Here is a 70,566-nt window from a genome sequence, read left to right as displayed (position 1 = left end):
AACAACCATTTTCGAGGTGATCCAATCACACCTATTAAAAAGGATTGGTGGCGACTCCCCTCTATTCATTTTCATTTTCAAAATCTAAGTCGATTCCCGTTTTTCCGAAAAATGGTGTCAACAGCTTGGCGACTCCACTGGGGACGAAACACGAGAGTCAAGCCATGAGTTGATTACTTTTTGTCTTTTTGTCAAAAATCAAAAACTTAGTTTAAATATACGATCCTTTCATTGTATTTTTATCTTTATTATGATCTTCGTCATTGTGATTCATAATTGTTGTGTTTAAGTTCAGATTTATTTTTGCACATTGCATTGCATGACCGTTGGTCATACCCTTTTAAGTGGGAGTGAGAAGCTACGCCTTCGTGAGGTTTTCACCTCCGTATGGGATAGTGAATCGCTTTCGGGATACATCCGTACCTATGTCTTCGTGAGATTTTCATCTCCGCATGGCCATAGGGAAATGTATTCCCCTGAACTGAACTCAGTCCGTATGAGCCTATAATGGGTGAGGATCGAGGAATCTGCTGGTTCGGGTACCCTTACTTTAGAACCAACCCTCATATAGTAGACTTAGGAACTTAACCTAGGTAGAGCCACTCCAAACCCATAGTATCTACCCGATTAGGTACTTTTTGTTTTCTGTGCTTGCTTATGTTTTGTACTAACCCTTCTTGTTGTGTTTTGATTATGATTGCATTGCATTTGCATTTTAGGAAAGAGATAGGGATTCAAATCCAATTACTAAATTAGAAAGCTTGTCAGGGAATACGAATTCCTTGATAAAGTGGAAAACAATACGACTTCCCAAACATATTCTGAGAAACACAAGAGTGGCGATGGAAGAGTTCGTGACCTTGCTTGGTGGCCTGGGGATTCGAGACGATTGTCCAAAAACCTTCAACAAGCTGACGAGCCTTATGAAGATGGGCAGATGATGGATCACGACCAAGATCAAGAAAATGAGCTAGCAATGGCATCTATTGGTGAGATTACCTCAAACATGCGGATGAAGAAAAAACCGATGTTGTTTCTTGGAATATGAGGGTGAGGTCGTACATGTATCCGTTTATGTAAGGGAATTTGCTTTCTAGAAAAGTTTCCTAAATGTAATTGAATCAGAATCAACGTCTCTTTAGGCATTCATTTCATGCATTTGCATTGCATTGCATCATATGCATTAGATTTTCACGAAGTGACCCTAATTATGTAAAATTATTTCAGCTAATCTGGAAAACCAATCAACCAAACATCCTTACGGTACTCGTCGCAAAGCCAAAGAAATGGATCAAAGATTAGAGAAACTGGAGCAAACGCAAAAAGAGATGCAAGACCAGTTACAGGTGCAAATGAAAGAACATATGGAAAAGATCCAGAAAGACATGGCACAAAAGATGAAGGAGTCTCAGGATGAACTAATGACTAAATTGACGCAATTAATAACCAAGGGAGTGGATAAAGGGAAAAATCCTGTGGTTTGCGATGAAGAAGGAAACAATGATGAGCCACTTTTTTCTCCAGGATACGCGCCTCCGCAAGCGCAAATTCAGATTGAACCACATCCACGAAGATCTTCTGTTTCAATTAGGCCTCAACACTTTCAAAACTTCGATGAAGTAGCGGAGAAAGACAAGATGAAGGAGGAGTTACCAAAGCAGTTTGAGGAGAAATGGAAATGGATTGAAGAGAAGTTTAGGGCGATAGAAAGTGTCGACGGCTATCGTGGAATAGATGCGAAAGATCTGAGTTTAGTTCCGGATTTGGTACTTCCTTACAAATTTAAGATGCCGGAATTCGAGAAATATAATGGGACTAGCTGCCCAGAAGCTCATATTACTATGTTCTGTAGGCGTATGGCCGGATACGTCAACAACGACCAACTGCTCATACACTGCTTTCAAGATAGCCTCACAGGGGCAGCGTCTAAGTGGTACAATCAATTGACGCGTATCCAGATTAGCTCTTGGAGGGATTTAGCACAAGCCTTTATGAAACAATACAGTCATGTAGCTGATATGGTCCTTGACAGAATTACCCTTCAAAATATGGAGAAAAAGCCTAATGAAAGTTTTAGGCAATACGCACAAAGGTGGAGGGAGGTCGCTATCCAAGTTCAGCCGCCACTCCTAGAGAAAGAAATGACGATGCTCTTCATCCACACATTGAAGGCCCCGTTCATCACTCACATGTTGGGAAGTGCTTCGATGAGTTTTTTAGACATAGTCATGAGCGGTGAAATGATTGAAAGTGCCGTGAGAAGTGGAAAGATTGATGCTGGGGAGAATAATAGAAGGTCAGACTTAAAGAAGAAGGAAAATGATGTGAGCAATGTGAACACCTACAACAAATCGATTACACAGCCAAGAAAGGTGATTACTAGTCAGCAAGGTTCATCTAGACAAGAATCGTATGTGAAGCAAGGCACTGAGAACCTTCAATTCACGCCAATTCCGATGGCATATAAGGAGTTGTATCAAAGCTTATTCAACGCACGTGTTGTTGCCCCTCTCTACACGAAACCTCCACAGCCACCGTACCCCAAATGGCACGATGCGAATGCACATTGCGAATATCATGCTGGAAATACGGGGCATTCCATAGAGAACTGCATAGCCTTCAAGAAACTGGTTGAAAAGCTCATCAACATGGGTGTCGTCAAGTTTGGTGACTCATCTAATGCAGAAAATTCGCCACCCAATCATGATTAACAATGGGGTGAACGCAATATATGAGAAAGTGTTGGGAAGTTGTCACATCAATACCATATATGAAGGCATAATTGAAAAAGGATCTTATTAGATGTTCGCTCTTATAAAACCTGGGAGTTTTCTAAAGAAACCTTTGTAGTATTTAGAGCTTACTCGGAGTAATATTCAAAACACACTTGTTGCTTTCAGCCTAGAGCAACAAGAAGTCTTTTGTGAAAAAGGCTTATGTCTGAACGTCATTATGGAATGCATCTTTGCGATCTTTTGAACTAATATTTTTTCATTGATTATACTTCTATTCTTCCATCCAAATCATTCTTTCATTCATTCATAATCATACTATGCAGATAATTATTCTTAAATTCATACATTCTTATATATATTATTTTGTACCTACAATAGGTCCCTGGATATCAACGACATGAATGACACTGCTACAGACTTAGAACCTCCTTTTGAGCGAGATATGTGTTTTGAGGGATCTCACGACTTTGAAGATGACACAGATCGTAGCTTATCTCCAAACTTGTTGAGGATGGTAGAACAAAAGGATAAACAGATCCTACCTCTCAGTGAATCATTAGAAATTGTGAGCTTGATGAAGACTAGAATTGACCTGCCTACAGAGACGAAAAATTCAAAGATGTCTTTGTATGATCATACCAGGGTATGCCTCGATTCTTATAATAAAACCTGCACAACAGTACGATGTCAGAAATTTACAGTGCGAACGATGCAATTCTTTACCGGGGCAATACCGTTCTCGTCAATTCAGCATAGCTTTGCCCATTTGAAGTCGAATTTCCATCTCTTCAGGTTGTTGTTGGGTCCATCCTGATCAAAGAGGAAGATCCAAAGTTTTTGTCGCAGTTGCGGCCCAAAAGGCTTAAGAATAAAAAAACAAAAAGAAGAAAAAAATCAAAATCAAGATCAAAATGAAAATGAGAAAAAGAAAGAAGAATGAAAAAGAGAAATCTAGATGAAAAATCAGAATGAAAAAGAAAAGGAAAAAAGGGAGAGGCCAAAGCAAAAGCCCGCAAAGGGCATTTTATGACCAAATAAGGTTTTGAGATGAAATCCCGAAAAAGGTGACTCAAATTTTGAGCACAATGGGGCATGGACATCACCATTATCGAAGACTTCTAATGGGCATTGTTTCATATTGAGAGGCTACTTCATGAGCTAAAGGCATCGTATACCGATACAGAATTTCAGAAAAGAGAGTATTGGAGAATGCATTGAGGTTAAACAATAGCACGATAGCTGAAGTATCAAATTAGCTCAGAAGTAGACACCACGATTCGTCACTGAAGCTCCTAGAGTTGAACATCAAAAATTGAAGGAAAATGACTGAGACTTACGAGGATCGATGTGAGAAATTACCATTTACCCTCATTGTTTGTCGAACATCGGTATTGGGGCAACACTTCTCTTTTTGGTTTACAGGATTGAGGTAGTTCTACCTATTAAAATCCCCTCGTTGCTTGTTGAAGGGATCCAATCGCAATGTGATCAGTTGGCCCTAGGAAAAGGGTTAAAAGCTATTCATCAGGGTCAGATGTACCATAAATAAATAATATGAGCCCATAATAAACATGCTCGTCTCAGAGAATTCCACAAGAGGGCTGGATGTTGAAAAAGATTCTTCCTTAACGAAAGGATTCTAAAGGGAAATGAATGCCAAACTAGGAAAGTCCCTATGTTGTAAAGAAGACCATTTCTAGAAGAGCACTGATCCTGAGTGAGATTGCTAATCCTATAAACTCGGATCCAGAAACACTTCGAAGAAGGAAGGACCAAGGTGAAAACCTGCAAAAGGGCACTTTGATTCAAAAAAAAAAAAAAAAAAAAAGAAGAAGAAGATGAAAAAATGAAAAATGAAAAAGTAAAAATGGAGAGGCTAAGGGGAAAACCCGCAAAGGGCACCTTAGGCCAAAGGGGATTTGAGTTGAAAACCCGAAAGAGGCGGCTCAAATACTGATCAAAATGGGGCATGAGGTGATATAAGCTGCTCAAGTTTTGTTCATATTGAGGCATGTGTTGATCTTGCCATGCCTGAATCAACAGGAAAGGATAGGCGACATCTTGGGGGCATCGACAGAGCATTGTAGATCTCCTAAACACATATCCAACTCAAAAGGGTCTTCAGAAAATTTGTATAGAGAAGTCCAAGCTGTGATATCTGGGGCACCCGATTCTCATGTTATTTGTTGTTCTTGGAATACTTTTTCTTTCTTTCCAAGATATACATTCCCAATTAATTCTTTTGTTGTCCTTCTTCACTATTTTCGATAATTTGTTCTTTCGAGCTATGCTCAGAACCAACTTTATTCTTATCCATTGTTATGACCTTTTTGCAAGCATTGGAATAATGATTAATGGACTAATAAAACTTTCACAAAGGAAGTTTTGCATATTACTTTGAAAAGTTTCTAAATAATACAGGAACCTGAAACAGGACTATTGTTTAGAACATGCCAAATTTGAAGGTTGGAAATTTGAGAAGGAAGAGTCTAAGGTTGGACTTTCTCTTTGGATTTTGTTGACAAATGCATTGGTTGAACAAAATGACAAGATGTCGTGTCAATGAAAAAGCTTAAATAAACAAACAAGCAATGATCACTAGGCAATAGGAGGAGGTTACCTCGGAGAAGAGAGCCTTCATTTGTGCATGAGTCTTTGAAACGACACCCTGGAAATGGTGTAAAGAAGCAGAAAGATTAAGATCCTATATCCTTGAATTGTGATAAAAGAGGATTGAGGAAAAACCATATTTCTACCCTTTGGTTATAGTGGAAGATTGATGGCGCAAATTTTATGTCCCAGTGGATTGAACTTTGACGTTCATAGTGGGGGCAATCAGATTAAGTGATTCTTTGGATATGCTAGCCGAGCAAGAAGGTGGTATAGCACGTCAGTAATAAAGCCTTAATATGCTTTTGTGTGATGATAACCTAAGCATTAAGGAATCATTTTCATGACATTTTGCATGTCATTCATACACATCTAGTTAGGAGTATTTGATTCGTTCTGATCATGTCATCCTAATCTCTAGGCACAATTAGGTTCATAAAATAGAACATACAGGTCATGTTCCCTAGAGAACAAATCAGTGAACATCGAAAACAAAGCCTTGCCTTCATTGGTTACAGTGGAGCTGGTTAAAGAAGCAGATCTTGCCTTCCAGCGTTAACAACGAAGCAGATCGAAAACAAGCCTTGCCTTCATTGGTTGCAGTGGAGCTGGTTAAAGAAGCAGATCTTGCCTTCCAGCGTTAACAACGAAGCAGATCGAAAACAAGCCTTGCCTTCATTGGTTGCAGTGGAGCTGGTTAAAGAAGCAGATCTTGCCTTCCAACGTTAACAACGAAACATCGAAAACAAAACCTTGCCTTCATTGGTTACAATGGAGTTGGTTAAAGAAGCAGATCTTGCCTTCCAACGTTAACAACGAAGCAGATCGAAAACAAGCCTTGCCTTCATTGGTTGCAGTGGAGCTGGTTAAAGAAGCAGATCTTATCTTCTTACATTGACAGCGAAGTAGATCGAGGACACAAGCCTTGCCTCCCTTAGTTGTAGGGGAGCAGATCAAAGACAGCAAATCTTATCTTCAAGTGTAAGGAAGCGGATTTAAGCCACAAGTCCTATGTCCCTGACCAGCAGTGGAATAGGTTGGAAATTTCAGATCTTATCTCCCTGAGGTTACAGCGGAGCAGATCGAAGACATAATCCTATCTCCCTGAAGTTACAGTGGAGCGGATTAAAATAAAGGATCTTATCTCTCTGAAGTTACAGTAGAGTAGATCGCATCAGGCCTTATCCCCCTGAGGTTACAGCGGAGTAGACCGAAGAATTGCAGATCTTATCTCCCTGAGGTTACAGCGGAGCAGATCAAAGATATAATCCTATCTCCCTAAGTTACAGTGGAGCGGATTAAAATCACAGATCTTATCTCTCTGAAGTTACAGTAGAGTAGATCGCATCAGGTCTTATCTCCTTGAGGTTACAGTGGAGCAGACTAAAACCACAAATATCGTCCTCTTAAAGTTGTTGCGAAGAAGATTGAAGCTGCAAGTCAGAACACTCTGAAGTGCAGTGGAGTGGATCGAAGCAACAAGACATAGTGGACTGGAAGGAGGCTATTTGAAGAAAAGAAGCACTAGAAGAAGTCAAGATTCGGCAAGACCGGGCAAAATTGGCCTTTCTTGGTCTTTGCTCTGTTCTCGTTACACGACAACGAGCAAAGAGGGGCAGCTGTTACAGGCCATTTTACCCAACAAACCCATTAAAACCCGGGGCCCAAACACTAAGCCCCAATACCCGAGCCCAATGGACAAGCCCACATCAGACTAGGGTTTCAAAGACTGAAACCCTAGTGCCCCACTTGCCGTCGCTGCCACCACCTGCTTCTGTCACCTCAACTCTCTGCCACCGACCCACCACCATGCCCATTAAATGCCTGCAAAGAAGAAAATAAGCGAGCAAAAGGACACAAACAGTAGCAAAATCAGCTATAAAAGCCAACGAAAATGTAATTTGGGTTTCCTGGCAACTTCTGTAAAAACAAAAATAGATTCAATTGAAAGAAATATTAAAAACGGATTCAAGGTGTTTTTCTTTTCGTTCTGAAAGATTTTTTCTATTTTATTCTCTTTTCTTTTCATTTATATATATAAGTAAAGATAGTAAAATAAAAAGAAAAGAGGGTACCTTTCAAAAAGCCGCGCCGGAGGGGTAGAAGGCGAGGAGTTTCGGCTCATTTCCGAGTCTTTGGCCTCCCCTTTTTGCGAGTTTCGGCCCCATATCCTCGCCTAGAAGAACGGGCTACAAAAAAGGACCAAAAAGGTCCAATTTTGAGCCTCTGGCCGCCGCACACGGTGGCGCTACGGCGGAGGCTCGCCGGAGTCCCAGGCGGGATTTGTGGCCTGAGAGAGCATCTCTCTCTCTCCCCCTCTTTCTCTGTTTTTTGTAAAATGAAGAAACTGGTTGTTTTTTTGGTTTTTTATACTAAACATAAAACGGCGTCGTTTTGGTGGGGAGCCCGCACGCGCGACCCGACCCGCGTCTCAGGATCCGCGTGTTTTGGATGATTGGGTTATTTACCCATTTGGTCATTCTTCCTTTCTGGGTGTTTCAATCTAGTCCTATTTGCACTTTTTATATTTTATAATTTTCGCCCAAATTATTTTTAGCGTTTTTTGATTTAGTCCTGTGCTCACTGAAGGGACACGTGTCCCAATACGCGGGATATTTTCCGTTTTAGCCCTCGCCTTTTCAGCGTGCGTTGCAATTTAGTCCTTTTTGTTTTGTTTTATTTCGATTTCGCCCCGTATTTGAGATTATACTTCGATTTAGTCCCCTTTTTAGCATTTTCATTATTTTCTTCACTATTTTAATGTATTATCATTTATTATTATGATTATTATTTCTATTATTATTTATATCATTTTTATTCATCATATTATTATTATATGATAGTTTAGATATACATGTATAATATTATTATCATTTCTTTTTTAAAAGACTTAATATCTTTTTATATGTCTATATAACCGTTTTTCTTTTTTTCTTACGAATATACGTATACATATTTATATTTTTATATGGCTTCTTTTATATCTATACATATATATATTTATCATGTTTTATTTTTTTATATATCTCACATGCACATTTTTATATATATTATATATATATATTTATATAATATTCATATGCATTTGCGCATTTTATTTATATGTTATGGTTTATCATTTCGTATGTTATCGATTTGTTCTTTTTCTTTATTTTATTTTAGTATTATTGCCCGTATTATTTTTATACTTTTGTATTCGTCATGGTTTTGCCATGCATAATAATGTAATTTGCTTTCACATTTTTACTACGACTTCGTGTTTTTATTTCACTCGATATAACAAAATTTGTTTTAAAAAATGGCACTTCGTGTTTAGATTCGAGAAGATTATACCCTAACTTATTGGGTTTCAATTTTCACGATAAATCTAAATATACTAATCTTTTCAAACTCAAATTTTGAAACGATCTCGGGAATTAAGAAAAGATCGTGTCCTAACTTACTGGGCATGATCCCTTTCCTAAACCCGAGATAATAAAATATCTTTTAAATAAATAAAATTTTGGCATTCATTAGCGTATCGAAAATTCGAGACATTGTGTCCTAACTTACTGGATATGATTCTTTTTCTCGAATAACGTGAAATATGCCATTTTCCTAAAAATTTTCAATGTTTTAATACAAGGATCGTATTTTTTTTGAAATTCTTCAAAGTTCTCAATTTTCAACATTAAGACATTAAGTAATCAACTAGGTACCAATTTTGGGCGTATCGAGGGTGCTAATCCTTCCTCGTGCGTAACCGACTCCCGAACCCGTTTTTCTGAATTTCGTGGACCAAACTTGTTGTTTTAATAAAATCAAATTGTTTATTAAAAACAACCATTTTCGAGGTGATCCAATCACACCTATTAAAAAGGATTGGTGGCGACTCCCCTCTATTCATTTTCATTTTCAAAATCTAAGTCGATTCCCGTTTTTCCGAAAAATGGTGTCAACAGAAATTAGAAATGAATTAATTATCAAGATTTTGATTGAATAAGGGATACCAGTTTTTTTTATTTTAAAATTATATGATATATATTTGGCAATTACTTTAATAAATTTTTTATTACTTTAAATGAAATTTAATTATTTTAGTTATTTTTTTTTGGTAAGAAAATTTTAATTACTTTAATCCTACGACATTATCTATTTATGTACATCGCTTTGTTTTATTGATTTAATAAAATATAATTGTTTGTATAAAAGTTTCCATTTTAAATTTCGCCTGATATTTTTACTAATTAGTTTGAACAATTTTATTTAAAATAACATATTTTTATTATTTCAAATATTATTCATAGAATTTATCAATTTTAGAAAAATGCATTTTAATTATATATAAAACACAGCCGATACATAAAATTACAAACACTAATTATTTTCATTTTATTTTTGAAAAAAAACATTTAAAGAAAACCTTGTTTGTCCACATGTCAAAAAAGAAAGAAACTTGTAGCCCTGTGGGTCCATAATCGAACTGAACACTTGTCTGCAATAAATCTTTATCTTTGCCTTCTTCAACTCTCAATGACTATATATATACGTACTGTGGTTTGGAATTTTGCTTTCATTTCGAACAACAGTTTTGTGGAAAAGAAGAAGCAAACAGGAAAGAACGGAAGCACGAATTCGATATAAAAGTACAAGGAAGATGGAAAGATTAATTTGAAATTAAGCTGGAGTTTCGTTTCTGTTCTTCCCCTCTCATAAAAAAAAAGGAAAGTTATGTTGCAGAGAAAAAAGCAAAGGATTTCTCGTAAATTCACCGATAAATCTGATCTGTTCGATGGATTACCTGAGGATCTTGTTATTTCCATCCTTTCCAAGCTCGCTTCTTCCGCTTCTTCCCCTTCGGATTTCATCAACATTCTCGTAACGTACGTTTTGATTTTTTTTCCTTTGAATTTTTTATTTTTCTTACTGTCGTTTGAAGGTAATAATAATTGAAATTTCGAATTTTTTTATTTTTGGTAGATGTAAGAGATTAAACCGTTTGGCTCTTCATCCTTTGGTTTTATCAAAAGCTGGCTCTAAAGCTTTGGCCGTCAAAGCTAGAAACTGGTGCGATTCCGCTCACCATTTTCTCAAACACTGCATTAACGCCGGCAACGTTGAAGCTTGCTACACTCTCGGCATGGTCCGTATTTCGTACGAATTTCTTCTGTTTTTTTTTTATTTATAAAATTCATTTCTAATTAACGTAATTTGCTGCCGTTGCAGATCCAATTTTACTGCTTGCAAAACAGAGGAAGCGGAGCGTCGTTACTGGCTAAAGCAGCAATCAAATCCCACGCGCCAGCTCTCTACTCTCTCGGAGTCATTCAATTCAACGGAAGCGGTGGTTCGAAGAACGACAAGGATCTCCGTGCCGGAGTAGCCTTATGCGCGAGAGCCGCTTTCCTAGGCCACGTGGACGCCCTGCGTGAACTTGGCCATTGCTTACAAGACGGTTACGGCGTGCGCCAACATATAGCCGAAGGACGCCGGCTGCTCATCCAAGCCAACGCGCGGGAACTTGCGTCGTCTTTAAACGCCTTAGTCAAACGAAAACCCCAGCAACAACACCAACGTCGTTTAAATTATCAACATTATAGTTTCAAGGCGGGTTCGGGTTGTCCGTTATTGAGTGATTTCGGGTGCAATGTGCCGGCACCGGAGGTCCACCCGGTGAACGTGTTTTTAAAAGAATGGTTCGAGTCAGGGAGGGGTGCGTTGGAGCAGGGGCTAAGGCTTTGTTCCCATAAAGGGTGCGGGAGGCCCGAGACAAGGGCTCACGAGTTTAGGAGATGCTCGGTTTGCGGCACCGTGAACTATTGCTCCCGTGGTTGCCAAGCGCTTGATTGGAAGTTGAGACATAAGGCGGAATGTGGACCGATTGAAAGGTGGTTGGAAGAAGGCGGTAATGGTGATGACGGCGGCCACGGCGGTGTTGGAGAAATGGAGGAAGTTGTGGAAGCTGAACATTTTGCTATTTAAATCATAAATGCAATTATGGGTAAAAGAAATTCTTTTTTTCCTTCTTTTAATGTATGGGATGCTTTCTTTTATGTACATAAGAAAGGTTTTGACTTTCGGATTTTAATATGTTAAATTTGTATTTTTTTTATGAAAAAAGTGCGGGATTAGACTTCTAATAAACTTTCTTAATATAAATAAAAATTACAAATTAGTTGAACATAAATTAACTTAAATTTGTATTTGGTCTGTGGAACGCTTGATATTTTTATATTATTAGGAGCATAATATCGCTTGAATTTTTAAGGAGAAACTTCAAATCAAAAGGAAAGAAGAGCAAATTTATAATTGTGAGAATTTTTAAGAAAATAGAAAAGCAAAACGGTATCGTTTTACTCCTAATACAATCTAACAAAGTTAAGGAAAAATAATTATAAGAAGAGCTCCACTCCTCCATTAACGTAAATTTTGGCGGCAACGGCAACTGAGGAGATGTCGAACACAACAGAACAAACCCTAGAATGGGAGACATTGGCTCGAGCCTGGGTGAACGCATTCCCAGAAGCAAAACCTCTGAACATAAGCCAAGTCGAATTGTGGATCAACTCCAACTTTGGCTCGCTACCACCCGACCTCCAATCCATGCCACGATCTGAGCTCATCGCTCGACTCCTCTCCATTCAAAATCACTTGAGATTACCCTCCCACTCCCAGGTTTTGATTTCTCTTCCAATCCCTTTCAGCATTTATTACGGCGAATTCTTTTTCATTACGTGTTATATGCGGTTGGGAATTGTGATAGCTTGGTATAAGTATTAATTGCTTGGATACTGTTTCCATTTACATGATCCTAGAAATATATATCAGAAAAAGAAAAATCTGGGTCCTTTTTCTTATTACTTGATTATTTCGTATTCTTACAAAGTTAAGATTGTCAAATAGATTGATCAAAACATGGGTGGAAAATCAATGCTTGTAAGACGGAAGAAAAAAACTTGGTTCTTTTTTAGCTCTTGATTCTGGGACCCGTTTGAATTGGTTTTTGTTGCTTTCTAGTAATTCGTATTTCGCTCCTACTAAATGAATTGGAGAAGGTTACCTCTAACGATTCTAGTTTTTGTTCCTTGTGCCAGACCGATCCGCGTTTCAGGTAACATAGGATGATCTGACCCTTTTTCTCGTCTCTTATTAAAGGAAAAGGAACCGAGCCAGCCTGATCTTCTGCCGGCTCGTTTTCAGCGCACTGATCAGTAGATACCAGTATACTCATGGTTAGAATCATTGGATACTGATGAAGTAGTCAAATCTAAAGATATCTCGGATTGGTTAAACGAGAACCTGCAGGTCAAGGACCAATTGTGTTCTAGGCATTCCAAATACCATTTGATGCACTATATAAAGAAATGCCATTTAAAGATAATAAAAAGAAGGGAGAAGAAGGTAATGGTTCTTCTAACTTGTAAGTAGAAACTGTTTGATGTTTCAAATTTGGATGTTTGGTCTTCTTGTGTTTGATAAGCGAATGTTTAGTTTAGTTGGTATATGTGTTCTGGTAAAAGTGTTTGCATTCTGTGTTATTTATCCTGCCATTTCATTTACTTTTTACCCAATTTCATTAATTGATACTTCTCTGCTTTCATACTACTTCTGAATGGTGATACTTCCTTGAACAGGTTAGTTTGCAGCCCTCGAATAACGGAACTACATTGAAAGTTCAGAAGGATGTTGCAAAAAAGCCAGCAGCACTGCTAAGTATGTATCTTTTTTCTACTTATGATTTTTAGGAAGCTTTGGATGTTCAATATCAATGGAGTGATTTTAGTGGGATATTCTAGTGTCCCTCTCTGGTATTCTTTTCGATAACCATGAGCTTTAAGTTGTTTGTGGCTATTGTTTTCTCTTTTCCTAATCTTCAAAAATTACCTGTGTTGTTCTCTGTGTTGATGAGGTTTAATGGTCATTTTGATTTTTAACTTCTAAGTTTTCAGCTTGCCCAGGTCTCATATTTTTCCTTCTTCTTGTTATATGTTTCCATGGGATGCACTTTTTGAAGGTTTAGCTGCTTGTTGCTTTTACACTTTGCTTCTTCCTTTGCGTTTTTGTCAAATAAATTTCATGAAAAACAAGCAATCAGCGAGAATGTAATACCAGTTCAAGGATAATCTTCAGCTATGTTACTCAAACTCAGGTGTGAGTGTTAAATATATTTGTGCCCTACATGGAACGTTTGTTTTTTTAAAGAGTTTTTCTTTTTCATATATTCAAGAGGCTCTTAGAGAATCATATTCCTATACCCATATAAAAAAATTGAAGAGTCAAAATAGTATAGAATTTCTTTGCATTATCTATAGCTCATTACTTGTTTTGACATTTACATTATGTTTCCCTCTTGTTGTTAGATATGAGATACTTATGTCCAATTCGTTAATCTCAGAGATGTTGATATATTCTTCAATTACTGTTATAATGCTAGTTTAATACTTTCTTTTATCCATCACTTGGGACTTATACGCCTTTGTTTCATGTTATCCAGGCAATCCTTTGAACAATATACCTAAAGACAGTGACCTCTACATATCAAAACGAAATGAAGCTTTACGCAAATATGATATATGAGTCATTTATTTTATTCTTCCGTTTCTAGTTCGAACTTAATGATTTTTTTTTAAAATCTTTTCGCCATGAACTGGAGTTGCTCATGCAAGTAACTTTTAAAGATATATTCAAGAGATTTGAGTTCAAATTTTAACATATGCAAATTTATTTGATAATTGTAATGATGAAATTTCAGCTTATTAGAGTTGGAGAAGAAGCTTTTCCCCATGTTTTCGAAGAAGAAATGAAAGGGAATTTCAGAAAGAGTGAAATCAACCATGATGATGACGACTTCTCCACTCGGTAACTTTTTTATTAATAATCCATTATGTAAATGATTAGGCTATGGAGATTCTGTTAGAACAGTGAAACTTTGATATAAGATTTAAAACTTTAAATTAAGATTTGTTATGTAAATCATCAAAAATAAATCAAGAGCAAACTAAATATAGAAGCGTAAATATAGAAGCGTAGCTGAATCATTTTTCATCTTTCAAATTAACATTATTTCAGAGAATGGTAATTCTCTTTTTTAAAGATAGATATATTTAAAAAGTTACATATTTGTAATTTGAGGATCATAACCCTAATATATAACTTTTGAACATTAAATTTCAATTCTTTATTTAATAATTAAATCAAAATAAACTTTAACCAAATTAAATCACTTTTAATTTGGGCTAATTTTTTATGATAGTAAATAATGTGTAATTTTATTATTATATCTATGGGATGCCTATATTATCCAACAATCTCTCACCTGGGCCACATATATATACTAATTACTTTATAATTACATGTTGTTATATAACTTTATGAGCTCAAAACTTTACTATCATATACAAAATGTGTTTCGAACAATCTCATTCATTAAATTATGTTAACACAAAACCAGAACAACTTTCGTTACATATATCGTAACTAAATCCATCCATGATCCCATATATTAACACAAGCAAAGGACATAGATCAAGTATGAATGTGTAGCATGGAAATTACATGCGACGTGATCTAAACATGTCTATTTTCAACTGGTCCTTATTAAACCTTAGTGAGATCAAAACTTACCAAAATCAAAGTGTGAATAAACCGAATAAGCTTTATTTCTGTAGAAAATAATCTTAAAAACTATAAATCGAAATAACTGAAAATGTGCCTATAACAAAAACATTTAAAATTACAAACTCTCACTAAAATCAAATATTTTGAAATGACATTACACCCATATGAACAATGTGTTCATCAAAACCTTGGGTGGTAATCCCTTAATAAACGGATCTGCAATCATAGATTTGTCCCAATATGTTTTATAAACAGTTGATCACGTTGAATTTTTACTTTAACAGCTAGAAATTTAAAGTATTTGTGCTTTGACTTTGATTTGCTCCTATTATTCCCTTAATAAACGAATCTGCAATCATAGAGTTTGTCCCAATATGTTTTATAAACACCTGATCACTTTGAATTTTTACTTTAACAGCCAGAAATTTAAAGTATTTGTGCTTTGACTTTGCTGTGCTTCTATTGTTATTGGAATAAAAGACTATCATTTATTTCTTGTCACAATTAGCACATTCACAACAAAATTTTGCATCCATATTCCATAAGATCAGAGTTTGTATACCTGACGATCTCTAACTTATCAAACTTTTGCTATGTGAGCATGTAATGTTTTGTTTTCTGAAGATAATGTATAAATCGTTTAGTTGCTTTCCAATGATACATATTTGAATTGCTCAAATATTTACACAACATCCCAATAATGTACACAATGTCTAAACGTGTACAAACTTGAACATATACGTTAGACTTCCCATAGCTAAAATGTAGGGAATCTTATACATTTTCATAATCTCAAAATCATTTTTGGGGCATTGATTGGGATTATTCATAATCTTACTGACCTTGTGATATATACAATCATTATCCAAAGCCATCTTGAAACTGAATGAGATAATTACTTGGTAAATATTGTGATACCACTAATGAGAGACTTGCTTAAGCCCATAGATATATAAATTTCTTTAATTTGCAAACCATTGGCTTTGTACTACTGAGCACAAAGTATTTTGGTATCACCATATAAATCGTCTCATCAATGTTATCATTGAGAAACAGAATCTTGACATTCATCTAATGTAGCTCAATGTCAATATATGCCACTAAAGCCATTATACCCTCTTCTCGAATGGACCTTCTTAATGACATTAATTCTTGAGATTGTAGAGTTTGTTACTTAACCGAGAGGTTTAACGACATTTTTTATTATCTAAAGTTGCTATTTGAACAAATATCAACATTGTAATGGCCCAAAATTCACGGGCATCGAAAAAGTATAATATCGGGCCTCCGTCTTAGTAAACTGAGTTTGAAAATAATTATTAGAAATATTTACGAGATTAGTTGTGTGTTTAATTAGGTATCAATTAGGTGAATTTAGTCTAATTAAGAATAATTAGGAAAAAAAGGGGTCAAATCGAATAAAGAGTGAAAGTCTAATTATAGATTAAAAGAAAGTAAAAAGGGCTAAAATGAAATTAAGCCATTTATATGAAATGAGGCAGCATATATGCATTAAATCCAAGATTTTATTCAAGTTATTATAAATATTATATCTATATAATTATTATAATTATTTATTCAAATTGTAATTTATATTAATTATATTATTATATTATGGAATAAAGTAAATAGTAGACAATTGTATGATAATAAAATATACATGTGTAAAAATTATATTTGTACATGTATAAACTAAACACCTAAAATACTTATAATTTAAATATGAATATACTTTATAATTATTAATTGTATGAATTATGTTATGAGATTTTTATATAATAAATAAATTAAAGACATGACAAGTGTGTGGTGATAAGATGGTACAAGTGTAATAATATATATACACTTGTATTATAATTATTATTTACTTAAAATTTGAGTAAAATATATTAATTAATTAAATAATTATATTATGAAATTTTTATTTGATAAACAAATTAAGTAGTGACAATTGTATGGTATTGATGGTGTACAAATGTGAATATATGATTGAATATTTAATAGATATTTAGAATAAAATATATATTATTATTATAACATGAAGTAAATGAAAACAAATGAAATAAAAGAAAGGGACGAAACAGAGAAGGAACAGGGGCGAAAGAAAGAAAGAAAAAGAAAAAAAGAGAAAGAAAGGAAAAACTAGGGTTTAAGGTTTTAAAGCTTTAAAGGTAAGTCAATCAAGTCCTTTTCTTTTAATTTAGATGTTTTAGAAGTCTTAAAATAAGGTTTTGATGGAATTAAGTTGATATTTTGTAAGTTCATAGGTTTTCAAGTATAGTTTATGTTGAACAAAAGAGATGAATTAGGGATTTAATTGAATGAATTTCAAGTTAGAATTGATAAAAGGATTAAATTGTAAAAAAAATTATAATTTTTATGTTTTACGGATTAAATTGAGAGAAATTCGAAATTAGGAAAATATGCTAAAATTTTAATAGTTACATTTGAGTTTGGATGAAATTTGAATAGAAATAGAGTGTGAATTGAATTAGGAAAGTAAGTGAACGTAGTTAGGATTAAATTGAGAATAAGGAAGAAATTGAATAGAAATTTAATTATTTATCATAATTAGTGCTGAAATTAATAGCGTAAATTATTATTATTTTCGTAGCTAGCAAAGAACCAGAAGCATCGGCACGGAAGGGAAAAGAGAAGATTATCGAGGAGTAAACTCGAGAAAATCACGGTTTGTCTTACTATAATTCAAGTTATTTATTATTAAATGTTAAATTTTAATTTATGTGTTTGGTAAATGAAATGTGAGGTAAGTATTATTATTATTATTATTAGTGAGAATTAAATTGAATAGTTGATATGAATTAATATTTGAATTGTTTGTTGATTAAAAGCAGGAAATGAATTTGAATCGAATTGTGAATGGTATTAAATTGTATGGAAATGTATTGAGTTGTGAAATGTGTGAATTTGTGGATTAATTATTGATTGAAAGGTGGAAAAATGATTGAATTGAAAATGTGAGAAATTATGATTGAATTGGAGTTATATGTAATTTAAATACCCTATTAACTAGTCGGACTGAGTCGGATATAGTTGGCATGCCATAGGATTGGAAGAGTTCAGGGATACTTCGACCTCGGGTCGATGAGACACTGGGTGTCACTATATTTCTTCGGATATTTACGATGAGGCACTGGGTGCCATTCTGGTGTGTTTGGTTGGATCCGTGAATCCGCCAAAGTCCGAGTTTTGTTAATAGGGTAAATGATGAAATGATAAACCGAACTAGTTGATCAAATGAGCTATTGAAATGAAATGAAAAGGTTGAATTGTGAATTGAAATGTGATATGAGATTGAGAAATGAACTTAAGGTTCATGATATGTCCAAATTCAAATTGTGGATGTATGATATCAATTGATGACTTGCTATTGTTGAAATATGGAATTTAAATTTAAATTTGAATATACGATTTATGCATTATATGGTTATTATTGTTATAATTTGAATTATGGTAATACCACTGAGTATGAAATACTCAGCGTACGGTTGTTTCCGTGCGCAGGTTGATAGAAGTCAAAAATTTCGGTTCAGCATCCAAATCAATCCCGACTTCAGCATAACTTTGGTGATGTATATTTTCTTTTGGTAATGTGGCATGTACATAGGATGTGTATAAAGGTTATTATGTTTTAATATAAATGGTTAAAAATGTTAGTATTATAAGTTTATGAATTATAATGAAAGAAGTTTATCTATTTTTATTTAATTAGTATATTGTTAAATTTAAATTGATATTATGTTGATTGAGTTTGATTAGAAGGTATTTAGAATAGAAAATGAGAATGTGACATGAATTGGTTGATTTGGTTATATTTGAAAATGATGCGGTTTTAATTGCAGGGGGTTTTAAGTAAAAATATGCAGAAGTGCTGCCAAAATTTTTAAAAAAATGAAGTCAGTTAGTAAAATATTATATGATTATATGATTTTATTTTAATATGTTTGTTATCTATTTAAGGATTATTGTAAATTATCTGATATGTTCGGTAATGCTTCATAACCCTGTTCTAGCAACGATTTGGGGTTAAGGGGTGTTACAAACATATTCTTCTTCAAAGACAATGTCCTTAATTCTTTTTCCCCTCGCAAACTCAACATCCTTAAAGAATGAGCATTATCTGTCTTTAAAAAAATAGCCTTAGTGGGATCATAAAATTTGTAACCCCTAGATTTTTTAGAATATCCAAAAAAATCAAAGGGATTAGAAATATCGTCAGACACAAGTCTCTCAATTCTCCTTTTGGAGATATAACCTAATCTCTTATGTCACAGCGAAGTCAAATTCTTAATGGTTAATTTGTGTTTGTTAGTTGTTATGATATTATGTAAAGATTCATTAAATGAAGTAATAGTATTAAGCAAAATAGATTATCATAGCCTGATAAAGAATTAAAGCCAACCAAATTTGAATTTTGAAAAAAAATGAAAAATGAAAAATTCTATTTTAAAAATGAACAAAAATAAATAAAATTGTCCAATGCTAAAAATCGAATTTCGCCTAAAAGGCAATATAATAAAATTCAATTCTACATAATATATAAAGTTCCTACTGCTTCAATTTCTATCAAATGATTATTTCCTAGGTAAATGTATCTTTCACCATCATTTGGCTTTTGAAAATTACAACAATCCTACATAAATATGCTGATGTGAGTCATTGCGTTGAAATCTATCCACCAAGTGTGTCTAAGTACCGAAGTCAAATTAACCTCAAAATAAACAAAATCAAGAAATGTGCCTTTCTTAACACGCAGAGCATTATAATTGGTACAACTCTTCTTTTATTGTTTCTTTTCTAGTGTGATATTCGCAACTTCCTTAATCTTCTTTCTCTTTTTGTCGTGGCTAAATGGGCCCTTTCTACCATTTCTTGCTTCAACCTTTCATCTTCCTAAATACAATGTGAGATGAGCTCACTTAGAGACCAAGTCTCTTTCTGACAATTATAGCTCACCTTAAACTAGATACAATAGTAAGTCCACAAAAAGTTCTAGCTTAGGTGCTTTCAACTTTGAAACAAGATGAGACATTTCCATAATGTACTCATTGTTATACCTTTCTCTTTATAACTCATCGAAATTAGATTTGTTAAGAGTGTACCAATTTTAGCCTTTTCATTCTTTGCAAACCTCTTTTCAAAGTCAGCTAAGAATTCCTTAGCAGTGGCATTCTTATCAAGCATAGTGCCCCTGAATATTTCTGGAATGGTCTTCTTCATGATCATCATACACATGTGATTTGATCTCTCCTACCTTTCCATCTCATTGCTTTGATCAGAGGTACTTTCATTTGTAACTAAAGGAGGAGAATCATCTTTTAACTCAAGGTCGAGATCCATGACTCCGAGAACAATCATAAGATTCTCTTGGTATGATTTAAAGTCAGTGTCATTTAACATAGGAATCGAGTTAATACTGGTTGTGATGTTGGTAGGTGTAATAATAGCTGAATCAAACAAAACAAGCTTCAAATTAATTTGAATAAAGGTAAACCATATCTCAATATAACATGCACTCCATTAATATTTCACATTTGGACAAAAATATTAACTTATAAGTGATATCTTTGTGTAGTAATCAAACATTGACAATAAGAACATGTTGAATTATAAATCTTCCTCTGGGTTGATTTATTACTCATATGTAAAACCGAATAATTGTCACATGTTAATTACCAACTGCACATGTAATTTTGGTAAATATTAACTTACCATGGCTTAAGTTACATGCATAAAACTTTTTTATATTTTAAAATAAAGTAATTTCCACAACAGAAGTTACTTTGACAATTGTTTCTTCAATTAAGTTAAAATATATAAATATAAAAATATTCAAATTCAAAATTTTCTTAAGGTCAAATTGAAATTTTTTTATCACGTTATGTTTCCAAAATAAGGTTATTTTAATATAGTAATAAAAAGCCAAAAACCTGAATTTTTGACTGTTTTATACATAATAAAAATAAAAAATTATGCAACCAAATATTTGGAACCATAAAATACTAAACCAAATAACATAGAACTATATTTAAAACCAGATTTTTTAAACATGTATTATAGTGAATATTTTGCATTAAAACACCCAAAAATTATATATATATATGTGTGTGAGAAAATTAACAACTTCAATTTTTTCAATTATAACTAATTTCATAAAACCAATTTGATAAAAATTGGTAATTGAATCCATAAATGTTTATAAAAAAATATTAATTAATCCAAATAATGACATTAAAAAACAATACAAAATTAATGCATGATATAACCCCAAACATTGAACAAAAAAACATAAACCAAAACATTCCATTAGATATTGACCTAATGTAGACTGCTGTAATTGTACGGAAAAAAGGAAAACTTTCAATATATAATTAATATTAATAAAATTAAAAGTGAAATTGACAAAATCTTGAGCCATCCTTCTAATTTCAAAGCAAAAAATTAAACAGATCCACACCCCAATAAATTTATACAAAATCCACCAAATGACCAAATATCATTTAATTAAAATATGAAACCCTAGAATTATCGAAATCCAAACAATTCAACATGCATCTCAGAGATTCTAACATAAATATTACATTTTAACATAAAATTCATAAATAAAAAAAATTAAGATTGAATCATTTCAAAATAATAGAAAAATTAATTTGTTCTTAATGATTTGACTTGATGAAACTCGGATCCCACTTGTTAAAATCGTAAAACTCTTATATAAAACTTGAAACCGTAAATTAGAATCTGTCATGTCAGGTCATCAAAAATAAATCAAGAACAAAACTAAATACGGAAGCGTATCTGAATCCATTGATATCTTGAGCTCTTATGATTTTGGTATTCCAAATTAACACAAGCATTTTAGAGAATGGTGACTCTTTTATGAAGATGACATATCAGAAAAGTTACTATTTATAATTTTGAATCATAACCTTAATATATAATTTTTGCACGTAAACTTCAATTTCTAACCAGTCCATCGTCAATTAGAAATTAATTATCACGATATCTACATATATTTAGTTATCCTTTATTTAAAAATCACATTGAATCACATTTAATTTCGATTAACTTCTTTTAATACTAAATAATAACATATAATTTTCATATTATCTAACAAATTCACATTCATGCATTGTTGAGGGCAATAATTAGATAGCTCATGGATCTTTGCAATTATGCAAATGAGCTATTGTTCATCAATGGCTGGTGCTTTACTTCATCACTTGCCATCAATGAAATCACAACCCTTTTAACACATTTTGCACATTATGATCACAATTGGAAATGTCAGATGGATCAGTAAAGTTTTGAAGAAATTAAACTCTTTTGGGTCAAAAATGGATTTTGAAATTTGACTTTCAGAAAATAAATTTACCTTCTTTCTTTTCTTTTAAATGTTTGTTTCAAACTTTGATTAAGTTTTATTTTTATTTTTATTTTTGAAAAAAAAGTATTTTTTAATACTTGTAATAGTTGAATTCAATTTGATAAAACGTTCAATCGATTAAGTTTATTTAGTAAATAAAACCTATAGTTAAATAAGGTAAAAGTATTAAACGAGAATACCTCATTTTGAATTTTAATCCTTCCACTAAAAAAAAAGTTGGTTTATATATATTAGATAAACGAGTAAAATGGTTGTCTATTAAAATTGTATAATTAAATATTTATTTTATCCTTTTATTTATAAAGTGTAATAAACATTTAATTTTTAATTTTTATATCTTTATTAAATTTGGCTCCTAATCTTTTATTTAAAGCAAATTGGACCTCAACCCTTCATTGTTAATATGATACAATATATAGCCATATCATCAAATAATATGGAAATTATAAAAATTTAAAAACTTAAAAATCACAAATAAAAATTATAATTCAAAAAATTGTGATTTTTTTAAAAAAACTAACATATAAAAAATTCTAAAAGCTTAAAAATTATAAGTTTTTAAAATTTGTAAATGATAAAAAATTAGAAATGCAAAAGAATTTCAATTTTTTTAAAAAAATCAAAATTATAAAAAATTGTAAAAAAAATATTTAAAAAATTAAGAATTTAATAATTTTATTTTAAAGTTACCTTGGATTGAATTCTGTTATCACTCTAACCGATCAAGTGTAGTCTAAAATATGTAATATTGTTGAAAGTTAAAATTTAAAGTTAGATTTTTGATATTATGATAAATTTAGTCTTTAACGTTTGTATTTTTTTGTCAATTTGGTTTTTCTTTTCTTTTTTTAGCTAAATTTAATTTTTTAAAAATAGTCAAATTTGATTACCAACTTTTCGGAAAGATTCATATTGCTTTTCTTTAATGAAAATACTGACTAAAACATTAAAATTTTAAACATGATAGCCTGCATAGTAATCGACGGTTTCTTGGATGGAAAGAAACTGTCCTTGGACCTAGGGGTGTGCAAAATTCGGGTAAAATCGAAAAAATTCGGTTAACCGACCGAATTCGGTTAATCGGTTGGTTAACCGAATTTTTTCGGTTTAACCGAACTTTGCAGGGTAATGGGCCTTAAATTAAACCCAGCCGGCCAGCCCAATTTATTTTCTCTCCTCCAGGCTCCAAGCCCAAGAACCAAAACTTTTCTCAAGAGCACTCAGCACTCAGCAGTACTGGTAACAGGCAGCAACACAAAGTCACAAATCAGCCATCGTCGGGTTCTCATTTCTCAATCTCAGATTTTCAGTCGAATCGGGAAAATCCACCATTTTGCTGTCTATTTCTCTTCCAGCACACCAATACCCGGAGGCCAGGTTTTCTTTCTTCTAATTTCCCTTTGTTTTTTTTTTCCAATTTCTTAAGTCGACATTAGTATGGTTTCTTAAGTCGATTAAACTAATAATATGAGCGAGATTCTCTCCCACATTTTCAATGGGTTTGGGTGTGAAAGGCCTTAGCCTAGACCCTCAACACCCATGCTCTAAAGCTACGGTGGTCAAAGAAGAACAACACATTGTTTGCACAATGAATACTTGTGTGTGTTGTTCGAACTTCGAACCTATCCAGCATCTGCAAATGATGATGAAGATTTTGAAGCCATACTCAGGTGTTTGTGATTGTATGTTACCGTGAGTAGTGCATTTTTAAGGTTTAATTCTAAATACTGCTGAAGGGCACCTCTTCAGTGGCCGCTTTAGGGTTAATTTTGCGTTTGAACTTCCCCGCCTGTTTGCTTGAGCTAAAAAGAAGGAGAAAGTTAGTGTGTTTTCAGAAATATGGGTTTTGATTGGTTTCTCTGAAAATGGTAGGAAGGGCTGATAGATGAAAATGGGCAGTTGCAATGTTGATTTCAGGGATGGTGTTTTGATGGATGTGGATCTTGCACTAGGAGTCTAGGATTCCTTAGGCTGCATCTCAAGGTCCAGAAGCCGGTGCTTGCTTTTTGTTTGGCCTGATGAGAAGGGTCGGGAAAGACCAAGTGCTACCCATGTAAACTCATTGCTTCTAGTTAGTTTCTGCTTCAACTACTAAGTTTGTTCCACCCTATTATTGTAAGAGTAATTTAAAGTTACAATACCCTTCCTTGTTTAAGGTTTGAAATCTCAATGGCTTCCTATACTAGTTTCTTCTACCTTTTACTTCATGAATTTGATATCTGGGTTTTAGCATACCACTGAAATGCATCCTAGATTATTGGCAAAAGCTTCCATTTCATCAATCATGACAACCAAGTTAAGCTTATGTTAGGAAACGACTTAATTGTCTCTTGGATGTGGTTTATCATTTCCCTGCAGAATAGAGATAGACACAAAGCTTCCAATAGTTGGGGAGCAGAAATGGAAGATTGAGATATGTTTATTCAATCTACCAGGAGATCTTTACAAGTCCTACATTTCTTTCATCAATAGTGCCCGTTGGCCCCATATCTTATGCCTTTTTCATTTTTTTAATTAATATGATTTTTGATCAATACTAACCATTAATTTTAGGTACAATCCAAAATCATAAAAAGATTATTGAACTTAAAAGAAGAGAAAAACAGTTGTCTGCCGCCTTTCAATTTTCATTTTTATGTAATGTTTTTAATTATGTAGTGATTCAAAGACTTATGTAATGTTTTTAATTATGTAGTGATTCAAAGACTTATTTTTTTTAATTATGTAGTGATTCAATTTGGTTAAATCGGTTAAGTCGGTTAATCAGTTAAGTCGGTTAATTTTTAACCAAAAATAAAAATCATATGATTTTCGGTTAATTCGGTTAACCGATCGGTTTAACCGAAAAAATTTCGGTTCGGTTAATGTTTTTTTAAAAAAATTCGATTCGATTAACGGTTAAAAATTTTTGAAGGTCGGTTAATTCGGTTATAGCTATTTCGGGTCGGTTAATCGAATGCACACCCTTACTTGGACCTCAAGAAAAAGCCCCATTCAGATATGGAAAAACAAAACACAAACAGATTTGTTAGAATGATTTTAAAGACAAAAACCAACTATTTTGTGTAAGAATGTTTGAAACAACAAAAAATGATTTAAACTCCTCATGTTGATGTGTTTTTTGATGGAACAATATAGGAGAATGTCTTTCTTGGAGCAACTTTAATTTGAAACGAAAATCAATAAAATCAGTAAGCTAAAACAACAAAAATTAACTTAAATAAGCAAAAAACAAAAACTAACTTAAATAAGCAAAAAAACAATAGAAAAGAGAAGATGGCATCCGACTTCATGCTTTTTTTTTTTACTTTTTGAATTTTTATAATTTATAAATTATTTGTTAAAGTGACGTAAAACAAATGATGTCATGTCAACATAAAATTCAAGTAAACTACCACATGAGTTGTAAGGTTAACAATGTTGAAAATTTAATGTTTTGAATTGCATTTCTATTAAAAAAAAGTATTTGACTCTTTAAAGGTTATGGTCAAATTTAGAATAATTTGTCATGTTGAAGGTTAAATTTTTTAAATTATGACTAAATTGACATAATATTTAAAAGTTAAAATCTAAATTTATTATTCTACCTATTTTTAAGCTGCCACTTTACTGTTTAGTTAAAGGGTGACCAATTTAAAAAATTCATAATTAGGTGATCAAAAAAGAAATAAGCTCATAGTTGAGTGATTTGTGGTGTAATTTATTTATTTTTTAACCAAATTCAAATAATTTATGAGTACAAATTTAGAACTATACATCTTTAGTCAGGCATAGATACTCTGGTATGCTGGAACAAGAAATTACAGTCACTCATGTATGATACTCTCTCAATAGTTTCCTACACACAAAAAGACAACAATTTGGCTTTCAACATAAGATCTCTATTGGAACCATCCACACCCTTGGCTGAGCCAAGTTCATTTACATAACTAATTTATGCCAAAAAACATCTATCTCCTGCATTCTGCATGAAATTCATCTGGTAGTAACCCAACAGGGCATCTTCAGTTTCTCTCTACTCCACAATGGGTTTTAAACTTGCCACGCACAGAACACAAATACCGAACCTGGTATAATTAATATATAGATATAGTCAACCAACCATCTCGATGTCACTTGGTGTCTTTTCTTGATCATTTGCGGAGTTAATTGATGCTAGAAGATCATCTATCTTTAGAGGAGAATGTCGAACCATGAACTGGAACAAAACCTGCAGAGCAGATTCGAGGATGTTTTTAGTTTGAAGGTATCATTTAAAGGGAAAATTAATAATTTAAAACACAGAAAGGCAAGCATGGACGACACGAATGATTTACTAGCCTCCAGAGAAACAACAGATCTTAGAAATTAATGCAGCCAAAAAGAGAAAGAAAATAAGATAATAAATATAGACAAACCTTCTTCAATTTTGCTTACATTTTATCATAGAGAACCGACTAATTTGGTTGGGGATTAACACTGTCTAAACTAGGAAGCATCTGGTGCATCTATACCCCCTCTACAAAGATTTGAGTTGAAATCCCTAATTCCACCAATCAAAATGAGATTCTAAATATGGCATAGACAATGCAAACGCCAAATGATCATTAAGAATCATTTCAGGGCCAATTTTATTTATGAACCTTTAAAGTAGACAAGGGATTTACAGAATTATCCTAATAAGAATTAGTCCAAAAACTTTATCGCAGAGGTAAGAGTACACAAAATATCTCAAACAATAGCTAACTATAACATTTTGACATTTCCCTCAGACTGATTTGGGTATGGGTTTTAATTTCAACAATAATGTTATAAATTGTATCATGCATGCTTTTCTACCAACCTTTGAGTAACTATCTGCAAAAGCTCGTGCCCGGTTGGACTTGCCAAGATAAATCAAATCAGCCTTCTCAAGCTTCCCATCAACAAAACTCAATCCTCCATCACCAATAGCAAACCGTAAAAGGTTCCCTGTATGCAGCCCTGACTGTGTATTTGGAAGAGTGGGAAAATCAGATAAAAGAACAGAGAAATATTAAATGTAAGCCAAGTGGGATGTTAAAAGCAAGGTTGGAGAGGAAGGGTGCTTAAAGTTCTACAATTTATTTTCCTTTCTAGCTTGTATTTCAAGAAATCTGGCTCATGAGCCAGCCACTCAGCTCAAGAAGCAGACAGTCTTAATTGTAGAACGAAACATGCTGGTGTAATGGAACATCATCAAGATGAAAACTTGGGTTCTAGGCTCCCTTATGCTTCAATTTAAATAGACCAAATTTATAATTATCACTACTTCAAAGGGGCTGTCCAATTGAGAGAACTAGGAGCTTTGATCTCAGGTCAGAATTCAATTCCAGCGGAGGGGAGGAAGGAATTACAGGATGGGAGGGAGCTACCTATTTCAACTAGCTCAAAGCCCAATGATTGCACTTACCAATTTGAAGCAATAGCTAACTGCATTGATATATCATAGACTTTGACAAATAAATAACAATGGCCAATTATAGATGAACAGATCATTGTAATTAGTTGATAGCAATGATTACGGCACTATGCATTTGGCTTGGTATGGGTACTTACGGTTAAGCAACGATTATCACATTATGCATTTGGCTCAATATGGGTATTCAAAACCATACCTTTTCTATGATATCCCCGTCTAAGCAGCCAAACAGCACAGGAGGGTCATCTGATGTTACCAGTTTTCTATCATCTTGCAGCTCCAAAACTACCTGATAACAGAAGAAAGAACAATTGTTATAGCTTTACTCCATATGTATAGATCAACTAAAAAGGAGATACTAGTTTTTATTATTTGTCTTCTCTAATTAGTCCAAAAGCACAATGTGACTTTTATTTCATGCTTTAGGAAACTTTGCTTTTGAATTTCATAGCCAAATGTTAGTCTAGAGAGAGTAATTGTCTGAACCAAACTATCAGACAGAAAACAATCCATGGATCGGTGATCATAAGAGCGACCTGTCTATGTTAAAACTTCGAACATCAACTTACAGACAATAACTCACGCAAATTAATTATATTAGTCATTGCTCTTCAGTTGAACAATGAGAAAGAAACAAGTCCTAATTTGTTTGAAAGGGTGAGCATAGATGAATAACAAATGCTGCATCAAGATACCTGTTGTTGGCTTGGGATCTCTCCTTTACCATCGGTGTCAATAACAAATTGGCTACAGTTATCATCCTTCCAGACTAATGCGAGGGGTGTGTTGCCAGTCTGATAGAGTGCATGCCTATGAAGGAAATAAAGTAAAACTCACTGGTTAGAATACACAAACAGGAGAGAGACAAAATCTGCTATGAGGAGATGTTGGAGGTCCTAATGATAATACAAAATCTAAGAACAGGAAAAACAAAAAAAGAAGCAATATATATCCATCTTCCATGGGATGCACAAAGAAAGGCTTCATCTATGATTTCCAAAGGTATCATTAAGATACAAGCAACCTTACCAGCTAAATAGGAGCAGCATCCTTCTTAACAAAGAAGAAAGTCCACTTTTAATCTTATAACTCCTTTTACAGGAAAATTCCATTAAAGTAGGACAAACACTTTACTTTATACTTGTTATAACAATTAAGTTGTACAAGTGTTGGGTAGACTATGGGTGTGGTTCACACTGCGTGTGGAGTGGAGGAGAGCCACTAAGGATGGAGGTTTAGGGTGGTGTTTTGGCAGAGCGATGGCTAATGATTATGTCCATGTTCCCCTTAGTCTTGGAAGAATAAGAACCAACAAAGTACTCAAATTTACACCTTAGTTCAGACTATGGAAGCATACATGTTCCTTAGATCACAAGAGAAATAAAATGAAAGCCATGCCAATCATCCATACACAAAAAAAGCAAAAGACATGGAACCCATTACAGAGTAAATTCTATTACTTAGGACAATGGGAAAAGATAATGGAAAACTGAGTACAAATTTTGAGGAAAATAACTCACTTGTTATAAAACAGTAATCCATCCTTAGCATACGGCACAACTCCAGTGTATGCTGCATGTAGGCCACTCTGATCACAATTATACACCGGAACAGCACTGAACCTAAATTTATGATAATGTGAAGGCGCATTGCAAGCACCGCTCTCTTCGAGCTTCGAGTTCAACCAATAGAATCTAAACTCAGCAGTACAATCATAGAGAGAGTATCCATTCCAGCAAACCATATCAATCACATAGTAAGTCTGATCCAACTGCAACAAGAATCAAGCTTCAACAAAATCAAAACCAAACAATATATCAGCATTAACATGATTCCTATCTTCACTGTTTCTGGTTTTTCATACCTCGTGGAAAATGCAATCCAGGATACAATATGATTGAGCTGAGCCCGAGCCATCTCTGATCTTGGCTCCAGCTGGTAAAGCCGATGGGAAATGATGCAAAATGGAGCCGTTTCTTTGCCTGCTCACTGTCGTTCCGTTTGATGAAACCACAAAGCATCGCTTTCCAGCTGGCCTTGCAAATACATACCTTTAAAGAAGGGAGAAAAAAAATGAAACTTCACTTCAGAAGCAATTAAAACGTTGCACAAATCCCTAATTAACACTGCAGCAAACGATTAAACATATTTATGAGAATCCCTAATTACCAGTCTTGGGCCAAGCGATCAGGGACGTCGATCATCCACTCAGGAAGCATAAGCTGCCTCGCGAACCATTTTCGAACCTCTGGTCCTCGGAGCTTCGAAGCTTGACGGACATCGAGGTCTTTCGAAAAAGCTTCAGATTCTTGTTCGGCTTCGGGTACGGTTTCTAATTCGATGTCGGATTGTTCAGGTTGGGATTCGGGTGCAGCAGACTGGAGCGAGAGAATAGACGAAGCCAAGCAGCGAGCTTGCTGTTGAGCATCGCGACGATTCTGCGCTTGACGGAGCAGCGAGAGCTCCCTCCGCTTCTGCTGATCGGATATCGCCGCTCGCTTGAACGGACGGCGAATGTCGTGCGGCGCCATTGCTTATTGAACGATTTAAACCTTCCGCTATATTCTCCCCCGTTTCAAACGGTTCAAAAGAGTAGGCTCGATAAGGTAGTTTCTTATAGGGTAAAGCAATCGATCATCGAATTATTTTTCATTTATATTAATCAGCCAATTATAAGTACAATTATATTTATAAAAAAAAGTTTTTAAATCATGCTACTTAAAAAAGGATAAATTGACTTTTTTACCCAAATATTATAAAATAAAATAAAAAATTCGAAAATGGTATCCCACCCCGATTAATTACGGGAATGGCAGTGACAAAAATTTTACCTTTTTTTTTTGACAATGACAAAAATCAGTTAACCAAAAAAAATATTATATTGATGGAGGATAACTAGTGTTAATGTTTCTCTTTTTCTTCTTCATTAACATTCTACCAAATTGGATACCGGTATCCAAGTCAAGAGTACCAAATCCTAAACACTCAAATCGACATTCTTGACCCTTTAAAGGTTGAGCGTCGATACTCTCACTCTAAGTACCAAACCCTGGGTGCAAGGGTCAATTTTGCCTCTCCTTAAACACCATCGACACTTGCCAAAACATACCTTGACAACACATTTCATAAAACATACATATTTCAACTTAATAATAGCACATGTCACAATACAAATTGAGTAGCAAAAATTATAACAAAAAATTAACACCATTTAAAAATTTCAAAACTTCTATTATGCTAGAGCGGAAAGTACATGTTGTTTATTATGTAAACATAAAGAATCATTATGAATTAAGAATGAGACTAGGATTTAAGACTTTTGGATGTTGTAGACACACAAATTAAACTCTCAAAGAACTTTAGTATGTGCATGGTAATAAACAAAATTGTACGCGGACTAAAATAACTCAATAATATTAACAAATCAATAATTCACGATATAAAAATATTAAGCATACTAACAAAACATATAGTGACTTTCTATTGAATTATTATGCATTCTTTTTACAAGGAAAATAGCTCAAAGCATAACATAACATCATATTTCTATAAAATATCAACTTACATAAACTTCCAAAAGACAAATGATATTTAATAAAATCACATATTTCATAAGTGAACAACCCTTATTAACTATGCACACGAGTCCAAATGCTTACAGTAACACACAACACATCTTATGGCATGCCAGTTATATCTAAACCTTATCCAGTATTATTTAATAAGGCTTTACAAATTAACACATAACAAAATTTATCATCAACTTAACATATTTCTCCAGATAACAATTTACTTTGACAAGTCAACATAGAATTCATTTAACTCTTGCATTTGCCCATTGCACATACCTTAACCAACAAAATATAAAAGTAATCATATATAGTAACATGGTAAGTAACACATTACCAAATCATAATTCTTAATAAACTTATACTAGGAAAACAATATAGTTAACACAAATTGAAAGCAGTCACTCGTCAATAAATTTTTCTTTTTCTTTCGCTTTAAAAGATTCAATTATCTCTTTGATTACAACCATTATCCAAACATTAAAACTAAGTTAGAAATCTACATTGAAACAATAAAATCATAAAAAATTAAGCATGATATTCACATTCAATTTTCGTGTTGTTAACTATAATAGAATCAGTTGTTTCACTATTGACATGAAGATCCACGTCAACCAAAATAAAAAATTATTTTAAATTATTTCCAATATTTTTTAATTAGAAAAAAGGTGTGAAATATTATTTTAAGCCTTAAAAATTCAAAACTAAATGGACAAAATGCTCGTTCCTATTATCCGGGTCGGTTTAAGTAAGAAAAAAAAATTCTTGACCCGACCCGACCGGATCTCAGTAAAATGCAATGTCGTTTTGGGATATTTTTTCTTCTCTCAAAAAATCTGGCGAAGGTAGTTAGAAAGTGGTCGGCAACTACTGAATTTAACAGTGAACTCTCGGCGGATCTCTCGATGCTGAGAGTAGTTCTAAACCCAATTCTTTTTTGAATTCTTCTTCCTTTATAAGAAACATGGTAATAACTCAACCTAACAAATCTCTTTCCCTTAGTCTCGAGAAAGCTTCGTCCCCATAGTTTTAATCTTTGTAAAGGTACATCTCCTTAACCATCTTTAATTTTCAATCATGGAAATCTCACTTGTTTGTTACCAATCCATTTCATTAGATAAAATACAGAATAGTTTTCGCTTTCCTTCATCAATCCATGAGGTATTCAGAACAAAGCCTTTGTTTTCCGATTATTGTTTTCGATTCAATAGGAGAAAATGTGGTAACCCATGTGATAAAATTAAGTGTTTTTCTCTTGAGCAAGGGCTGCAGCCACGGCGGCCCAAGCCAAAACCTTCTAGGAATACTGACTCTGACTTGAAAGAAACAGAAGAGACCCATGTTAAAAGACCCAGTGTCGGGATTTGTAGTCAGATAGAGAAATTGGCTTTTTGTAATAGGTATAGGGAAGCGCTTGAATTGTTTGAGATTTTGGAACTTGAAGGTGGTTTTGATGTGGGTTTAAGCACGTATGACGCATTAGTGAGCGCTTGTATTGGGTTGGGATCTGTACGAGCAGTTAAGAGAGTATTTAGTTACATGATAAGTAATGGGTTTGAGCCGGATCAGTATATGAGTAACAGGGTGCTGCTTATGCATGTGAAATGTGGGATGATGGTCGATGCACGTAGTTTATTTGATGAAATGCCGGAGAGGAATTTGGTTTCATGGAATACCATCATAGCTGGACTGGTCGATGTTGGGGATTACTTCGAGGCCTTTAGGTTGTTTCTTCTTATGTGGGAGGAGTTCTCTGATTGTGGATCTCGAACTATAGCGACAATGATCCGGGCATCTGCAGGGCTAGAACTCATTTCAGTAGGAAGGCAGCTACATTCGGCTGCAGTGAAGTTCGGTGTGGGTGAAGATATCTTCGTGTCTTGTGCACTGATTGACATGTATAGTAAGTGTGGCAGCATTGAAGATGCTCAATGGGCTTTTGATGAGATGCCAGAGAAGACTACTGTAGGATGGAATTCAATTATAGCAGGTTATGCTCTTCATGGTTACAGTGAGGAAGCGCTAAGTATGTTCTATGAGATGCGTGATTCTGGTGTTAAAATGGACCATTTCACATTTTCAATGATTATCAGAATTAGTTCAAGGTTAGCTTCAGTTGAATATGCCAAGCAAGTTCATGCAGGTCTGATTCGCCATGGATTTGGGTTGGACATTGTGGCTAACACCGCTCTCGTGGACTTCTATAGCAAATGGGGGAGAGTAGAAGATGCTAAACATGTTTTTGACAGGATGCCTTGCAAGAATACAATATCTTGGAATGCTTTAATTGTTGGATATGGTAATCACGGTTGGGGAGCTGAGGCCGTGGAATTGTTTGAGCAAATGCTTCGGGAAAAAATGAGACCTAACCATGTTACTTTTCTTGCTGTGTTATCTGCTTGTAGCCACTCAAGATTATTTGAACGTGGTTGGGAAATTTTTCAGTCGATGAGTAGAGATCACAAGATCAAACCCCGTGCAATGCATTATGCTTGTTTGATTGAATTATTAGGTCAGGAGGGACTTCTAGATGAAGCCTTTGCATTGATAAGAGGTGCTCCCTTCAAGCCTACGGCAAATATGTGGGCTGCACTGTTAACCGCCAGTCGTGTTAATGTGAATTTGGAGCTTGGGAAATATGCAGCCGAGAAATTGTATGGGATGGAACCTGAAAAGCTTAGTAATTATGTTGTACTTTTGAATATCTACCACCAATCAGGCAAGTTAAAGGAAGCAGCCGGTGTTTTGCAGACTTTGAGAAGAAAGGGCTTGCGAATGCTTCCTGTCTGCAGTTGGATTGAAGTTAATAAACAATCACATGTTTTCCTTTCTGGAGACAAATCCCATGTCCAGACCAATGAGATTTATGAGAAAGTTGATAGCTTGGTACACGAAATCTCAAAGCATGGTTATGTTCCAAAGGAGAAAACTCTGCTTCCTGATGTGGACGAGCAGGAGCAGCGCATATTGTTGTACCACAGTGAGAAATTAGTAGTAGCTTTTGGCCTGATAAATACTATGAAAGGATCCCCTTTGCAAATCGTGCAGAACCATCGAATTTGCAATGACTGCCACAATGCTATCAAGTTGATAGCTTTGGTCACTCGGAGAGAAATCGTAGTGAGGGATGCTAGTAGATTTCACCATTTCAAAGATGGGAGCTGTTCCTGTGGTGATTATTGGTGATGTTAAAACTTATAATTGCAGGCTATAGATGTATGTTAGTTAGTCTATTGTTTTTTCACCACCCATTTTTCCTTAATCTTTTAGTAATAATGTAATTCCACATGTAAGAGTTGTAATTTTCAAGTTCATTGAACGAAAATAAATTCTTTTTGTGCACAAGCTTTTGAATCATTCTTCAGTTCACTTTCTCATTTTGTGTAATCCTATGAGAGAGAAGAGCAACCAAATTTGGAGGCTGAAAGGACTTGTTTTATCATGGCTAGGGGATTCCTTCTGTCACCCTATCAGCCTATATTTCTCTTTTTGTCATTCTGATGGATATGTTTACCTTCTATGGTGAATGATGCAGCAGCTCTCAAAGGAAAGATTCAACATCATCCATGCTGCAAGAACTTTGAATTTTGCAGATGCTCACATAGCTTTTACAAGAGGATCAGAGGATTCAATCAAAAGGCATTTCCACTCCGATATAGAAAGTTTCTATTGTATTTCTGAATTGCACCAAGATTGAATCATTGAATTATTCTCAGCATGGTATATATCCTTGGAGGAGTTGCAGGAGATCCAACAAAGTCACTTCTTTCAAGCTTGGAAACTTGTGGGGAAGAGGGATTATTGTGAATTACAAACAGTAAAGGATGTTTAGTTTTTCTTTGGTATCATCATAGCATAGATTGGCTCCATGTGACAAAGGTGAACCATTTTCAAAGGCAAAACTGCTTTCAAAAGCAAAGGTTTGAGCAATTTTAGGTTGTTTCCTACTGTCATGACACAAAATAAATATCATATGATATGATGAAAATATCCATCGAATTTCGATAAATTATTTTCCATTTTCCTAAAATAGAATTATAAAATTGATAATTGCACCTAAAACCTGAATAAAGGATAATTTAGAATCCAATCCAGTAACATAATTGGGGTTGAAAAAAAAAGAAAGTAGCATAATTGGGAATTGAGAAGTTAGTTTGATAATATAATTGCAGTACGCAAGGCAGACAAAGTCAAAGGAGGGGCCCCAAGTTGGCAAAAGTCCAATCCAACCAAAATTAGGATCACAAATTTTGATCCCCTCTAATTAATTTCATATCTTCTTCCTATTTTATTTATTATTTTTTAATTATTAGTTGAGTCAATTGGTGAAGCAGACACTTTTGGTCAATGCAATTCTCGTTAGGTTTCTCTTATTTCCAATTTTTATACTTTCATTCTTCAAAATATTCTATATTCAAAATAATTAATAAAAATTCAAGTGAAATAAGGTTGGGATATTAATTATTATAAAAAAAAATCGACATCTATATAAATATCAGATGAAAGTGAATAACTTAATTTTTAATTTCAATCTACTCTATCGTCATACTTAATCAAAAATAAAATAAAAAAACACAAAGATTAAGTAATATTAATATATGAGCACACAATAAAAAATAATTAAAATATAAAATAGTTTTATACATTGTTATTGGAGTTTAAAAAACTGTACAGACATAACTAAAAAAAAAAAAAACTCTATAATCAGGACTGCATGGATAACATATTTTTCTAAAAATTGTTGTAAAATAATAAAAAATATTTTTTTTTAAAAAATAGAATAAGTGACTATCCTAGAATAAATACTAACTCTAACATAAATATTATAATAATTTTTTTAATATATTACCTAAATTACTCATAAATCTCAATCTCTAAAATAGATGATATTTCATATGTAACATGCTCAAAGCACACATCCTCCAAATTATTATAATAACGATCTAGTTAAGATATAATTAAATATAAATATATAAATTATTAAAATAATAAATATATATATGCAGACAGCAAATAAATATCCGAAATATCGTGCCGTAATAAAAATTCCCCCACTTCGCAAACCCTTATGCTTTGTCTTCTTACACAGTAACTAATTTGTAATAAATTCTCGGGCAAAGCGCCCATAAAACATCCTCTGACGTTACGTTACTTTTCTCTTCAGCATCGTATTTCCTTTCCCTAACCGGCCGGCAAAGACTAGTTTCAACTTCCCTGCATAATCTTCTTCTTCACTTCCCATTCTTACAACAACCCCAACAAAGAACACAGAGGGGCGAATTCCTCGTAGAACCCAAACCCTGAAAATGCTTGTTCCCACTTCACCTCAACCCTAAACCGCTCCCCCCTCCCCAAATCCCCAAATCGTATCGTTACTTCTTAGAAAAAGGCTCAAGGAAAGAAACCGGAGAATTGGTCTGAGCAGAGTGTCAAAAGCATCGGCTATGACGACGACTACGACCAACCTTGGAGCGGGCAGCGAAGACCGGGTCATGGCGACGGCTCAGCAGATCTTGAAGAGTCTCAACACTCCGAAAGAGGTTCGTGAAGACATGCTGTTGATCTTCTCCAGCTTTGATAACCGCTTGTCTAACATCACTGATTTAATCAACGAAAACTCGGATAGCGCTGGCGTCCGCTTCGACGCTGCCGAGAAAGTGATTCTCCAGTGGGACTCTTCCTCTTCCTCCTCCAACGCTGATGCTTCTCGCCACTCTCTCCCCTGGGAAGACTCTCCCGATGAAGCCGCCGAGTACCTCTCTGCGGTCGACGAAATCCTTCATTTGGTTGCTGATATGTCCATCCGGTCCGATAACAAAATCATGAACCGGGCGGAGACGGCTATTCAGATGGCTATGTCGAGGCTGGAAGACGAGTTTCGCCTTGTTTTGATTAGGAACACAGTCCCGCTTGATTCGGAGAGGCTTTACGGTTCCATCCGGAGGGTTTCCCTTTCATTCGCAGCGAACGACGGGGAAATTGGTGAAGAATTCGAGAGTTTCGCAGAGGTTGATAGCGAAAGAGGGTGCTTTCACGAGCGAGGACCGAGTTTCGGTGATGATTTATGCGTGGATTTGATAAACCCTGATGCTGTTATGGAATTGAAAGAGATTGCTGACCGGATGATCAATGCCGGGTACGAAAAAGAGTGCGTTCAAGCTTATAGTAATGTTAGGCGTGATGCTTTGGATGAGTGCTTGGTGATTCTCGGAGTTGAGAAGTTAAGTATTGAGGAAGTTCAAAAGATTGAATGGAAAGCTTTGGATGAAAAGATGAAGAAATGGATTCAGGCTGTTAAGATTACTGTTAGGGTTCTTTTGAATGGGGAAAAGAGGCTTTGTGATCAAATTTTCAATGGATCGAATTCAATTAAAGAGATTTGTTTTAATGAAACCGCGAAAGGGTGTGTAATGCAGTTGTTGAATTTCGGGGAAGCAGTGGCTATTGGGAAAAGATCATCTGAGAAGCTGTTTAGGATCCTGGATATGTATGATGTGTTAGCAGATGCATTGCTCGAGTTCGAGATGATGTTCACGGATGAATATATGTGTACAGAGGCGAAGGGAGTGTTGGCTGGATTAGGGGATGCGGCGAAAGGGACATTTTTGGAGTTTGAGAATGCTGTGAAGAATGAGGCTTCAAAAAAACCTATGCAGAACGGGGAGATTCATCCGCTTACTCGTTATGTGATGAACTATGTGAAACTGCTTGTAGATTATAGTGAGACTTTGAATTCCTTATTGGAGAATGACGAGGATGAAGCGGACGGATTGAAGAGTGAAGACGGTGAGCTAGAGACGATGACTCCGTTTGCGAAACGGTTGCTGTTGTTGATATCCTCTTTGGAATCCAATCTCGAGGAGAAATCAAAACTATACGAGGATGGTGCATTACATTGTATCTTTCTGATGAATAATAATCTATATATAGTGCAAAAGGTGAAGGATTCGGAGCTAAGAAAGCTTTTGGGAGACAACTGGGTTCGTAAGCGGCGTGGCTCAATACGCCAGTATGCAACAAGTTATCTGAGGACTTGTTGGACCAAAGCTTTACATTGTTTGAAAGATGAAGGAATTGGTGGTAGCTCGAACAATGGCTCCAAGGTAGCCTTGAAGGAAAGATTTAAGAGCTTCAATGCTTGTTTTGAGGACATATATAGGATTCAGACAGGTTGGAAGGTCCCAGATCCTCAACTTCGTGAAGAGCTTCGAATTTCCATATCAGAGAAAGTAATTCCAGCTTATCGCTCCTTCATGGGGAGGTTCGGGAGTCAGCTAGAGAGTGGAAGGCATGCTGGAAAATACATTAAGTATACACCAGAGGATTTAGAAAACTATCTATTGGATTTGTTTGAAGGCTCACCTCTTGTTCTTCACCATATGAGAAGAAAGAGTACATAGGATACAAAGTTTCTCAATGCAGGTATGGCCCTTCCGCTCATCGAGGACTAATCAGAGCAAGAGTTTTACCTATATATGTATTTTTTTTAATCAGTTTGATGTTTTAAACACAGGTTTTGTGAAAGCTACTTGTCACCCCTTTACAAACTGTATCTGTACATGTTTATAGTTTATGTGTGGATTTTATTGTGGTTCATATATTTTATTTCATGAATCACCATTACCATTGTGGCAATATTTTTACCTCTCCATTTGTCATGCCTCAAAGACCCACTGGTATCCTTGCAAATTTATTCTTTTCTCAGTCTTCTGAAGTGTCTGAAGTCTGAAATTCTTTGTCGACCAAAACAAAGCTTCTTATTCTGTAATATTAATATATGGACTAGTAGCACTGTTTATATGTTTAGGATTGAAGCCAACAAGTATATTTTGAGTCCCAATTGTGCCATGTCTTGTTGTTCCTGCCAGAAAGATTTTACATGATACCTAACATGACGTAATATCCAGTTGTGTATGTCTTAAAGGAATGGCTACATCTCTTCCATTTTTTATGTCTTTCAGTTAGACTGTTACTTTAGGACCATGCCAGCATGGTTAACTCATGCATGTTGAAGATAATGATTTTCTGCAAGAAGCATTTGTGAAATGTGATTGAAGAAGCAATCAAGCAGATAAAAATGTTTAGACTAGTTCTGCCGTTAATTTTATGCATAGGACAATTAGGAGATTCATTGTTTAAAGCACAAATGAGCTATATAGGATGAACACAAGCGTCCCCCGAGTTAATGTCTCGGAAACTATCTGATGTATGATACGATGGAGGGAGTTACAAGAACTGATAGCTTGTGGAATTCCAAAGTAAATTCATGTACAACGTGTTGATGATTTTGCTATAAAATGTAATCGCATAATGAACGTTTCATCTGAGAGGATCCCTATTTTTGGTCCTTAAAAGAGTACTTGGAAGAAATTCATTTAAATGCTCAGTGCCAGAAAGTAAGTTTCACCATTCATGGTTTATTTAGTCAATGCCATGTGAGGATTATGTGGATGGCAGAGTGAAAGGCCCACAGAATATAAGGTTCAAAGTTTTTGAGTTAGCATTTGAGGGTTTGTGGTATCAGCAAGCAGGCACCTAAAGCTTAATTAAGATGTTATCCCTGTTAAGGGAAGGCATGACTGCTTGAGAGTCTCTTTCAAGTTTTTATGGTGTTAAGGGAAGGCATAAGTGTTATGAGAATCTCATTCAAGATTACTTTAGATGTTATCCCTTTTAAAGGAAGGCATAAATGTTATGAGAGTAGGACCTATATGTTTTCGTGTACTGTGAACATTTTGGTCCCGTCTTGCAGATTTTCTCTTTGTTTTTCTTCATAAAGGTATTAGCATAAGGGAAGGCATGACTGATTGAGGGTCTCTTTCAAGTTTTTATGGTGTTAAAGAGTCCAATATAGAGTAAATACATCAAATGCAGGGCACTTAGGTTAGGTATAGCAATGCAGAAACTTTTCTACATGTAGGGTATAGCATTGATGATCACTTCTTTTTCTCTCGCCAAAAATCTTTCGCGTTTCAAGCAGACCTAACAATACATGTATTCATATCGTATTCTTACTATTGACACGTTTGTGTATTCATGTGTTCGTATTACTTTGTTTCTCGTTGAATTATCTCTTGTTTTAGTTATTTTCTTTATATCATGTCTAAAACTGTGTGGTTTAGCAACGGAATTGAAATAGCGGAATAGGGACGGTAATATCGTGTTTTAGCCGTTATTTAAGTTCCCTAGGTGGAAAGAATAAAGGATGGACAAAAACTAGTGATTGCATTTGCATGTAGTGGAAGCTTCCTTGGCAGAAGCCTCAATGTTTTCATTTAGGAAAAAGCAATGCTTTATTGGTTCACCCCTTGGAATGACTTCCTTTGCTTGCTTAGCTAAAGGAACAAAAATCTTGCCTTGAAATATGTTTTGTATAGTTTTGGTTTTCTAGAATAGAACTGATGGAATGTTGAAATTCCTCCACTGTTGTGTAGATGACTCTGCCCTTTAGAGTCAACATAGCTGCCAATTTTGTAGTTGGAATTCTGCAAAATGATCTAAGCCCTCCATTCAGCCTTGTGAAACAGGTGTTGAGAAACTTCCTTTTTGTTGACTAATCTACAAATTGCCGTTAATTTTCTTTGTCTTTGGGGTTTAATTTTTCAAGTGGTAGTTATCATGAAATGAAAGTTTGTCTCCCAGCTTAGACATTCTTTTTGGTACAGAGCTACATAGGCTTCTTATTTTAGTGCCCTTTGTGAGCATTCGGACTTGTACAGAAAACGAATCCGAATGAAGATATAGGAGCTTGTTTGAAGTGCATTGCCTGAAAAGCTAAAGAACAATCTTTAAAAAAAGAGAGAGCATAAAACACCAAGGTGAAAACAAGAGGGACATGAAACAGGGCCACCCTGTTTCATAACAACAGGAAACATGTAAAACCCACATGTTTTTTACAGACATTATTATGATAGTGTAACAAATGAACATGCAATGTCTTGGGTTTACGACAATAACTCAATTGGGATCTTGTTAGGTCTAAAGATTTCGCATGAATTGCCTGTTCCTTGGAAACAAGTCATTTTTGCCTATTCATGAATAAAACTGCAGAGGGTCCATTTGAACCCTGACGCCCTTCGATGGTCCATGGACGATAAACTGAAATTTTGGGTGGTAATGGGAGCATGGCCACATCTCTCGTTGCTGGTAAATGCAGCCAAACATCAATTCTTTCTTCATGTTTTGTTGGGCGGTAGGGGCGAATTTCTTGATGGCTAACCAAACCAGAACACGAAAGTTATATCGATGAACATCGAGATGGCATGGGGTTAGGACAGTGGGTGCAAACAAGACATATTCGCTTGTTCAACGCATAAATAAATAATAAGCTTTTTAAGTTATTGTCAAGTTCGAGTGAGTTAAATTGGTGCTATGTATTTTTATTTTTTAAATCCAAATTTGAAGTTTTTGGTATGCAAAACATCACTCAAATTAGGAATTATTTTCTTTCAACAAATTCTAACTTGCATGATGCATTGTTTATCAACAAAAGTCAATTTTGGCAATTAAAAAACAAGTTTTATAAGATTAATCGAGCGATCTCAATTCTCAAACAATTTAATTAAACGAAATTTGGTCAATAACTTTTTTTTCTCTCCATTTATACAAAGGATGCGACAATTTAAGACTAACAAGCCAAGCTGTAGTTAATTGAACATAACTCCAACAGCATATTTGGATTTAAACAATGGAAATAGGGATGAAAACTGTCGCCAATTATGCAGCATGAAGAATGGTTGTGGTTACAGTGAGGAAGTTTGTCTGTAAGGAAAAGTGTTGGCAAACAAAGGGCTGGCAGTTGGGTTTTATCCCAACTCTATTGGCTTATTAATAAATATAATCTATTTGCTGAGCGGAGTTGTTTCCTCATTCTCCAAACAAGTTCCACCCCCTTGTTTAAGTTTGAACGCGTCGGCCGCCACTCAGACCTCTTGTTTTACACCAACATCATAATTTACAGCTTGGATTGTTTTCTATTATTATTATTATGTTTTACATCTCTTTCGTACATGTAAAAATCAACATCATAATACTCATCGTATATGTAAAATTTTGAATCAATTTGATATCTCTATTATATTAATTTAAAATATTATATATATATTAATATTCTTGAATAGGTTGAATTTTTTCAGATAAAATAATTAGTTAAGATTTTTTAATTTACGTTAAATTTGACATACATTATCTATATAAATGAAATATGATCGTTTCCTTCCTTATATTTTACTATTTTAAATTTGATGTTACGTATTTAAGTATGAAAAGCATTTGAAATATACATCTAGATGGGGAGATAGTCAAAGTTATCTTTTTCAACTTGTAGCTCTTTAAATTAACTTTTCGATGCATTTTGAATCACTTCAATCAAATTTGTGTAACTTAAATTAAGATCGATTTATTCAAGTGTCAGTAATTCGAGGAATGTGCTACAAGTTAAATCGAGGATTTCAACTTTTCAATTAACTTTAGGGCAAATTTGTTATTTTTATTGTAAGAAAAACTTTTAAATATATTAGCATTTGTTTATCATGGCACTTTATTGATAACAATTTATTAAATAAGGATCACGTGTTATCATCAAGTCAAATATATTTTTGGTTGGGATAATGTCAATGTATTATATGATTAACTAATAAGACTAAATATAATTTATTTTTAATCAAATAATCTAATTATATTCTATATTTAATTTTAAATAATATACTAAATATATTTTATAACTTAAATTTAACATTTAATTGTTCAGTACTTAATTTTTAAATACTTATTTTTTTAGCATTTAATTTTTCTATTTATATCCCTCGATCTGTTATTTTTCCTAGTCCTCCTACGGGTCTCCATCGAGACATTCTACTTGTCTACTCCTTTATCATCTCAATCGACACCTTCGAACATTGACTTGGATATAACTGCCACAGGCTAGAACTTTAGTCTGGTAAATCATGCGGCCTTAATCAATTTTTTGTGTTCAAATTCGTTTAAGTCAGCCTTACACTCAAAAAATAAAAATTCTCACAAAAATTCTCTAAGACATCGAAGCAAAACGGAAGTAAACTTAAGAGAAAAAGAAGTCACAAACAAACAAAAAAGTCAGACAAAAAAAATAACACACACCAAATATTTGAGGCACTCAAATTTTCAGTTTATCAAATATAGCCTAACATATATATTTTTACAAGAACTTAAATGCAACTTCACCAATATAGTAGCTTATATCTTTATAGTATTTAGAATCGCTAAATTAAAATTTTATCAGTTCTAAGTGGTCAAACTTTAAATTTCTCATATGTTATTTATAAATTGTAAAGGAGTCCAAAAAATATTTTCATTTTAAGAGCATTGCATCTCTTGATTATCGTGAGTCTTCAGTAATTAGGATAAGCGTAATATTTTTATTCTTGGTGAATAGATAAGCGTGATATTACAATCACATAATAATTAAGAATAAGATTAGTTTAGCCTAAAAATTAAGGCTATGGTTAAGTGATACAGCTTAAGTTTATATATAAAATATTATCCTTTATACCATGCTTTGTACTTTTGCATAACTTTGATTAAGGACTTTTCTTCAAATCTTAATGTTTTTGGGTTAGGGAATACAAAGTAATCAGATTGTTGGGAAAAATCAACTATTTATTATAAAAATCATTAATGAATTACTGAAATTATGTATGAGAAAAAGTTGACTTTTCTTAACAAAAATGAATATTTCACATTAAAGTTACAAAGGTGCCATGCAATATGCATATCTAACTTAATCTGGTTAGTTTATTTTTGAGAGATTGAGAGAGATGGATAGATTTATTCCAAGAAGATAAGCTCTTCTTATTAGATTGCAACACAGAACATCCAAATCGAGTTCTTGAATACACCCAAAATTTACAGAAATTGGAATCTCTCAAGCCACAAGTAACTTTTAAGTACAAAAGGCTCACCTATGTTACAATCTGCATATCCAATTAGTCTCCCAACACACAGGCAAATAAAAAACCAGGAAATCGCAAAGAAAAATGGAGTTTCATCGTTCATGTAGGAAGCGTAAGGACTTGTTTGATTACTCTTTTAAACCCTGCTGTTTTCTGGTAAAGGCAACACACCATCGAAGAAATCACCAAAGTAGCCACGCGGTTCGTGTACTAACCTTGAAATGATGTCTCTAAGTGTGATCACTCCTTCCAAGTTCCCGTTCTCGTCCGTGACGTACACTCGTTGAATCTTCTCAGAGTCGAGCTTTTGAATCAACTCTTTGACTGTTTCATCCCTCTTGCAAGTTATCATGCCACTCAACATTGGTGACCTCTTCTCGTGTTTCTCCAAGTAGTTTCGAACCGCTATTAGGAAGTTCTTGGCTGTGATTGATCTATGCATCAAAAGGACTTCAACTTAGAACACTTTGTAGACATTAGTATCTTATGTGATATAGAAGTATGGCATGATCCATTACGAACCTGTAGTCACAGTAGATATCTGGTGCGGTTAAAAGGAACTGTACATCTCGAAGGCTTATGTTACCAATAGCTTTTTTCCCTCCGCATTCAATGACGGGTATGCCTCCGATTCTCTTTTTCCTCATTAGCTTAAAGGCCTGAAGCACTGGTTCATCTTCATATACCTGAAGTATGGATAGCTATTTGTTAACATCTAGAATGAATAGGTTTACTTGAAGAAAAACCGGAGAAAAACGGTAGCAATGCAAAGATATAAGGACCGGAAGAACATGAAGAAATCAAGAAACCGAAGCCTTGATCATGCCATCATGCTCAGTTTTTACTTAATACTAAAGAACATACCGAGTACTGAACCAATACTTATGCTATAGGTAGATTCAGGTAGATGTTTTACGAGCTATTGGCTCAATGGCTCTAATATGTAAACAAAAATAATTGTCAGCATATGTTTTTCGAAACAATATAGAGACGGTGGGAAGAAAAAGAAGAAGAAATTAGCACATCTAAACAATAATAAGGCTGGTCTGACCTCGTAAAATCCGACCGCACAAGGACGAACTACCGGACTTTGTCCAAAGGATGCTGATACAGAAACAAAATTTTCAGTAGTTAAGTTGCATAAAGCACCACAAAGGGCTGCATCCTAGAGAATTTCACTAAAGACTCGGTATTTAGAGCTTCATACAAGTAACACAAAGCTTGTAACTCGATGGTCATCAGGGATGGTGGGTTATAGTTAATAATTATTAACTGAAAATAATGATGTATCGTCAAGAGGGCACATTAGCCATTTGGACACTCAGGCCTCAAGCATGCAATACTTGTACGAGTCATGGCAATGGCCATGAAAAGCCTCAAATCAATAGAAATAAGAACTTAACAGGTAACAGTCACTCACTGTGATAATGTGATCAGGGGACATCGTGGGAAGACCGATCTCTGAAAGCTTCTTACTTCCCCAGCTTTCAAACCAGTGAAGTCCAGTGCATTCTGCTAACATGTGAATGACAGCTGACTGTGTTATGATGTTATCGATCTTTCCATCGCCCAGATCAAGTACTGGAACGCTCTTCATTTTGTACTTAGAAAGAAGTAACAACATGGTCAAAAAGGTGTTTGATTTCTGCAAAGCAAGGAATGGTGCCCAGCGGAATGACCCCGAGATATCACGAACCTGGATGTTCTCACAAGTTAAACATGAATAGTTAGCACAACTAAGAAACAGACAGAATTCAAGATGACCATATAGGTTTTCTGATATAGAGATTAGAAGTACCACCTTGGTGTTCTTATAAAACTCGGAGGAAGTTAAAGCCTCAAAAAAGTCTCCAGAAGTAATTGAAGCATCTTCAGGGCCTAAAGCCCCGAGTCCTGCAGCAGAGACCATTCCATTAGCAGCTATAGCAAACTCGGCTCCATTCGGAGATGAAGGACTTCTAGGTGAAGATGGTTCCGACTGCAAAAGAAAAAACCGAAAACTTTCAGGTTCCCAGATGAAAGGATAGCATTATAACTTTTGATTAATAGCCAACTTTTGGGTCACTTGTAACCTTTCATTTGTAACCTTTGAAACATTATAAAAATTTTGAAAATGTTCCAACAATTATGACCCAAAATATTGCATTTTTCAACATAATCATAGGATTCATAGCTGCATAGTAAAAAATATAAGAAACAATGACAATTTTCATCACAAATCCATGGTGGATGAATGAGATGTTATGCAACTACCATTAGCAATTGTCCTCAAAAATAAAGTACTTATAGAGAAAAGAGTTCATCATATGTGGTTCCCTTTCCGACCTGCTGCAAAATCCATACAGCTATCCCTGCAAACTCTACAATGCCAATATATCTGTCCATCCATGTTGCATCCTCAGGAGCATCAACATCAACAACAGGCGCGCTAAGAATCTTGTTTTGAGCTAGTATTTGAACAGCCTCGGCCAGACTCGCATCCGATTTTATCTCAATCCCTATAAAACAGAACCATTACAAAGATAATACCATCAATATACTATACTAATAAGCTCCTCAATTAGCACCCCAAGAAAGAACTAGCCCCGACAATCCATGTAAGCATGTCTTATCTCATGTTTTTCCCCGTGCCAGCGGTGTAACATAAACACAACACAAATGATCTCAGGTGTAAAAGATCATCTTGTGTTGATCAATTTTAAATATGAAAAAGCTTTTGTTTAGATAGAACAGAGGATTTATTGAAATTTAATCCCTTTTTAGAGGCCAGTACTGAAAATATTCTCTTGATCGATTACCTAAAAACATATAATTAATCAACCAATATTCTTCATCTCTTTAGCTGAAATCCACCCACCAAAAAGAGAAAAGAAAACCCAAAATTCTGATCAACCAAAGCAATCAAAACATGATCTTAAACAAACAGTGAAGGATCAAAGGATCCATACAAAACCAACAACCTGATGAAGGAAAACAGTTAAGAGTAAAGCAAAATTCATTACCTTGAGGAGCAATAGGGAAAGCAGAAACAGGGATGCTCTCAAAACAAGCGTTGAGCTTTTCATTAGGACTAAGCTCTGGTTCCTGAACATCCCACAAATCCTCCACTTGCATCCCAAGCTTTGCTTCAGGACTCCTTGGACTGTCTTGTATGCTAGTTTGTCTCCCGAGTTGCACACTCGCCATAGCCATAGCCATATCTTCAACAAAAGCTCGAAAAAGGAAAACTTCACTCACTCAGACTCTCTCTTTCAGCGACCCTTTTTTTTCTATACGTAATTCGAAGTTCAACAAAGCTGACAACTTGGATCATTAACTAGTTCTGACATCAAAAAACATGGGACAAAGTGGGATGCTTTCAACAAAATAATTCCAAAAGGGTACAAATAACAAACACCGTTCGATCATCCAGTTAACTTGTGTCTATGAGAAGACTAACGGGACACGTGTACGGATGGTGATGTGGATGGGGTAAACATTTGGTCATTGAGAATGATAAAAAGGGCGTCTAGTCAAAGCTCAAAACTTGGATTTTTATTTTCTAGGAGAGGTACTGTTGGTGGCTAATGCTTATCCTGGTTGGTCGAGCTTTTTTATTTTCTAAATAAAAACAAAAGCTCATAAAAAAGGTGGTGGTCTTATCCTGCTTTATATCAGCATACCACTCTAATGTGCGCCTCCAGTGCTTTGCGCACCTGGTTTTTTTTTTGAGAGACGACAAACTGTTACTGATTCGTTGTTTGGATTTATGACTCCTTTAGCCACCCTTCCCCATCATTGCTTCACACGTGGTCTAATCCAACTCTGCAACTTGTAAATTCCTTTTTATTTTTCTTCTTATATAATACGTACTAAAATACTTGAATCCAACTCTCACAGCTAGAACAGCTAGAAGTAAAGTTCAAATCGGAAATGATAAACCGATTTCAATTTGATTACTTTCCCTTCACAATAGTATCTTCCCAGTCAACGTCGATAGGATCAATTTTTGTAATTAATAACTAAAGAATAGATAAGCAGGTAATCTTTCAAATCAGAATAACGTAGGCAATGCTTTTCTCTTCGACTAATAACAAAATTGCTGTGTCATCTTTACTATGACGATGCTTCTTGCCAAAAATATATTTGATACAAGTCGTTTTAATCAGTTTAAACATACTCTTATTCAACAATCATTCCCGAATTCGAGTAGCATCGGCTTAGGCCCTAGAGTACAATAGAAAAGGAAAATGCCAAAAGAATCAACAGCCAAGACAATTCTCCTTTTCCCAGATTTAATGAACTAATGATTAGTGAACTAAAAGGATACAACACTCCTGTTTGAACTACACCTAAAAGCAAACAAATCAGCTTACATTACAACTGCGTAGTCCTTTTATAAGCATCGATCTCAATCGCTCGAAAGCGGAATAGCAAAGTAAATATTCTAGAGGGTTTAGTGAATCAAACTGGTGTTTGCTGATAGGGGTGGTGAACACCGTGGTGAATTCAGATAACTTGGAGGAAATTTTCATTCGATCCAAAGTGCTCCATGGGACGGTTCTTTGCTTGTGGCATTTGATGTTTCCCCGAACCAATAAGCAATAATATGCAGGACAGGAGTTAGAAATTAGAAGCCTTGAGATTGGTATGAAAAAGTCAACAATTCAAAAGAGCCCTGCTCAAGTGCTTCCAAGAGAATCCCCTCCCATAGACTTGCGATTCAGGTAACGGATTACAGCATCTTCAATCCTAAAGATTCCAGAAAATAGATAAACAAGAAAAGACTGTCAGACAATGTTTTCAATAAGGAAGCTGTTGCATTTTAATGGAGCTCCACGGGTAACTTGAACACCCTGTGGGAACCCAACAATTTTCAAGTAAAACCAAAGCAGCAGCATTATTATCAACTAGGCTCTATAGATTATGGTGGAAATACCGCTCTCATATTTTATTCAGAGAAGCCAAAAAGACGATGTAATTATTCATAGCAAGAAATTAACACCTGATGCCAACATAGTAAATGATATAGCCTGGGATTGCAGAATCCTAAGAATTTCTTCTAAAGATGGATTATCATTGTTGGTAATATATATAGATCAGTCAATGAAAGAACTAATTCATCCAGTTTTTCTTCTGTTCAGACGGACCAAATAATCAAATAGCAATATCAAGCTGCATTAAACAGGTATTTGATCAGATTCCAATCATATACGGGCAAATGAAAAAAGACAGCAGCATAAACTTGTAATTTTAACATATTTATGTCAAACATGGACATCAAAACAAACATGATATGGAAAAAAGAAAACCGTAACAAGGTTTTACCATGGTTGGTTATAGAATTCAGATCGCTGCTCCTTTTCAGCATTATGGTTAGCTTCTCCAGCAAAAAGCTTCAAATCCTTGCCTTGAGAAGCTATCAAAGCATTAATAAACTCTGCAGGAGACTGGCTGAAACCAAGGAAGAAAGCTCGTCTCCGACAATGCTCGTGTATTTTCTTTATAGAAGTACAAATCACTTCATCACAAGCATCAATATCTTTGTTCTTTTCCATGTCTGACAAAAATGCAGACTTTTCCGTTTCTAATGGGTAAGGCACATCAACCAGGACATCGTAGCAAGTGGATCCAACAGGACAGTTCCCTGAAAGCTTGATCCTATGTTCCAAATGTATAGGTGGTAGAGGAGTTAAATGCTGTGATATCTTTTGTGAAACCATAATGAATTTCATTTTTTCTTCCCCGAATACCTTCTGCAGAGGTGGATCGCATGAAAAGAAGGAATTGTCTTCATAATTCTGCAACTTCTTTGACTTCACATAATGCCAAATCGCAGCCAAGATTCTTGGGCGTGTATCTACTTCAATTCCCAAGACTTCTGCTAGAGCAGGAGAAAGTTTAAATCTTTCAGGCCGATGATTCATTTCCAGTCTTATTCTCACAGTTGATTCCTTGTCTCCTTTCCTCTTCAACTCAAAACCCTCATGAAGGGCAGGTGATCGAGCACTCTCCCATAAGATTACATGGTTATCTGGATAGAGACTTGCATCCATGTATACTGTAATTTTCTTAAAGAAAGACGAGAATTTTGGGTATGATTTCTGAACCTTTCCAGCCAGAACAGGGTCTTTCCCATCTTCCAAAACCCTACCAATAATCTTAAGTGACCATGATGGAGCCTCGGTACTCTTCTTGTCAGGATCTGTTTGTCCCTGATTGGCATAAGTATTGAAAACATATAGTCTAAGAGTCTTCTGAACACAGGGAGGATTTTTAATAGACTGTTGAATGTCGGTCTTCTTTCTTGACAAAGCAGCATCGACCTTAGCCTCAAATTCAAGCAACTGAGTATATAGAGCGCATTCTGGTAAGATTGCAGCCACCTTATCAGGTATTTGTCTCTCAGGATGCTTCCGCTTTTTCCTAAGAACAGCCGGGGTTAACTCCATTGTTTTAAACAGAGAAGCCATATTACTATGAGATGAACCGGAATTTTTTGAAGGTGGCTTCTGAGAAGACCGCTTGACACCACCTGAGCCAGGGGTGGAAACCAAAGGGGAATGGGTGGTTGTAGCAGTACTATTACTACCGCTTTGTGACTGCACTTGAGCTGGGAATTGGGAATGAGCAGGAGGCTGAGCCTGCACATATTGTGCCCGCGCAAGCACCTGTGCTTGAGGCTCAGACAATTGAAAGTGGCCCGGAAACTGAGGACCACCTTGTGTCTGTGGTTGATTGTTCATGGGAATAGATTGCGATTTTGGCACCGTCCCGGAATTCCCAAACTGGGATGGAGCCCCAAAATTCTTTGGTATGTTAGTGTTATTCATCCTAAATCACCAACTTGAAACCAAAATATCCTTCAAAGCCTAAACCACACTTTTCTATCAAAAAGCAAACAACCCAACATGTAGCCAAACAAAGCCCTGAATTTGATAACAATAACACCAAGATAAGATGTTAGGAACCAAAAACTAAAAGCTTTCTTCCTTGGTATCTTAAAATTCAACACCCGAATCAGCTCAATCTCTCAGAAAAGAAAAACAAAACAAATAAAATCATGGGCATGAATCAGAAACCCTAGTACTAATTCTCAACGTGGGACACCCAAAAAAGGAGAAACAAACAAGGCAGTAAGTTTCCTATGATTTTAACTCAACAAAAGCTGCTAAAAAACTACAAATTTTCAAAAAAGAAAAAGAAAAACATGATTATTAACAGAGAAAAGCAAGAAACTCTTACAATGCCCAAGAGGTGAGTGATTGGAGTCCGGTTTGGGCCTTCTTCGCTTCACTCTTTAGCTTCTTTGCTATGCTCTTTCTGTCGCAGATCGGTTAAAGGAGCGCCTGTTTTTCTCCCTTTTTTTTGTTTAAAGAAAACGGAGCCAAACTCAAATCTGCTGTCTGACTCTGGCTTCTTCCCTTTTTTTTTATTTCTCCTTTTTCTTTTATTTAATTTTGAGGCCCCAAATAAAACTATAAAATGGGCTTAACTTAGGGGGAAATGATTAAAGCCCAATGGCAAAACATACCCTTAAAAACCCTTCACTTTGATATGCTAGAAAAGTAGATATGAGAAATTTAAAAACTGATATAAATATTTAAATTATTCCTTTAAAAAATTATTAAATTATTAAATTTTGTCATTTTAAAATTTATACAATAATGAATATAAGTGGAGTGGTAATGAACTTGTATTTTAATACTATCAAACACGTGTTTGATCCTTAGATTTGTGATCTTTAATTGTTTTATTTAAATATGATATAAAAATATGAAAAAGTAAAAGTGTCATCATAATAATATTAATTATAATTTAAAAACATATATTTCTATAAATTCATAATTGAATTGTTGACTTTATTAAGGATAATACCAACTCAATAAAGTACTTAAATAATAGTAAATATTGATATCGATTAACATTTTATATAAACATATAATATCTTAAATGTATTTTTATGGCGGTGATCTTGGGTGATAATAGGAATGAAAAGCTATGAAACAATCAAAGATGTAAGAAATTAAAATTCTCGAGCATATTTGGATGTTTAGGTGAGTTAAGATTAAGAGGGATGGAGATGGGAGATAGCAAAATAGCACCAAAAATAACATTTTAATTACACTTTCAAATTATTGAGGTTATAGATTATTTTATTGATAAAATTATTAAAATTAATTTATTAAGTGAGATTTTAAATTTTTTTAAAAAATCATGACAAAATTACATATTATAAAAATCTTGATTTTAAAAATTTTAAGATATTTACAAAAATTTTATCCCCATTCTTTATTTTTAGTTATTTACTTTCAAAAGTTGTATGATAACACTTCTCATCAAAAACAGTTCTATGATAACATTTAACTTTTGTTCCTTAAATTATGTCATAAATTTTGAAATATCATTTAACGATTAAAAAATGAACAATTTTAATAATTAAAAGATTTAATTGAATCAATAATTTAATATATAATTAAAAGAAGGAAATTTAGAATGAAGGTGGTGAGAATGTCTTTTACCATATTCAACTAAACAATAATAATTTTCAGACCATTCATTACTGACAGATTTGAAGAATAAGAATGTCTTTAAATATATACATATATAATTTTTGAACTAATTTTTATTTCTAGAAAACTAGAAATAATTTATCATCATATATCACTAAGATAGATGAAATATTATTATCTCTTGATTTCCTTTTTTACCGCACTATTCTTTTCTAACAAAAATACTTAAAATTTAACTTCCTACTTTTCTACTTCCTACTTCCTATTTCCCACTTCCTCCTATCCTTCTAGCCTTAATTCAAGGCAACCGGGATTCTCTCCAGTTTTCCTCAACCGAATCGTACTTGAATCAAGCTTTACTCTCTCGTATTAACAATATACATTCTACCTACCTAAAATCGATCCAATTTTAGAAACTTAATCCCTCACAAACAAACAAATATCACAAACTAGATCTCTTTTTTTTTTTTAAACCATCAGGTGTTTGATGCTCCATATTCATGATAAACGATCCATTGTCCAACACAAGAATAACGACAACTTAAATTAAGTTCTAGCAAAACTAAAAACATGAAAATCTCAAACATAACTTTGAAGGCCTCTTCAAGGAACTCCTACTGCAGGCATCCCAAATAGCAAATTCTGCAATAAGAGAAAAAAAAAAAAAGAACTGTAAGTAATAAGGTGAGATGAAAGTTCCAAATGCAATATACAAAATTTTGTTCCATACATCTGTCCTTCAAGCACAAAAGTATCAAATGAAACAAAAACGAAAACAATTCAGAATCTGAAATACTTACATATTTTGTTGAATGCAACAATGTCACAACTCTGAACATACTCATTGATTGGTTCAACCGTCAGATGTTCCTCGATGAGAGTGTCAACTGACACCAAATCATCCACAATGGTCATCATAATTTGCAATTTCTTAATTCCATAACCAACGGGCACAAGCTTAGCTGCAACATGAAAAGAAATCCTATGTCATATGAAATACACTTCTAACCAATTAAACTTCAAAAAGCTAAAAATAAACTTCAGGCCTATTTTTCACAATCTAACACTAGATGGATAAAACTGCATACAATATTAACAATATTAGTTTAACCACTTACATGCTCCCCAAAGCAGTCCTTCCATCTGAACACTTCTTACCGCTTCTTCAAGTTTCTTCATGTCAGTCTCATCGTCCCATGGTTTAATATCCAACAACACAGAGGACTTGCCAGCTGAGACAAAAGAATAAAATCCCAAGTTAAAACAGTCAACTTAGAACCAAAAAGAAGTTTACAAGCATTAGTCAACACTCATAACAGAAACAAGTTAAAGGACTCACATTCTTTCTTCTTGCCAGAGGCCTTAACAGCAGCTGCACGTTCTTCAGCTGCCTTCTTTTCCTCCTCAGTCTCTTCACCGAACAGATCTACATCATCGTCGTCGTCATCCTCAGCAGCTGCAGCCTGCATTGCACAATATATTCAAGCAACTTATGGATCAGCAAATAACCGAATCACTTGATTTACAAAATTAGAACATATAAGCACCCGGATTAACTTGCCTTGGAATCAGCAACTGAAGGAGTGGCAACAGCCTCAGCGGGAGCAAATCCCTCAACAGTCACACCACAGCCTTCTTCAGAAACACCTCTAAATCAAACATTACATTTCTATTAACCATCCAAATCCCACCTAATAAACTTATAATTAGGCATAAGAGTTGTGGACAAAAGAACTCACGAGATTCTCAAAAGGGCATCAATGTGTTTGTACCATCGAGAAACATTGACATAGCTAGACGATGGGGCACCAGATAGAGCTGCGTAGACGGTAATATCATCCTTTGAAGCTTGGTACCTGCAAAAACAAACATATAAACAAAAATCCTAAGCCAAAGAAGATAAAACCTAACAACTATAGAACATTTCATTAAAGTATGGTTTTTGAAAAATTACCCAGAGATGTAGCTGCGAGTAAGGAGATACTCATCCAGCTTCTTCAAGCCAGCAGCAGAACCCAGGTCGTTGAATGTGACAGCCATTTCTTGTTTCTGAAATTAAAATCAAATCAGAGAGAAATCAGATTATGAACTACTGTTTATGAAAACTATAGCCAAAACAAACAAGAGAAACGAAGGATGAGTTAACAAAGGATTCGATACACAACATCGTGAAAACAAGCAATCAAGAATGGCTCCACCAATAGCCAATCAAATACATGATTTCGGCTTCGGATCTATCAATAACACGATCAAACCACTAAGCTAAAGAAAACAAACCACAACAAAGCGCACAACAAAGATGAACTAAAGAACTTGAGAAACTGCCATGAAGATGGCGCGAACCAGTGACCATAATGAACCAAAACGGCACCAAGAGTGAATGGAGATCTAGAACTTACCGGATATCGACAGAGAAACTGCGGCTCTGCTACTTCGTTGGGAGGTCTAGGGTTTTCAATGAAAACTGAGCGAAACTCAAATATGCTGACTCTGGCTTCAGGACGTGCCAATATTATCGGATGTGGTCAAATAAAGGGCTCTTTCATTTAATTTTGATGCCCCAAATGAAATTATAAAATGGGCTTGAAAATGATAAAAGCCCAATGGCAAAACATACTCTTAAAAACCCTTCACTACAATATGCTACAAAAGTAGATATGATAATTTTAAAATAGATATATATTAAAAACCGATATAATACACTATTGTTGTTGGATGTAAGAAAACCTTAAGTGGGTATTTGCAAGCTGCTGATCTGTGTCCACTATTAACTTACATCGGATTTTGCCCTTACCGTCATTTGTGTTATATGATTATGATTACCGGTTAATGGTGCACCAACTAGGTCGTTCAAAGAAATTCAGAGATGAAATTTTGGAAAAATAGAAAATAGTATAATTTTTATTTTGATCGATGTGTTAGGAAAAGGCTGAGGGATGGGATAAATATAGAAAATCGGATTAGAGATGAATCATAAATTATATAACGAATTAAAGTACAATTTTACAATTATATTAACATATAATTTCATAAAAAAATTATGAATTAAATGGTAAATTTATCATTTTTTGGGACCAAGGCTAGGAATGATATCAATTCAGTTTGATCAAGTTTTGGGAATTTTTTGAACCGCCCATCATAATTCTATTCGATTTTCGATCTTTTCATATTAATTTTTAGTTTGAATTTTTAAACTTATTTTTAAAAAATTAAGGTTGTTTTATGGTTTTTGAATATTATTTGACAATATTTTAAAGTGTTCTTCACAATTTTTTTTTAAAAAAGCAAGAATTTTTAAATTATTTTTACTATTTTAAATATAAAATATTTTTATATGTTAAAAATTAAAATTAATTATATATTAAATAAAAAATAGAATTTAGTTGGTTCGAGTTGATTCTCAGTTTTTCGATTTTTCTTGCTTAGCCCCAAGACCACTCCCTGCTCCTTTGCTTTTGTCCTTGGGTAAACTACACTAGTAGTACCTAACTATTGGTAAGTTTCTTTTTTGGTCACTCATTTATGAAAAAATTACATAGTGACCACCTAAGTATTTGATTTTATCCTTTTTCGTCACTAACCATTAATGACTAATAAAAAGATTATGTGATAGCTTTTAAAATTGGCATAATAACAATTTTAACCCTTAATATTTATATATTGTGTCAATTTAATCTTAATACTAAAAAGATTAACCATCAATATTAGAAAAGAAAAACAAAACTAAAAAATATACTAAATTACACATTCTATATATTGAAGGTTAATTGTTTTTTAAAATCAATACTAAATTAACATAATGTATAAATTTCAGAGTTAAAGTTGTTATTATAATAAAATTGAATTTTTATCTCTTGATTAAAATTGAATTTTAAATTTTATTATAATAAAAATTACATGATAAATTTTAAAGTCAAGTTTTAGAGGTAAAAGGGTAAAAATAATACATATATATTGCATTAATACAAAAATTAAAAATCTATACATTTGTAAATGGGTAAAATGACACAATATAAATGATATCTATAAAGCTGTAGTCAATACATTTATACAATATTTTTGCAATGAATTTGATTATCTTTTAATTTCTCAAGCATTATTGTAAAGAACATATAGCTTATATATTACAAACGTTTGTCAATGCTCTTTACGGTAGATAGAAAATTTTCCATCAATCCTACAGGGTCAAATATATATGACTATGTGTCGGGTATTATAGATTAATTTATTTCGAAAACCTACATTTATCTCATTCTTTAATTAAAATAAAAATAAAAATACTTCAAAGCTACATTTATGTCATATTTAAAATAAAATTTTAAATGTTATCAATATAAAAATTTTATATAAATGTATTCACTTTTCAGACTGTGTCCTAACATGGAAAATGCAGGTGACAGAGTTAAATTTGTGAATTCAACTTCAGGCAGTCTCCATCCAGCAGCATTTCCATCTAGGTACAGCAGCTTCTCTCTATTCCTTTTTCAAAAGGTGGCTTGAATTCCATATGTCATATCTTCTAATTTAAGATTCCAGAATTAATAAGTCATGGAACTTTTCTTACTATATTGTGTGCTTTCAAATGTCTTTGTGGTCTCTGCAACCTATTGTCAATGTAATCATTTGATGAGAATTAATGAATAGCTATGAATTTTTTTTGAAAGCCTGTTTCAATGAGAATTTGCAACTTTAAATGCCCTTCTAATGTTCTCTTTTTTAATGCTGAAAACAAAAATGCCCTTCCACTTGATCTGAACTCACCGAATATGGCCAGTTTTCATAGTTGCACGACTTGCATCCTATTTCTCACATGTTGTTTCCATTTTCTTTTTGTGATTTTTGTTTTCTAGCACCATGCTTTAATTTTTTCTTTATCATTCAATATATAGAGGTTCACCTCATGGGGTTCAAGGGAAGGTCGTCTTACGCTTTGCGGACAATCCTTTCTCAAAAGAAGGTGTAAGGTTTGATAAACCTATACCTGATGGTGTTGACCTTGGAAGTATTTGCGAGGGAGACCGTGGGTTTTTCTGCAATGGTAATTTTATATGTAGCTTTCAATGTTTTGTGTCCATGTTTCTTAACATTTGATTCTTAAAGCTGTCTCTTTCTTGCTCCTAGTTTCTGATCTTCGTTTGGAGAATACAAGCACTGAGGATTTAGATAGATTACTTGTTAAAACATTGTTTGAGGTGACATTCATTATCCTCGAATAAGTGTACAATTCCTGTCTGGCTGTATGGTTTGTTTCCATTTTTGGTTTCTTATCAACTTAATCTGGCTTTTTGACAGGTTGTATACAGTGAGAGTAGGACTTCTCCTTTTATTTTGTTTACGAAAGATGCTGAGAAGTCTCTTGTGGGAAATACAGACACTTATTCCACATTTAAGAGCAGACTTACAAAGCTTCCTCATAATGTCATTGTAATTGGTTAACACACTCATTCTGACAATCATAAGGACAAGGTAACTTTGTTTTGGTTTTGTTAACTTTCCAAAGTTCTTGAGCTCTTTCTTTTGATACGTTGACCTAAATGAGTTCAACTTGTTTTGGGACTGAAAAAGATAAATTAAAGTAGCACAAAATCAATAACCGAGAGAATCAGAATTAAAAATTGGAGAAAGCTGAGATTTTTTGTGGCAGATTGATTCAAATACTGTTAATGACAAGAAGTGTCATTCTCAAGATAGCAGTAGGCATTAAATATCATGATTTTTTAGTTTGGGGGCAATCTTCTATCATAAGTCATCAGAAAGATTTGTGATCAAGAGTATGTTTTGGGCTCTAGAGTAATATGGCTGTCCTATTTAAATGTTTATTCCAGGAGTACTTAACCTTTCAAAATTTAACCCTGCAGTCACATCCTGGTGGTTTGCTTTTCACAAAATTTGGTGGCAGTCAAACTTCTCTCCTTGACTTGGCATTTCTGGTAATGATTCTATCTTTTGAAAAGATTATCTTTCTCTCTCTCTCTGTCTCCCTCCCTGGTGGAGGCTGCCCAAGTTATTATCCTGTGGATGGTTATAATATTTTATTTACTATTGTAACAAATGGTGACTGTGGGTGCTTTTCAATGAGGGGTGGAAAGCTGTTTGCATATTGATATTTAGTCGTTTCATCCTTTCCAAGCTTCTTGATTAGTTTGTAATAAAAAATGTTCCATCATAATGGTCAGTTTAATATTGTTTGGAATTATCTTATGAGAACTGAATTGAGGGCAAATAATTGTTCTTACTTCGATCATCTTTTTAATTCAATTTGAGATAACTGAGAATGTTCAGCTTTGTTTTTAGTTGAGTTATTTCATTTGTATGCTACTTTCAGTAATTTTCTAATGATGCTTGAGCAGCTGTTCATATAATAAGAAAATTTGGGTTTCCTGTTTTGACCATAAGCTTCCATTTCCCTTGCAAATATACATTTCCTCCCACACACACAAAGCAGTTGTGCATGCATGCACGTTATGTCTTTTATGGGCTGTTGCATAGGCTATTCTTGATTTCAAGAGGGGTGATATTTGTTCTCTTTTTTATCTTTCTCAGGATAGTTTTGGTAGGTTGCATGACAGGGGGAAGGAAGTTTCGAAGTCGACAAAATTTTTGACTAAGCTTTTTCCCAATAGACTGACCATTCACATGCCACAGGTTCAGATGGTGCATCACAAATAATAGATTGTGTTTGTTGTATTGTCTGTATGTGTGTTTAAACGGAATATATTATTGAAGCTTATGTACTACTACAGGATGAAGCTCTGCTTGCATCTTGGAAGCACCAATTGGATCAGGATGCTGAAACTCTTAAAATGAAGGGGAATCTGAATCTCCTACAAACTGTTAGTATATCTTTTTCTTTCTTGGTCTTTAAATGCTAAAGATTGGTTTAAGTTGCTTTTATCATCTATTTGGAGCTTTAACATTCAGAGCAACATTTAGTTCTTTTGGATATCCTTGTGGAGTTTTGATACTCTTATATACTACTATGAAGGATATCACAATTGCTTGGGAGAACTTCTGTGGCTAGTCACATAGTTATTAAATCCACTAGGTTGATTGCTTGGTATGGCGTACTGTAGCTTGTACTTTGGAGTGTATAGTGGAATAAATTTACTCTGTTTTGAAGATTAGGATTTCAAATTACAGGGTATGCTTTCTCCAACTTCTGTATGAAACTTACTGTTGTTCCAGGGATGATTAGGTATATTGCTCCAATATGTAATTCTGGGTCAGGGTAGTACATACATCAAATCATTACCGAGATTTCTAACTTGTTGAGCGAGTATTTTCCAAGAGGGTTTGTTGGTTTCTGTTTAAGGTCTTTTTACATATAAGGTTCCTTGTAAAGTCTTTGCCTACAATGGTCAATTGCTTTATATGTTCTTTTCACTGATAGGAACTTGTTGAAATTCGGGCGATTCTTCCTTCTCTTTTTCTGGTGTTTTAGGTGGAAAAAACAACAGCACAAAGATTTTATGGCTCCTGAAAGTAACTTAGCCAGTGATTTATAGTATCTTTATGCATTGAGGATATACTTGGCTTTATGTTAGATGGGTTCTGAGAATTCTGCTCATGTAGTAATGGAGATTTGGCACATGTGAAAATGAAGTTTCATGAGAGTTCACTTGGAGATTAGAACTGTGAGTGGCATTAGATTATTAATGTTTTCACCCTTTGGGCATTCGTCCTTTAGGTAATCAAGTTTATAATGTCTTTGCCTGCCTCCTCACCTCCTCTGGCCCTTTCAGCATTGAGCCCCCTAACAAATTAGAGTTTGTGATTACTCATTTATTACCAGGATGAGGTTTAAATTAGTCTTGAATATGCTATGTTAATTGACTCCAAGCTTGAGCTTATTGAATGTTTGGCAACTCTCTTGACATGCTATGTTCTAAATGCGGCATGTTGTAAATGATACTACTGTTATACTTTCCATTGTGTAGGTTTTAGGTCGAAGTGGGATGGACTGTGAAGGGCTTGAAACTTTGCGCATCAAGGATCAAACCCTTACAAATGAAAGCAAGTTATCTTTTGGCATATCATCATCTCCATAATATCAGACAAAATTTCCCCAGAAATTTGTATTTTGGTATCTGTTGCAGGTGCTGAGAAAGTAGTTGGATGGGCTTTGAGTCACCATCTCATACTGAACCCTGAAGCTGGTTCCAGGTCGAGGCTTGTTTTGTCTTGTGAAAGGTACCTGATAGTTAATTTTGTCAATCTGGTTCAACTGCTTTAGCTACACAATTTTCAGATGGGAAGCACATAATTATGATGCAATTTCTATCCTGGCAGCATCCAGTACAGTGTTACAATCTTACAGGCTATCCAGAATGAATCTAAAAGCTTGAAAAAGTCACTTAAGGTCCTTGCCGTACTTTTGAGCAAAATGAGTTGCACTATCAAGTTTCATTTTTGTATCCTGATTCCCGAAGTTAGTGCATGCTTTCATGAGTCTGTCCACTAATCTTCATTGTGGTTGGTTTGCTGATCTCAGGATGTTGTAACAGAAAATGAATTTGAGAAAAGGCTTTTAGCTGATGTTATTCCACCCAGTGATATTGGAGTTGCCTTTGATGATATTGGAGCTCTTGAAAACGTGAAGGATACATTAAAGGACTTGGTTATGCTTCCTTTGCAGAGGCCTGAACTCTTTTGCAAGGGACAACTAACCAAGGTTATTTAGCATATAGCAATGGGCTGTTTCTTTTAAAATATTGCTACTCAATTTTTGTTGGTTTGCAATATTTTTTGTTTCTATAAGTTGTAATCCTTCTATTCAATCTGAGTTGCCACTTTTTGGTACTATGGATTTGTTTTATTCTCTTTGTTTTCTAGGAATTCTCGTCCTTAACTTTTATGTTAATAGCCTTGCAAGGGCATACTCTTATTTGGACCTCCCGGAACTGGGAAGACTATGCTGGCAAAGGCTGTGGCTACTGAAGCTGGTGCAAACTTCATTAATATATCAATGTCAGGCATAACATCGAAGGTCAATTCTGCGGTTCCCTTTCAACTGATTTGGCTTTGCTATGGTATCATATCTTTAAAATATCTATTATTTTGCAGTGGTTTGGTGAGGGTGAGAAATATGTGAAAGCTGTTTTTTCCCGAGCCAGTAAAGTTGCTCCTAGTGTTGTATTTGTTGCCGAGGTTAGTTACCTATGATCCTCAATTTGTATTTTCAATTTACTCCAGTTTCATTGTGCTTATCCTTCATCTTTGATGTGACTTATAAGTTGATAGCATGTTGGGCTTGAGGGAATATCCAGGGGAGCATGAAGCAATGCGGAAATGGTGAACTGGGATGGTCTGCGTACAAAAGACACTGAACGGATTCTTGTACTTGCAGCCACAAATAGGCCTTTCAACCTTGATGAGGCTGTCATTAGAAGGCTGCCGTGGAGGTAAAGTATCACTTTGGCTCCTTTTGGAGGAAAGAGAAATGAAAAGATACGACTTACGCCCATTTCCTTTTCTATTTTCTTTTGAAATATTGAACTTTCTTGACATTCTTGTACACAACAATTGTCAGAATTTATAAGAAAAGCTATTTTGTTCTTCTCCCCTCTTTTGCTTCACTTTTTCAAAGGTTACCATTGTAATATTTCGTTGATATGCCAAATATATCCTTTAGATGCAGTCTAATTCTTGCACATACACCATGTGTGCATGTATCACCAGCTTACTCCAGTTTAACTTATTGGCACTTTGAGACCGTCTACTTGTTGGGTATGGGTCCTACTATATGGGAAACCCATATTTTCTGCCACAATGTTTTGCCTTCCTTTTCTTTTGGTTGTCAAAAGCCAATTTTTTGGCTTATTAACGTGGGAGTGGGCAGAAATTTCTGCATAGAGCTAAAAAAAAAAATAGAGAGAAAGAGAATAGAAAAATCAATTTTTCAAGCTTGGTGCAGCAGTGATCAACTCTTCGATCGAAGGTCCATCCGTGGTTCGATTGAGCTGATTTTTGGACAGAAGCTAGGTGATAAGGTGTTCTTGACTTTGTACGGTCGGATTTTTCATCCGAGTCTTGTAGCGTCAGAAATACCCATTTTTCAGCAGCTACGTTTTTTTGGTGATGTTCTCTCATTTTTCTCTCTTTTGCTAAAGATTACATGTTGTTAGCCTTTTCGGAGTTGAATGCTTGTTGTAGGCTTGATATTGTGACCTTGTAGTCGAACATTTGATGATAGTAGAGCTCTTTATCGGACTCTAAAGTCCCGTGGTTTTTTACTCTTGATTTAAAGGGATTTTCCACGTAAAAATATCGGTGTCTCTATTTATTTTTGTTGTGGTTGCATTAGTTGATTTGTGGTTGATTAAGGTTGCTAGAGAACATATCTTGTGCTATTGTGCTTGCCATAATTTTTACAGGAGTTATAAGGAGAGAAAGAACATCGGTTGTGCTTTCGCTTTGTTTCGGTTGTTCGGTTTCTTCCCAACAAACTGGTACCAGAGCTTGGTTATTGTGTCAGATAATTATGGAAATTAATACGAGCAAGATGATTATGTTGAATGGCACAAATTATCAACTTTGGCGGAATAAAATGAAGGACTTGTTGTTTGTGAAGGCTTTGCATCTTCCGGTCTTTACTACTCAAAAACCCGATTCGAAAAGTGATGAAGAATGGGAATTTGAGCATCAACAAGTGTGTGGCTTTATTCGGCAATTTGTTGAAGAAAATGTTTACAATCACATTGATCAGGAGACACATGCTCGAACATTGTGGGAGAAGCTTGAAAGCTTGTATGCTTCGAGGTCGGGCAATAACAAGTTATTTTTGCTGAAGAAAATGATGGCGCTGAAATATAAAGAAGGAATGTCTATAGCTGACCATGTTAGTGAATTTCAGAGTATGATGAATCAGTTGCTTGGTATGGGTGTCAAATTTGATGACGAGATTTTAGGACTTTGGTTGCTTGCTACTCTACCAGACTCTTGGAAGACCTTTCGAGTCTCACTCATTAATTCTGCCCCACAGGGTATTATTACTTTGGATTTGGCTAAGAGTGGTGTGTTGAATGAAGAGGTTAGAAGAAGATCTCAGGGTTCTACATCACAGTCCGAGGTGTTGGTTATCGAGAACAGGGGGAGAAACAGAGACAAAGATGGAAAGGGTAGAGATAAAAGCCGAAGCAAGTCAAGATCGAGATACAAGAATCTTGAGTGTCATCATTGTGGTAAGAAAGGTCATATCAAGAAATATTGCTTCAAGTGGAAGAAAGAGAACAAAGGTGGTGGTGATAAACACGACCGGAATGACGATGAAAAATCCGAGCGTGTTGCTACTGTTACTCGTGAAGATTTGTTAGTTATTTGTGATCAGAATTTGGTCAACCTAGCATGCGACGAGACTAGTTGGGTGATTGATACTGGTGCATCACTTCATGTCACGTCGAGGAAGGAATTCTTCACATCTTATACTCCTGGTGATTTTGGGGTATTGAAGATGGGTAATGATGGTTTGGTTTCGGTTATTGGTATGGGAGATGTTAGCTTGGTAAGTAACAATGGAACAAAGTTAACTCTCAAGGATGTCAGACATGCACCGGATGTCCGTTTGAATTTGATTTCTGCAGGAAAGCTTGATGATGAGGGATTCTGTAACACCTTCAGTGAAGGGCAGTGGAAGCTGACTAAAGGCTCCTTGGTTGTGGCTCGAGGAAAGAAGAGCTCAAATTTGTACTTGATGCAAGCTTTGACTTCTCGAGAGACGGTGAATGTGACACTGAATGACAACTCAACTGAGTTGTGGCATAAACGACTCAGTCACATGAGTGAGAAGGGGCTTAGCTGTTTAGCGAAGAAGAATCAACTTTCGGGTTTAAAGAATGCTACACTGAAGAATTGTGCTCATTGTCTAGCAGGAAAGCAGAAAAGAGTTTCATTTAGAAGCCATCCTCCTCATAGGAAATCAGAGTTGCTAGAGTTGGCCCATTCAGATGTTTGTGGTCCGATAAAAGTAAGATCACATGGTGGTGCACTTTACTTTGTGACTTTCATTGATGATTGTTCAAGAAAGCTATGGGTTTACACTTTAAAGTCTAAAAATCAAGTCTTTGAGGTGTTTAAACAGTTTCAAGCATCAGTTGAAAGAGAAACTGGGAAGAAGTTGAAGTGCATTTGTACTGATAATGGTGGCGAGTACACAGGGTCGTTTCATGAGTATTGTCTGCGACAGGGAATCAGACATCAGAGAACACCACCAAAGACTCCACAGTTAAATGGGTTAGCTGAAAGAATGAACCGAACATTGATTGAGAGAGTCAGATGTTTGTTGTCAGATGCAAAGTTACCAAAATCGTTTTGGGCTGAAGCTTTGAATACAGTGACACATGTGATAAATCTGTCTCCTAGTGTTCCTTTGAAAGGTGATGTGCCAGATAGAGTTTGGTTTGGTAAAGACGTGTCATATGATCACCTACGTGTGTTCGGTTGTAAAGCATTTGTTCATGTTCCAAAGGATGAAAGATCCAAGTTGGATGCCAAGGCTCGACAATGCATTTTTATTGGTTATGGTCTAGATGGTGAGTTTGGTTATAGACTCTATGATCCAGTTCAGAAGAAACTCGTGAGAAGCAGAGATGTTGTCTTCATTGAGGATCAGACCATTGATGACATTGATAAGACGGAGAAAGTGGATTCACAAGGTAGTGGTGACTTGATCGATGTGAATCCGGTTCCCCTAGACTCTTCACCAGATCATATCCAGGATGATGTGCATGGTGATGTTAGTGGTGACCATCAGACTATAGGTAACTTTGATACTCCCATGGATGATGTTGTGAATGATCAACAACAAGCACCTATAGCTCCACCAGCAGTTCCACTTCGAAGGTCTTCTAGAGATCGACGATCTTCTGTCAGGTATTCTCCTGATGAATATGTTCTTTTGACTGACGGGGGAGAACCTGAATGTTATGAAGAGGCTATGGAGAGTGAATGCAAAGATCAGTGGGTTGAAGCGATGAAAGGCGAACTTCAATCATTGCATGAGAACCATACTTTTGAATTGGTGAAACTGCCTAAGGGCAAAAGAGCTTTGAAGAATCGGTGGGTTTACAGGTTGAAGCAAGAAGAGAAGTCTTCATCTCCACGATACAAAGCTAGATTGGTCGTCAAGGGTTATACTCAGAAAAAGGGGGTTGATTTTGAAGAAATATTTTCTCCGGTTGTGAAGATGTCCTCTATCAGAACTATACTGAGTTTGGCAGCTTGTTATGACCTAGAGGTTGAACAAATGGATGTGAAAACTGCTTTTCTTCATGGTGACTTGGAAGAAGAGCTTTACATGGAGCAGCCAGAGGGTTTTGTTGCACAAGGGAAAGAGGACTATGTGTGCAGATTGAAGAAGAGCTTGTATGGTTTGAAGCAAGCTCCAATGCAATGGTACAAGAAGTTTGAGTCTGTTATGGGGGAGCAAGGCTACAAGAAGACTACTTCTGATCATTGTGTGTTTGTTAAGAGATTCTCTGGTGATGATTTTATTATTCTTTTGCTCTATGTTGATGATATGCTTATTGTTGGTCAGAATGCTTCTAGAATTGAGAAGTTGAAACAAGAGTTGAGTAAATCCTTTGCAATGAAGGATTTGGGGCCAGCAAAGCAAATTCTTGGCATAAGACTGACACGTGATAGAAAGGCCAAGAAATTATGGTTATCACAAGAGAGGTACATTGAGAAAGTACTTCAAAGGTTTAGTATGGACAAAGCTAAAGCGGTGAATACTCCATTTGCTATGCACTTTAGATTGAGTGTTAAGCATAGTCCTTCCACAGAAAAGGAGAAGGAAGAGATGCAGAAAATTCCTTACTCTTCAGCCGTGGGTAGTTTGATGTACGCAATGGTTTGCACGAGACCAGACTTGGCTTATGCCGTTGGTACAGTTAGTCGGTTTCTTTCTAATCTAGGCAGAGAGCATTGGAATGCAGTGAAGTGGATTATGAGATATCTTCGTGGCACTTCCAATATGAAACTTTGTTTCGGCAATGAGAAACCTGTTCTTGTTGGGTATACAGATTTAGACATGGCCGGAGACATTGACTCGAGGAGATCTACTTCAGGTTACTTAATCACTTATGTAGGGGGAGCTGTGGCATGGCAATCGAGACTGCAAAAGTGTGTTGCATTGTCCACCACCGAATCAGAGTTCATTGCAGCAACCGAAGCATGTAAGGAGATGCTTTGGATGAAGAAGTTTGTGCATGAGCTTGGTTTTACTCAGGAGAAGTATGTCCTGTACTGTGATAGCCAGAGTGCTATTCATCTTGGTAAGAACTCAACTTTTCATGCTAAATCTAAGCATATTGATGTGAGGTACCATTGGATACGAGATGTTCTTGAAGCTAAGCTGTTAGAGCTTGATAAGATACACACTAATGATAATGGTGCTGATATGTTGACGAAGGCCTTACCAAGAAGAAAGTTTAAAGCATGTTGTTTGACCTCTGGCATAGAGGCATTCCCCACATAGTTGGAGGGGGAGATTTGTTGGGTATGGGTCCCACTGTGTGGGAAACCCATAGTTTCTGCCACAATGTTTTGCCTTCCTTTTCTTTTGGTTTTGTCAAAAGCCAATTTTTTGGCTTATTAACGTGGGAGTAGGCAGAAATTTCTGCAGAGAGCTAAAAAAAATAGAGAGAAAGAGAATAGAAAAATCAGTTTTTCAAGCTTGGTGCAGCAGTGATCAACTCTTCGATCGAAGGTCCATCCGTGGTTCGATTGAGCTAATTTTTGGACAGCAGCTAGGTGATAAGGTGTTCTTGACTTTGTACGGTCAGATTTTTCATCCGAGTCTTGTAGCGTCAGAAATACCCATTTTTCAGCAGCTACGTTTTTTTGGTGATGTTATCTCATTTTTCTCTCTTTTGCTAAAGATTACATGTTGTTAGCCTTGTCGGAGTTGAATGCTTGTTGTAGGCTTGATATTGTGATCTTATAGTCGAACATTTGATGATAGTAGAGCTCTTTATCGGACTCTAAAGTCCCGTGGTTTTACCCTTGATTTAAAGGGGTTTTCCACGTAAAAATATCGGTGTCTCTATTTATTTTTGTTGTGGTTGCATTAGTTGATTTGTGGTTGATTAAGGTTGCTAGAGAACATATCTTGTGCTATTGTGCTTTCCATAATTTTTACAGGAGTTATAAGGAGAGAAAGAACACCGGTTGTGCTTTCACTTTGTTTCGGTTGTTCGGTTTCTTCCCAACACTACTAACGGTTTCTAATTTGGCAGATTGATGGTAAATTTGCCAGATGCTGCAAATAGAGCAAAAATACTAAAGGTTATTCTTGCGAAGGAGGAATTGTCTCCTTATGTTGATTTTGATGCTGTTGCAAGTATGACAGAAGGATACTCCGGGAGCGATCTTAAGGTTATGACTAGTCTTTCCTAATATCCAATGAATATTTTCTTGTACCTTTTAGCTGACTGCTTTTTTACTTTGTTATATTGCAGAATCTATGCGTGACTGCTGCACACCGTCCAATTAAGGAGATTCTGGAAAGGGAGAAAAAGGTTGATATTGCGATCAATGGCCAGTGTTTACTATTTTTTTCTTATGGAAGGATTTTGGCCTTTTTATGTCTATGTAATGGTGTTGACTTCATGAAGTTAGGATTAATGGCCATAGCTAGATGGAATGAATTGGTTTAGTAGTCAGGATAGCCATTGTGATTTTTAGTGTTGAATTGACCATGTTATGCGGGGTAGATTAGGGGTGTAATCGAGATTAGATCCAGTTGTAAGAAGTTCATGCTTGAGCTTGACTCAAAATTTGAGGTTTGGCTTGAACTTTATCCAAAAAAAAGATCGAATGGTTGAACTCTTTCAATTATATTCATTTATCTGGTAAAAAATGAGTTCAATTTCATGCTTGACTGCAAACTTGATTGTTGCTTGAGCTCTGAGGTCAACTTCAAGTTCAGCTGCAAATTAAAATATCTTTAATACTACTTAAAAAAAGCTTGAGTTGAGCATTAAGATACTAAAATTTGGCTCACCCAATAGCCTCAAGTTGCTCAAGCTCGATTCTATGATGACCAAACGAAATTTGAGAGTTTTTTTCAACTCAAACGTGAATAGCTTACGAACTCAGGGTCTTGTGTACGAATGTTAGATGTGACCTTTCCTAGTGTATCGATGAAACTGATTTCTAAGGTTACAACTCTGAATCACTAACTTTCAACCAGCATGCAAAAGTTGACTGCTTAGATTTTTGTTTTCGTTTTGATTTACTGAAATAGTAAATAAAATGTATAGTTCTAGGGAATCTACATCATCAGAAAGGGGAAACAAGGTATTGAAATGATCATCTCACTATTTGCATGTTGCCGATGTGTTTTTAATATTTTGTACATTGATGGCAGGAACAAGCTGCTGCTCTTGCAGAGAGCAAACCTCCTCCATCTTTATGCAGGAGTGCTGATATACGCCCTCTAAACATGCTGGACTTCAGATATGCTCACCAGCAGGTAATTGGAAAACAAATATTATTGTAGTGTTTTTCCCTCCTAAGAAAGAAATTATTAACCAAACCACTTTAACAGGTATGTGCAAGTGTATCATCCGAGTCCGTAAACATGACCGAGCTGCTTCAATGGAATGAGCTATACGGCGAGGGTGGCTCAAGAAGAAAAAAGGCTCTCAGCTACTTTATGTGAAAGCTTCTTTGTACAAATGGTTCGTTTCTAGGCTTTTTCTTCTAAAATCCTGTATGCAAGTAATTTTGCTAAGGTGTTGCCTGTTGGAGAGTGTTCACTGGGAAAGCTATTTTGTTTGTAAAATCAAAGTATAGGTTTCTAACTCCGTTCTTGCTTCTCGGGCTAGTTTGGGGATGGGTTACATTTTAAGGTAGCGAAACATCCCTGGTCTTGTTTTCTTCTCCATCGCCGTGATGTTGGCACGAAGAGCATGTCTATTCATTAATTTTTTGTGTAACAACCCGTAGAAGGAAAGGGAGGATGCTGTGAATATATAGTGATTCTTTTTCGTGTTTGTTGGAATTCCTGATCAATAAGCTGTTGAAAAGTCAAAAATGGGAGGTGCAAGTGACACCGAAAGAAAAAAAGTGATAGGCAAGTTGTTTAAAGTTGAATGGGATAATTGCAATTTTGGTCCCTAATTTTTTAGGCCATTTGCAAGTTAGTCCCTGAACCTCAACTATAAATAGGCCTAACCATTTCTCATTTCAACCATCCCAACCAATCTTTCTCTCTTAGTTTTCTCTCTTCTCCCATTTGAGAATTCTTAAGGAATTCTATTTGTTTGTAATATTTTGGAGATAGTAAAGTTATCATCTGGTGTTAGTGCCCGAGGACGTAGGTATAATTTACCGAACCTCGTTAAATCTCTTGTGTTCTTTCTTGTCCTATTTTTCTTTCAATATTTAAGGGTATAATAGTAGTATTTAATTGTGCTATTAAATTACTATAGAAGGGATATTCTGTCTAAGGAAAGACTTGGTATTTAAGAGATCCATGTGATCCACCTCTCTTCGCTGGGAATTGAACTTTGTGTGATTTTTTAGTACAATAATTTACACGCTTCCGACCCTATTGGAACAACAAGTGGTATCAAGAGCCGAAGGTTAATCGTAGTATGCTCTGTGGTTGCAGTTTAAACTGATCTTCCACATCAGAAAAGATTTCCTTAGGTATATTGAAAGATTATGGAGAAAACGGTCGGTGTAGGAGCTTCAACATCGTCCATGTGGACAAGACCGACAATTGCAAATGCAAGATTGGCCGTGGAGATCTTTGATGGCACGAGCCATTTTGGTATGTGGCAAAGTGAGGTTCTAGATGCCCT

The 70,566-nt window shown here is 35.1% G+C and overlaps 7 protein-coding genes, 1 long non-coding RNA gene and 2 pseudogenes across 9 annotated transcripts; 6 read left to right on the top strand and 4 right to left on the bottom strand.

The window, feature by feature from the left end:
• Window positions 1–9,884: 9,884 nt before the first annotated feature.
• On the top strand, window positions 9,885–11,464 carry LOC121224271 (F-box protein At5g50450). The gene is made up of 3 exons (XM_041107206.1): window positions 9,885–10,207; window positions 10,305–10,467; window positions 10,551–11,464. The coding sequence occupies exons 1-3, from the start codon at window positions 10,056–10,058 to the stop codon at window positions 11,304–11,306; spliced, it is 1,071 nt and encodes a 356-aa protein (XP_040963140.1). The 5' UTR covers window positions 9,885–10,055; the 3' UTR covers window positions 11,307–11,464.
• An 83-nt stretch (window positions 11,465–11,547) lies between these two features.
• On the top strand, window positions 11,548–14,483 carry LOC107913424 (uncharacterized; annotated as a pseudogene).
• A 9,058-nt stretch (window positions 14,484–23,541) lies between these two features.
• Window positions 23,542–24,505, top strand: LOC107913422 (uncharacterized). Its single transcript, XR_001688525.2, has 2 exons — window positions 23,542–23,727; window positions 24,223–24,505. It is a non-coding gene; the product is annotated as an uncharacterized lncRNA (long non-coding RNA).
• A 1,604-nt stretch (window positions 24,506–26,109) lies between these two features.
• On the bottom strand, window positions 26,110–30,433 carry LOC121224270 (snurportin-1). Its single transcript, XM_041107205.1, has 7 exons — window positions 29,939–30,433; window positions 29,634–29,820; window positions 29,290–29,540; window positions 28,465–28,579; window positions 27,966–28,058; window positions 27,173–27,316; window positions 26,110–26,560 (listed from the first exon to the last, which is right to left on the bottom strand). The coding sequence occupies exons 1-7, from the start codon at window positions 30,298–30,300 to the stop codon at window positions 26,444–26,446; spliced, it is 1,269 nt and encodes a 422-aa protein (XP_040963139.1). The 5' UTR covers window positions 30,301–30,433; the 3' UTR covers window positions 26,110–26,443.
• A 1,740-nt stretch (window positions 30,434–32,173) lies between these two features.
• LOC107913420 (pentatricopeptide repeat-containing protein At5g50390, chloroplastic) lies at window positions 32,174–34,683 on the top strand. The gene has a single exon (XM_041107204.1). The coding sequence runs from the start codon at window positions 32,416–32,418 to the stop codon at window positions 34,522–34,524; it is 2,109 nt and encodes a 702-aa protein (XP_040963138.1). The 5' UTR covers window positions 32,174–32,415; the 3' UTR covers window positions 34,525–34,683.
• Window positions 34,684–36,388: 1,705 nt separating this feature from the next.
• Window positions 36,389–38,934, top strand: LOC107913419 (exocyst complex component EXO70B1). The gene has a single exon (XM_016841994.2). The coding sequence runs from the start codon at window positions 36,783–36,785 to the stop codon at window positions 38,736–38,738; it is 1,956 nt and encodes a 651-aa protein (XP_016697483.1). The 5' UTR covers window positions 36,389–36,782; the 3' UTR covers window positions 38,739–38,934.
• Window positions 38,935–44,141: 5,207 nt separating this feature from the next.
• On the bottom strand, window positions 44,142–47,874 carry LOC107913418 (SNF1-related protein kinase regulatory subunit gamma-1). The gene is made up of 6 exons (XM_016841993.2): window positions 47,270–47,874; window positions 46,593–46,765; window positions 46,069–46,245; window positions 45,688–45,963; window positions 44,790–44,953; window positions 44,142–44,701 (listed from the first exon to the last, which is right to left on the bottom strand). Exons 1-6 carry the CDS (start codon window positions 47,463–47,465, stop codon window positions 44,404–44,406), a joined length of 1,284 nt encoding a protein of 427 aa, XP_016697482.1. The 5' UTR covers window positions 47,466–47,874; the 3' UTR covers window positions 44,142–44,403.
• Window positions 47,875–48,337: 463 nt separating this feature from the next.
• Window positions 48,338–51,684, bottom strand: LOC107913417 (SWI/SNF complex component SNF12 homolog). The gene is made up of 3 exons (XM_016841991.2): window positions 51,492–51,684; window positions 49,575–51,175; window positions 48,338–48,998 (listed from the first exon to the last, which is right to left on the bottom strand). The coding sequence occupies exons 2-3, from the start codon at window positions 51,077–51,079 to the stop codon at window positions 48,929–48,931; spliced, it is 1,575 nt and encodes a 524-aa protein (XP_016697480.1). The 5' UTR covers window positions 51,080–51,175; window positions 51,492–51,684; the 3' UTR covers window positions 48,338–48,928.
• A 1,515-nt stretch (window positions 51,685–53,199) lies between these two features.
• On the bottom strand, window positions 53,200–55,345 carry LOC107913416 (elongation factor 1-delta). Of its 2 annotated transcripts, XM_041107203.1 has the most exons (9): window positions 55,159–55,302; window positions 54,920–54,993; window positions 54,714–54,808; window positions 54,499–54,615; window positions 54,321–54,408; window positions 54,099–54,222; window positions 53,878–53,991; window positions 53,560–53,721; window positions 53,200–53,401 (listed from the first exon to the last, which is right to left on the bottom strand). In XM_041107203.1, coding segments are annotated over exons 3-9 (693 nt in total). In that variant the 5' UTR covers window positions 54,800–54,808; window positions 54,920–54,993; window positions 55,159–55,302; the 3' UTR covers window positions 53,200–53,399. The 2 variants fall into 2 exon arrangements, with proteins under 2 accessions (XP_040963137.1, XP_016697479.1); XM_016841990.2 differs by lacking the exon at window positions 54,920–54,993 and having other exon boundaries at window positions 55,159–55,345.
• Window positions 55,346–57,139: 1,794 nt separating this feature from the next.
• LOC107911142 (outer mitochondrial transmembrane helix translocase-like) lies at window positions 57,140–69,654 on the top strand (annotated as a pseudogene).
• Window positions 69,655–70,566: the final 912 nt, after the last annotated feature.

The sequence above is a fragment of the Gossypium hirsutum genome, chromosome D12 (assembly GCF_007990345.1).
Source record: "Gossypium hirsutum isolate 1008001.06 chromosome D12, Gossypium_hirsutum_v2.1, whole genome shotgun sequence".
NCBI classification, from domain to species: Eukaryota; Viridiplantae; Streptophyta; class Magnoliopsida; order Malvales; family Malvaceae; genus Gossypium; species Gossypium hirsutum.
This window is presented reverse-complemented; position numbering and strand designations above follow the sequence as displayed.

Bases quoted from the DNA above. Each gene is read 5' to 3' on its own strand.
- LOC121224270 (XM_041107205.1), bottom strand. From the start codon at position 30,300: ATGGCGCCGCACGACATTCGCCGTCCGTTCAAGCGAGCGGCGATATCC. The intron at 29,541-29,633 runs GTATGAAAAACC...TTCTTGTTGCAG, and splicing joins TGGATTGCATTTTCCACGAG to TTGGATCAGACTTACTATGT. The intron at 28,580-29,289 runs GTGAGTTATTTT...TTTCCTTCATAG, and splicing joins GGATTACTGTTTTATAACAA to GCATGCACTCTATCAGACTG.
- LOC107913418 (XM_016841993.2), bottom strand. From the start codon at position 47,465: ATGGCTATGGCTATGGCGAGTGTGCAACTCGGGAGACAAACTAGCATA. The intron at 46,246-46,592 runs GTCGGAAAGGGA...TTTCTTTTGCAG, and splicing joins CTGTATGGATTTTGCAGCAG to TCGGAACCATCTTCACCTAG. The intron at 44,702-44,789 runs GTTCGTAATGGA...TTTGATGCATAG, and splicing joins GATATCTACTGTGACTACAG to ATCAATCACAGCCAAGAACT.
- LOC107913420 (XM_041107204.1), top strand. From the start codon at position 32,416: ATGGAAATCTCACTTGTTTGTTACCAATCCATTTCATTAGATAAAATA.
- LOC121224271 (XM_041107206.1), top strand. From the start codon at position 10,056: ATGTTGCAGAGAAAAAAGCAAAGGATTTCTCGTAAATTCACCGATAAA. The intron at 10,208-10,304 runs GTACGTTTTGAT...TATTTTTGGTAG, and splicing joins TTCATCAACATTCTCGTAAC to ATGTAAGAGATTAAACCGTT. The intron at 10,468-10,550 runs GTCCGTATTTCG...CTGCCGTTGCAG, and splicing joins CTTGCTACACTCTCGGCATG to ATCCAATTTTACTGCTTGCA.
- LOC107913419 (XM_016841994.2), top strand. From the start codon at position 36,783: ATGACGACGACTACGACCAACCTTGGAGCGGGCAGCGAAGACCGGGTC.
- LOC107913417 (XM_016841991.2), bottom strand. From the start codon at position 51,079: ATGAATAACACTAACATACCAAAGAATTTTGGGGCTCCATCCCAGTTT. The intron at 48,999-49,574 runs GTAAAACCTTGT...TGGAATCTTTAG, and splicing joins GAATTCTATAACCAACCATG to GATTGAAGATGCTGTAATCC.
- LOC107913416 (XM_016841990.2), bottom strand. From the start codon at position 54,799: ATGGCTGTCACATTCAACGACCTGGGTTCTGCTGCTGGCTTGAAGAAG. The intron at 54,223-54,320 runs GCAAGTTAATCC...TGTGCAATGCAG, and splicing joins CTTCAGTTGCTGATTCCAAG to GCTGCAGCTGCTGAGGATGA. The intron at 53,992-54,098 runs GTGAGTCCTTTA...CTTTTGTCTCAG, and splicing joins CTCTGGCAAGAAGAAAGAAT to CTGGCAAGTCCTCTGTGTTG.